This window comes from Medicago sativa, chromosome 2, assembly GCF_051527215.1.
Source record: "Medicago sativa cultivar Bolivia chromosome 2, Bolivia_mono, whole genome shotgun sequence".
NCBI lineage: Eukaryota > Viridiplantae > Streptophyta > Magnoliopsida > Fabales > Fabaceae > Medicago > Medicago sativa.
Window position 1 is genome coordinate 16,655,584 of NC_140750.1, and position 64,281 is coordinate 16,719,864.

The 64,281-nt window shown below is 33.2% G+C and overlaps 8 protein-coding genes and 1 pseudogene across 10 annotated transcripts; 4 read left to right on the top strand and 5 right to left on the bottom strand.

Annotated features, from left to right (window-relative positions):
* Positions 1 to 3,462: 3,462 nt before the first annotated feature.
* On the bottom strand, positions 3,463 to 5,901 carry LOC146945011 (translocase of chloroplast 159, chloroplastic pseudogene; annotated as a pseudogene).
* Positions 5,902 to 6,765: 864 nt separating this feature from the next.
* On the bottom strand, positions 6,766 to 10,575 carry LOC146945012 (translocase of chloroplast 159, chloroplastic-like). Its single transcript, XM_085748015.1, has 2 exons — positions 10,503 to 10,575; positions 6,766 to 9,567 (listed from the first exon to the last, which is right to left on the bottom strand). The coding sequence occupies exons 1-2, from the start codon at positions 10,573 to 10,575 to the stop codon at positions 7,010 to 7,012; spliced, it is 2,631 nt and encodes an 876-aa protein (XP_085604141.1). The 3' UTR covers positions 6,766 to 7,009.
* Positions 10,576 to 13,322: 2,747 nt separating this feature from the next.
* Positions 13,323 to 19,703, bottom strand: NF-YA7 (nuclear factor Y, subunit A7). Of its 2 annotated transcripts, none has more exons than XM_085743389.1 (6): positions 19,558 to 19,703; positions 18,075 to 18,134; positions 17,259 to 17,398; positions 14,769 to 14,873; positions 14,505 to 14,669; positions 13,323 to 13,876 (listed from the first exon to the last, which is right to left on the bottom strand). In XM_085743389.1, the coding sequence occupies exons 2-6, from the start codon at positions 18,100 to 18,102 to the stop codon at positions 13,691 to 13,693; spliced, it is 624 nt and encodes a 207-aa protein (XP_085599515.1). In that variant the 5' UTR covers positions 18,103 to 18,134; positions 19,558 to 19,703; the 3' UTR covers positions 13,323 to 13,690. The 2 variants fall into 2 exon arrangements, with proteins under 2 accessions (XP_085599515.1, XP_085599516.1); XM_085743390.1 differs by having other exon boundaries at positions 17,259 to 17,477.
* Positions 19,704 to 26,987: 7,284 nt separating this feature from the next.
* RFNR2 (root FNR 2) lies at positions 26,988 to 30,518 on the top strand. The gene is made up of 5 exons (XM_085743391.1): positions 26,988 to 27,212; positions 27,512 to 27,568; positions 28,366 to 28,701; positions 28,910 to 29,129; positions 29,773 to 30,518. Exons 1-5 carry the CDS (start codon positions 27,189 to 27,191, stop codon positions 30,270 to 30,272), a joined length of 1,137 nt encoding a protein of 378 aa, XP_085599517.1. The 5' UTR covers positions 26,988 to 27,188; the 3' UTR covers positions 30,273 to 30,518.
* A 416-nt stretch (positions 30,519 to 30,934) lies between these two features.
* On the top strand, positions 30,935 to 32,344 carry LOC146945015 (F-box/kelch-repeat protein At3g23880-like). Its single transcript, XM_085743392.1, has one exon. The coding sequence runs from the start codon at positions 31,083 to 31,085 to the stop codon at positions 32,151 to 32,153; it is 1,071 nt and encodes a 356-aa protein (XP_085599518.1). The 5' UTR covers positions 30,935 to 31,082; the 3' UTR covers positions 32,154 to 32,344.
* A 4,123-nt stretch (positions 32,345 to 36,467) lies between these two features.
* On the top strand, positions 36,468 to 37,191 carry LOC146945016 (GATA zinc finger protein). The gene has a single exon (XM_085743397.1). The coding sequence runs from the start codon at positions 36,494 to 36,496 to the stop codon at positions 37,016 to 37,018; it is 525 nt and encodes a 174-aa protein (XP_085599523.1). The 5' UTR covers positions 36,468 to 36,493; the 3' UTR covers positions 37,019 to 37,191.
* Positions 37,192 to 38,336: 1,145 nt separating this feature from the next.
* LOC146945017 (putative ADP-ribosylation factor GTPase-activating protein AGD13) lies at positions 38,337 to 43,643 on the bottom strand. Its single transcript, XM_085743396.1, has 9 exons — positions 43,554 to 43,643; positions 43,133 to 43,247; positions 42,381 to 42,462; positions 42,114 to 42,189; positions 40,660 to 40,823; positions 40,298 to 40,421; positions 39,917 to 40,033; positions 39,718 to 39,813; positions 38,337 to 38,931 (listed from the first exon to the last, which is right to left on the bottom strand). Exons 2-9 carry the CDS (start codon positions 43,179 to 43,181, stop codon positions 38,650 to 38,652), a joined length of 990 nt encoding a protein of 329 aa, XP_085599522.1. The 5' UTR covers positions 43,182 to 43,247; positions 43,554 to 43,643; the 3' UTR covers positions 38,337 to 38,649.
* A 2,727-nt stretch (positions 43,644 to 46,370) lies between these two features.
* Positions 46,371 to 52,125, top strand: AAE14 (acyl-activating enzyme 14). Of its 2 annotated transcripts, XM_085743394.1 has the most exons (11): positions 46,371 to 46,571; positions 47,765 to 47,813; positions 48,616 to 48,688; positions 48,838 to 49,006; positions 49,118 to 49,216; positions 49,577 to 49,674; positions 49,876 to 50,069; positions 50,337 to 50,464; positions 50,866 to 51,251; positions 51,499 to 51,701; positions 51,829 to 52,125. In XM_085743394.1, exons 4-11 carry the CDS (start codon positions 48,862 to 48,864, stop codon positions 51,956 to 51,958), a joined length of 1,383 nt encoding a protein of 460 aa, XP_085599520.1. In that variant the 5' UTR covers positions 46,371 to 46,571; positions 47,765 to 47,813; positions 48,616 to 48,688; positions 48,838 to 48,861; the 3' UTR covers positions 51,959 to 52,125. The 2 variants fall into 2 exon arrangements, with proteins under 2 accessions (XP_085599520.1, XP_085599519.1); XM_085743393.1 differs by lacking the exon at positions 47,765 to 47,813.
* Positions 52,006 to 58,693, bottom strand: LOC146945019 (elongation factor G-1, mitochondrial-like). Its single transcript, XM_085743395.1, has 12 exons — positions 58,154 to 58,693; positions 57,454 to 57,945; positions 57,139 to 57,210; positions 55,214 to 55,253; positions 54,467 to 54,522; positions 53,878 to 53,939; positions 53,359 to 53,425; positions 53,221 to 53,259; positions 53,040 to 53,115; positions 52,543 to 52,646; positions 52,400 to 52,450; positions 52,006 to 52,312 (listed from the first exon to the last, which is right to left on the bottom strand). The coding sequence occupies exons 1-12, from the start codon at positions 58,475 to 58,477 to the stop codon at positions 52,199 to 52,201; spliced, it is 1,497 nt and encodes a 498-aa protein (XP_085599521.1). The 5' UTR covers positions 58,478 to 58,693; the 3' UTR covers positions 52,006 to 52,198.
* Between the last annotated feature and the right edge of the window lie 5,588 nt (positions 58,694 to 64,281).

Consider the following 64,281-nt stretch of genomic DNA (forward strand, 5'->3'; position numbering starts at 1 on the left):
TTTGATTAAAAAAAACATACAAAGGTGGAGGTACCTTTCAATATTTCTTGAAATCCCATGCGGGGGACCCAAAAGGTTTTGTTTTTAGAAAAACCTTGGTGGAGGTGTGATGAACCCTTTTCCTTACATGCACCAAAAGAGTGTCATAGACATGTCCACCACCACATTTCTCACTCTAGAATTGTGTGCATGCCTTTGCTTCCATTTTACATCTCTCTCTCACTCTTAGCAAATTGTATTTTGTTGAGGGTCCATGCATGATATAAGAGGTGTAAAGGTATGGATGAAGAAAAGGTAGCCGGCCGGCATGATAGGATGCTCATGTGAGTAAAAATCTAATGTCTTTGTAGCTAATTATGGCAATATATATCATTTGTAATCGTTATGATTAGTAGTGGTATTTAAGTATATACTATGATTTTAAATTGCTAATTGTACTTTAGAAAAGGAATCAAAAGGGAAGGACATATTCTTTTGATAACAAAGAATCCCCATGGATGGATGCATTTATGTGATCATGCATTGTTATAGCTTGATTTTCATGTGTATCTAGTACACCAATTCACCATGCATATGCAATATTCTGCTTCTTTTTTCATGCTAGGTTAGAGGCATTTTATATTTTATTTGGATAATGTCATTATGTACTTGATATTCCTCTCTTAATTCAAGAGATCAATTTTTGCCGTTGTAGTGGGAGTCTTAAGTTTGTACGAAAAATAAAAACTGGAATAGAGATGTATTTTGTATTGAAGAAGTGTATTAGATCATACCAGCCCCAAATTTAGAAATGAAGTATAAGAGGTATTTTGTCCATCCATGCCAAAACAAAACAAAAAAAATCATCTAGGATTATCTAAGAATACCTTCTAGTGGGATTGTGATATCCAAATATATAAGTTCTCTTTGAGAAAAATATTTGGTTGGACACAAGTATTTGAGCATTCTATTTGAACACACATGCATTTGAGAAACCGATAAAAGAGAAGAAAAAAAATTAAATAGTATGTATTTTTAAAATAATTAATTGACATGTATTTTATTGCGTGTTCAAATTATGTGTCTAAATGTTTGTGACCATACAAGACTTCCTCTCTCTTTTATAGAGTTTATGTTTTTGTATGATGCGACAAATGTATCTATTGTATTAGAAATTTAATAGTAGATATGCAACATAGTTGAATTTTCTTTTGTTCTAAAAGCTTAGTGGCCAAAGTCACACTTACAATTTGGTAGTACTTTGTCACCCTAGTCCAACATGAACTTATTGCTCTCTCAAAAAGAAAACATGAACATTGATTCATCAAATTATACCTCCATATCTATTATGTTTTTAAATTAATAAAACGGTGTCCACATCCTCTTGTGATTGTTAGCTCATGCAAATGACCCTACTTTCTTACAATTTTTTTGTATCTTTCCATTTTTACTTAATGTTACATCACTATGCTATAAAAATGCTGAACATAACATGTCATTTTCTGAATTTTAATAACTACCTTACTGATTTAGTTTCAGTAAAATTCAATTTAGGCAGAAGAGTGATTAAATGGCAATAAGTTATTATGCTATTTTTGAATAGGCAAACACTACCTTTCAACTGCATTATTCAACTGATGAACACCAACCATATGCAGTATATTTGTCAGTTGTTCAAATTAAGGAACATAAAAATAAACCCTTCTCCTAGCTAACAAACAATTACAATTAAAACACTGACATAAGGTTGTTGTGAGCCATGCAATTGCAAGCATGCTACAATGTATTCAGTGACATAAGAGAATTGTAGAAGGTCCATACAAACATTTAAATTCTAAATTTTTTGGTTTTAGTCCTTGAACATATATAACTTTGTTTTTGGTCCTTGATGTTTTGTTTTAGTCCATGCGAAAATTTGTTAATATTGAAATTAGCCTATAATATTTACTTTAATCCATATTTTAAGAGACAAAAAATCAAACCAAATATTCTACATCTATACCAGTATTTCCTCAAGAAATTATTCATTTCACTTTCATACTATGGCATATTGGCATGCACATATTTAACCAGCAGAGGAAATACGTGTTGAAATTCTGACTTCTGAGTGTTTCACCTACTTATTAAATACTTGGGATACACATGAATATGATATAGTCTGCAAGTACTTGGTCTTCCTATTTGAAAGCCACAGTTTTGGTGTTCAATTTTGCAAATCCTGCCACAGCCTATTAGTAGAAGTTTAATGTTTATTTTGCTAGTTAATTTTGCAAAGCCAAAGTTTTGAGAAAATGAATACTATATAATATCATAGTGAAGGAAAAATGACACAAAAATATCCAGGTTGATTTGTTGCCAGAAAACTAGAGATGTATGTAAATGAAGTAGAAAATATAAGAACTTTGTTCTTAACAGGACAATAGATATGAACTTGAAAATTAAAGGAAAAAAAGAACTGGAATGTTGCTAGATATTTTTTGTTTCATTCTCATCTCCCTAAATGCTTTTGGTCATATGCTCTAAAACATTCTGCTTACTTGATTAATAATTGATCTCTTTTTGAGGTTTTGTTCCATACTCCTCCTAGCTTAAATGATTAAATGATCCACGGACACTCCTCGGATTAGGCACCGACACGACACCGACACATATGATTACACTGAATTATGTGATTTTCTCAAATTATTAGTGGTGTCAGCCTGTCAGTGTCTGTGTCGTGTCCGATATCTGTGTCCATACCAAACATATCGACCTTGACTGCCACATAGTTTGCGAGAAACTCCAACAAAAACTCATTCACCTTCTACCAGTAACTTCAGCCCAACAGTTAGCAGACGTTTTCACCAAACCATTGGATCCTTCACCATTCAACAATTGCATCTCCAAGCTGGGATTAATCAGCATATGCCTTCCAATTTGAGGGGGGATGTTAACTATAGTTTAGTTTGTCCAAATCTGATTGTAATTTACTTTATGTCCATTAGACTTGGCAAATTTGTTACAAGTATAATAAATTATGTTTATATTTGGAGACTTAGTTATTCTCCTTTATTCAGGTTTATTTGATGGTGACTACGACACCTATATAAACCTATCCATTGTATTACTTTCTTAATTTTTCATGGAATAATATGTCTGAGGAACTGTTCTTCCTGTTGCTAACATAAATAATCTGAAACCACGTCGTTTAAGCAAATTCAAGATGCATCAGTTGGCAACTGTTTTTGGCAGTTTCTTTGAAAATCAGTGCAGAACTGGATGCACAGTGCCGAAGGCAGCACTATTGGTAAGTATTTTCCGAAAATAAAAGTTCCAACAACAAACTGAAACATCAATAAGCACAATTGTAGTATAACCTGAGTATTTAACATTATTCAACCAATTGAGACAAATTAAACAATTGAATACATTTTCTGTTGGTTTCATGAATTCACTATAAAATTTTGGCACACAAACTGCACCACAGCACATGAGATCTTATACTCTAGACAAAATGAACAACATATTATTGAATAAAATATGAAAACAAACAATTGGATGTGTTCAACTCAAAAACTACTTAGTAATGACATATGCAAAACAACAAAACTTAAAAGATGGAATCACTTTCACAAGCCTTAGACCAGAAATTTGCATAGATAGCCCTGACAATTGGGAGGACAGCAACAAGAGCAATCTGAAGTTGTTCCGAGCTACTTGTTCTCACAGAAATTTGTCCACTACGTTTGTTGTTCAATCCAGCACGAACAGCCATCTTATAACTTCGTCCGATAGAAAATTGAGACTGCAAATTCGCGCCTAAAGCCAATTCTCCTCTCCACTTCACCAGAGAAAGACTCAATGAAGATTGATCCTGACCATTGGAAAATCCGCCTCTTTAAACCGCACTTCTATGTTCGTGCCATAAGCAGAATCACCTTGAGACCTCATAAGCCCAGCACTTCCTATTAACAACAAGCATTTTCCAAGAGCTATCTGATCCTCAACTTTCAATCCAGTAGATACATTTTTGCCCAAAAACGTTGCAGACACACCGGCACAAGTTTTATTTCTTTTGAAATTCTTGAATTTCGTCTATCCCCTAACAACGTAGGCTAGTTGCTTTCCTATGTTTTGTATGTCAAAGCCAGCCATGCTCGAACCATTCTCTCCATGCTTTGCGGCAACTGAAGACTCCAATTGCATATTAAAGTCTTTCTTATCCTTTGCGACCTGAACACCAAAAGATGCTGGAAATTTATTGACAATTGCTAGACTATTTTCAATGGTTACTCCATCATAACCATAATCATGATCCCATTCCCAACCATTCGCATCCAACACCGGCCTCGTAAGAAACTGTGAAGTTGATTCTAAGAAACGATATCTAAAGACCGGGTTGTCACCATCAAAGGATAGTGGCATGATCATATCAGGCAATGGAGTCAGCACTGCATTTGGACTTTCCATATCTTGAGCACCTTCTTCTATGTAGCCATCATCATTTACATTGGATTTGCCTTTATTCTTCTTTATCTCCTTCATCCTTCTCAATTCCTCTTTCCATTGCTTCTTCTGAAGAAGTTTGACGCGGTAATCATACTCTTCAAAGTATACTTTCCGTTGTTCTCTACTTAGCTTAGCAACCTGTGATTTCTTAAGTGGCCTAAACGGAAAAAGCCTGTCATATTCATCTTCATCATCTTCTTGATCAGAATCAGACAACTCTGCAAACTCCATTTCAGAACCACCGATGTCATTACCACCTGCAACTCTGCAACTTTGCAAAGCAAGTTAATTTTGCAAAGCCAAAGTTTTGAGAAAATGAATACTATATAATATCATAGTGAAGGAAAAATGACACAAAAATATCCAGGTTGATTTGTTGCCAGAAAACTAGAGATGTATGTAAATGAAGTAGAAAAAGGAACAACTACATATAAGAACTTTGTTTTTAACAGGACAATAGATATGAACTTGAAAGGTCAAACACTACAATATAAAGAGCTATGTTTATATTTGATTATCCAATAAAGAATGTAATGAAATAATTTTATGATTCTATTGTTTGGATGTGTTTATGATGGAAGAAGAAAAGGTTGGTTCTCTCCCATACTCCCAAAATTGAAGGAAAAGGAGAAGTGGAATATTGAATGGAATGTATTCTATCATGTTACATTGATTGGAGATAAACCAGCTAGTCATTGCCTTAGCATCTTCTAAGAAACATCAATTGGATGTTCATAACGTTTTTTTACATGGTGATTTAGAAGATGTTTATATGCAATTACCACATTGAATTAAAACTAATAATCCTAAACTTGTTTGCAAATTACTCAAATCCATATATAGATTAAAACAGTCTAGTATATTAGTTGTTATTAATCCATAATCATGATTAGAAGAGTTAATTTTTGTTTAGCTTTATCATTGGATAAGTTTGTTAGTTAGTTACAAGTGACTTGCACTCTAAGTCATGTATATAAATACTCTTGTAACCTCTAACAACCTCTAACCAACTTCATCTTCTTCTTCCTCCATCAAACCCTATAACTGTGATTGCTTGCTTTGTAAGAAACCATAGCTGCGCTAATATAGTGGACAATGGTCTGCAAAATTATCCAATGCCGTAATTTCAAAAGGATATGTACAATCTTCTTTTGATCATTCATTATTTATTAAGAAATTCGGTGATTCTTTCGTAGCCATTTTAATTTACGTTGATGATGTTATTATTGCAGGTAACAATCTTCAAGAATGTACATATATCAAGGCCTTCCTCAACAACAATTTCACAATCAATGATCTTGGAACATTGAAGTATTTTTTGGGGATTGAAGTAGCTTGCACAAGCACTGGAATTCGCATCAGCCCGAAAAAATATACTCTTGACATCTTGACAGAAACTGGACTAGTTGCAGCCAAGCCCGCCTCCACTTCCATGCGTAAAGGAACCTAACTTCTCGAAGACTCTGGCACCATTCTTACTGATCCTGATGTCTACAGAAGACTCGTCTGCAAACTCATCTATTTGATCAACACAGGGCCGGCCCTACAGATTAAGAGGCCTAAAGCAAAATTTTTAATGTGACCTATAAAAATATATTTTTCTAACAGAATATTTATATAAAATCAATTTTGTGGAGACCAAAATTTAAATTCATGACCAAGAGTAATTGAGGCTTTTTTAGTAATTCATGACCAAAATTTGAAAATGTCTGTAATTTATCTATCATATAATATACTTATAACCAAATTAATTTTTAGAGGCCTTTTTTTTCACCCAAAAATTTGAGGCCTAAAGCCCTTGCTTGGGTTGCTTGGCCCTTAGGCCGGCCCTGGATCAACACACGAATTCACCAACCACAACACATTATGACGCAGCCATACATGTTCTCAAATACCTCAAAAATTCACCAGCACAAGTATAGAGGAGTGTTCTTTTCTTCTCATTCAGCCCTGCAACTCAAATCATTTTGTCAAATTCTGTTTCTATGAGGAGACATAGTTATTCTCCTTCTTTTATATTCAGGTTTATCTGATGGTGACTACTACACCTATATAAACCTATCCATTGTATTACTTTCTAAAAAATTTCATGGAATAATATGTCTAAGGAACTGTTCTTCCTGTTACTAACATAAATAATCTGAAACCACGTCGTTTAAGCGAATTCAAGATGCATCAGTTGGCAAAACTGTTTTTGGCAGTTTCTTTGAAAATCAGTGCCGAAGGCGGCACTATTGGTAAGTATTTTCCGAAAGTAAAAGTTCCAACAACAAACTGAAACATCAATAAGCACAATAGTAGTATAACCTGAGCATTTAACATTATTCAATCAATTGAGACTAATTAAACAATTGAATACATTTTCTGTTGGTTCCATGAATTCACTATAAAATTGACACACAAACTGCACCACAACACAGCATGAGATCTTACACTCTAGACAAAATGAACAACATATTATTGAAGAAAATGATGAAAACAAACAATTGGATGTGTTCAACTCAAAAACTACTTAGTAATGACATATGCAAAACAACAAAACTTAAAAGATGGAATCACTTTCACAAGCCTTAGACCAGAAATTTGCATAGATAGCCCTGACAATTGGGAGGACAGCAACAAGAGCAATCTGAAGTTGTTCCGAGCTACTTGTTCTCACAGAAATTTGTCCACTACGTTTGTTGTTCAATCCAGCACGAACAGCCATCTTATAACTTCGTCCGATAGAAAATTGAGACTGCAAATTCGCGCCTAATGCCAATTCTCCTCTCCACTTCACCAGAGAAAGACTCAATGAAGATTGATCCTGACCTATTGGAAAATCCGCCTCTTTAAACCGCACTTCTACGTTCGTGCCATAAGCAGAATCACCTTGAGACCTCATAAGCCCAGCACTTCCCATTAACAACAAGCATTTTCCAAGAGCTATCTGATCCTCAACTTTCAATCCAGTACATACATTTTCGCCCAAAAACATCGCAGACACACCGGCACAAGTTTTATTTCTTTTGAAATTCTTGAATTTCGTCTCTCCCCTAACAACGTAGGCTAGTTGCTTTCCTATGTTTTGTATGTCAAAGCCAGCCATGCTCGAACCATTCTCTCCATGCTTTGCGGCAACTGAAGACTCCAATTGCATGTTAAAGTCTTTCTTATCCTTTGCGACCTGAACACCAAAAGATGCTGGAAATTTATTGACAATTGCTAAACTATTTTCAATGGTTACTCCATCATAACCATAATCATGATCCCAACCATTCACATCCAACACTGGCCTCGTAAGAAACTGTGAAGTTGATTCTAAGAAACGATATCTAAAGACCGGGTTGTCACCGTCAAAGGATAGTGGCATGATCATATCAGGCACTGGAGTCTGCACTGCATCTGGACTTTCCATATTCTGAGCACCTTCTTCTGTGTAGCCATCATCATTTGCATTGGATTTACCTTTATTCTTCTTTATCTCCCTCATCCTTCTCAATTCCTCTTTCCATTGCTTCTTCTGAAGAAGTTTGGCGCGGTAATCATACTCTTCAAAGTATGCTTTCCGTTGTTCTCTACTTAACTTAGCAACCTGTGATTTCTTAAGTGGCCTAAACGGCAAAAGCCTATCATACTCATCTTCATCATCTTCTTGATCAGAATCAGACAACTCTGCAAACTCATTTTCAGAACTTCCGATGTCATTACCACCTTGATTGGATGCGAGTTTTGGATGGTTACGCGGTTGCATCAACCAAGATAGCAAGTACGGAAGCGATGGAGTTCGAACACGAAAACCAAACAACTTATTGTAATCAAACGTTTCTTTAGTTTTGGAAAGGCTAGTTGCTTCTGATAGAATCTTCATTGAGTAGCACAAGAGCAGCAAAAGAGGTCTCCAAGTTTGACCATTAGGAAGCACTTTGTGTCCATTTTTATTCTTTCTACAAGAAGCATGACTCTCAACAAGAGCAACCGGATTCATCAAACTCGGATTCATAATCCGCTCGTCGCCAATAACCTGTCCAATGGCTTGTTGAACCGCGCGAGTTCTCTGAGTCACAAACACATCATAACTCAACGGTGAACCTAATGGACCATCCGGAGGTGCAGTAGCAGCATGAGTCAATGTGATAACAGTATTCCTCCATATCAATGGACCAAATACATTACAAATTGTTCTCAACAATGGTAAATCATTGAGATTCTTAGTTTGTATGTCGAGACGGTCAACATAGAGAACAATATCAATTGGTTTTTTCTTTGTTAACTTTTGAATCATAGATAAAACTTTCTTGTTATAACACTGTTCCAATGCAGAAGATTTCAAACCAGGAGTGTCAAAAACCCTAATGCTAACTCCATCAACCATCCCAACAATCTCTTTAATAGAATTGGTTGCAGAACCATATGCACTAATTTTGGTCTTCACTTTACCAAAGATTGAGTTTATAGTAGCACTTTTTCCCACACCTGATTTTCCAAGAACTAGAACATTCAAAGAATAGTTCAAAATTTCACCCCTAGCTTCAAGATTGAAAGCACTTTCCTCTGCAGCATTAAGATTGAATATTTGACTAGTGTGACTTTGATACCTTCCAGCAATAAGGTTTAACCTGTGAAGCACTTCGGCTGCAATTGATTCTTGTGTAGTCAAACCAAGCCTTAGAATCAGTCTCAAGAATTTGATTCTGATTTGCTGCAATTTCTCCAATTTCATTTTTTCTTCTTCATTCAATTGGTTATCAACAACTAAAACATTGTTTTGTTCCACATCAATTGTTGATCTAACTCCTTTCAAAAGGGTGGCCAAGGCTGAAGAATCAAACACTTGCTTCCCTCCATTGTTGTCCTTGTCACCATCCATATCATTCACATCATCATCATCAGCATCATCAATTTCTGAGTGTAGTTGTTCTTGTGCCAGCTTCTCAAACAATTGCTTGACAGCTTCAGAGTTTCCAAACATCATTTCTTCACCTTCTTCTTCTTCTTCTTCTTCTTCTTCTTCTTCATCTGATACAAAACCATCCCTTTCATGATTATCATGTTTAATGATACTCCCTTGTCTATAATCTTTGTTATCAAATTCAACAAAAGACACAGAGTCTCCAAAACCTGATCAAAATATAAGATCACAAAAAATCATTATCACACAACACAACTAAACTACTCATTCCAAGAAACACAGACACTAAGACCAACGTTCTAACTCAATACTTTTCAATATATTTTACAATTTTTTTACCTTATTTTTGTAACATTTTACATAAGAATGTATATTGCAAGTGTGCCAAAATTATCATACATACAAGATGCATATGAAAATACCTACGAGTATATTGCACACTGTTACACTAAGACACATGTAGAACTATTTGATTGGTTATTTTTATCTTATGCATACCAATAATATTTTCACATATAAGATAATACAAAAATGTTTCTTTTACATCCAATTTTTCCTACATCTACACAGGTTGTTTAATCACATATACAAAATTATGATTAATTTAGTTGAATAGATAGTTAATCTAGATCACATTGAAAATAGTGGTTAATATGTAGTTGAATTAATCACAATTTTGACAGTGAATTTAACTAAACATCTATTCAACTTAATTAACCACGTTTGAATGTAGAAAAAAATGTTAGTCTGAATATGATGTATCTCCGATGCTTCTAATCGAAGACGTGTCTGGTGTTCAATACGTGTCGGTCACCGACATACGACCTACATTATTACACTAAATTAGATTATTTACTCAAATTTTTATCTGTCGTATCCCATGGAATGTGACACATACGTACTGAATATCATTAATTATTGTCAAAAAGTGTTTTTGGCAGAAATCAATACCAGATAATAAACCGTGTTTTTCGTGCCAAAAAGGTTTGAAACATGGACATGTTATGTTTGTTTGAAAATCATGCATGTTTTTCATGTAAGTTTTGGTATCATTCTAGTTGATGCAACAAAACATTTCTCATTTTTATGTCTATGCATATGCATGCATGATGTTGTGAAAGAAAACGATATGTTACTTACGTACCTTGTTTCTCTTTACGTACAACGTCAAGTACAAGATCGTCATCAACGTCTTGGAATACTTTCGGTTTCTCCATACCTATGTCGTTGTTGTCGTGAGTGTGTTGTTGTTGTTGTTGTGTGGAGTTGAAATCCATAGAAGAAGAATAATAAAACGTATAAGAATTGAAGTGAAGTGGTTCAATTCATGAAAGGTGTTTATTGGAAGCACCCACTCATTCAAATGAGTTTTTGTTTCTCAACAGATACAATGTGAGACAACGGTTCAAAGTGTTCCGTTCATTCATTAATTCATTTTGTCTCCTAAAGTTTTTAAATGCAAAATTAAAATCTTACTATTGCTATTGGCTAATGCTTATTTAGAATTTACATATTTCTAGACTTTTTTTCAACGATGATAAATGTGGTCTTCTATAGTAAAAAACAACCTTTTAAAATCTCATTTCTCATTATGAATTTTATTTAGAAAATAACTCTGCAATAACATAGTAATTGATTATAATTATCAAAAAAATAAAATAATATTGGTCGTAAAATTATTCCCAAGTAATCTTATAAATGCAAATAAATAACAATGCTTGAATATTTTAAGTAATATATAATTTCGATGCAGTCATAGTATTAATAACAATAAAATAAATGCTTATATTAGTTATCAGATTAGATATTTATTTTCTTTTTGGAATTTTTTTACACCCATTAAATTATTTGGTATAAATTGTTTTATATGGGTGTTGCTACGAATGTTTTTATGATAAAAAAAATATTCCCTCCGTTTCAAAATGAGTGTCGCTTTAGCCAAAAAAAATTGTTTCAAAATGAATGTCACTTTCTGTTTTCAATGCAATAATAACTTTTTCTTTTCAATTGTACCCTCCAATTAATACTCTGCACGCTACTTCCAAAGTATTACTTTTAAAACTAACCAATAGTTAATAAGGATAATTTGGTAAAATAACCATTCTCTTTCTTTTAATCATTGCATTTCTTAATATGTGTGTAAACACCTAAAACGACACTCATTTTGAAAAGGAGGGAGTAGTAATTTTGAAGAATAAAAATTCGAAACTTTTATATTTTTCCATTTAGACTAGAAGGAAAAAAAAATTATCCTCGAGTATATGGTTGTTATCATTGATGAATCTAGAAAGAAATAGACAAGTCCTTTGCACAAGAAACTACATTTGAACTATTCAGTTTTCTTACAATCTTTTTAAGAAAAAACGATCATAGCATTTTATTCGTAATAAGCACATAAATATCATATTTGATGGTATAAATGTATCTCATTCAGTTTTATATTATTTTATACTTCTTAATTATTTAAACAACTCAACTACATTTAATAAATATCAATATCACTCATCAAAACTCAAAAACGGATCTCGCTACTATACACTAAATCTATAAGGAGTGGAAAGGTTATATTTTTTTAGAAAGGCGAAAGCATATATTTTGTTTTTTTTTTTAATATTTTAATAAAAAATGTCAGAAAAAAAAAAAGTGGTTGTGCATAGGAACCAAAAGACGGGAGAGGATCCTCTCCAGTGAGATTCTCTACAGTTTTCTGCGGTCATTGATCTCAGCCATTAATTATACTCTCTCTCCATTTTTAATATTAAAACAGATTCTTCCACTTCTTTAATAATTGATCTCAGCCATTAATTATACTCTCTCTCCATTTTTAATATTAAAACAGATTCTTCCACTTCTTTAATAAAGGGTTGGGATCACACATGAGAAAAAAAGCACCGGAGAGGATCCCCTCCCCCAAAAGACATGTTAATATGGTGTTGTTGGTTAGTGTGAAGACACTACCACAATACATCAATAAGAGAATCCCCATCAAGAAATTTTATTTGATGGTATATATGGACTCAACCTAGTATTTTATATTACTTTACACTTTCTAATTGCTTACATTTTCAAAATTTTCATATCATCAATCAAAATGTCCCAAGTGTTGAACAACCATATTTTGTTTTTTAAAATATTTTAATAAAAAATGTCGGAAAAAAGGTGTAACTGTGCAGAGGAAACGAGGGACATATTATTAGTGCATGTCTTAAACTTCAAATATCCATGACACCCTGATATAGTGTTGTCGGTTAGTGTGAAGGCACTAACAGAATGCACCGATGTGGGTGCTCTAAGATGGTGAATATATTTATGAATGTCAATCAACACTTGAGAGCTAGCTAAGGATATCCTGCTACAGTGGGAATCAACACTACCGAAAACTTTAGCAATCTTACTTGCATCTCCATACAAACTCGATATGAGAACTCTTACAAAAATAATAAAGAAGACGTCTACATTCTGTAATGATGTCTTTGAGCTTTGTATCGTCTTGTTACAGCGTATTCAAATAATCAACAAGGTCAAGTTTTAATTCATGCATCCTGTCCAACGCTAATAAGAGGCCGTGGCCTTCCCCATGTTAATAGAACCAATAGGCGCAATCCAAAATGTTTCTGCACGCACAAAGTGAAAATTCTTCTCGAATGCAAATTCCAATCCCAACTTTATTGGTGTGAATTGAAAAGGATGCATCGATGTTGCATCTATAGTGTCCTGCTACAGGTTTTTCCCACTGTACGATTTTTACACATGTCACTCATCTATGCACTGAACAGGGATAAATGGAGGAAGACTAAATGGAGCATAGATGCACTCCAATTTTACATGCCACCACTTGATAAGTGAAAAATCATAAACACAATATACCTTGGTTTTTCAATCAATGCCCCTAAAGCAAAAGCTCTATCATGGCCTTCTGGACTTGCTACAATATTTAATCTGTTTCTCACAAGCTAAACAAACATGATCCAAACAAACCATCATGTCTTCTGATAATTCTAATCCCTTCATAGTACCAAATAGTACAAAGAAATGGTCATACAATAATAATCTCGCCTATCACTCACCTCACCTACAAGGCTAGCAAGGATCACATTGGAGATAACATTTGATATAAATCACTTCATTTTACACTTTACTTGCTTTGTCTTGCAACCTCCCTAACATATCCCTACCACACAAAATCTATACCTATACATATGGGATTGTACACTGACACAATGAAACATCGGCAAGATATGTCCGAGGTTGCTGCTGGTTGGTGATTTGTCTCATGATATGTATAAACAAACAGATCCATGCAGTCTACAGCATCACCATTTCTTTGACTTTTCAAGGATTTTTATCAGATTGTGCAAGATCATTTCTATCAGAATTGAGATTGATATTGGAATGTGAATTGTCAGCTGATCCAACCTCATCTTGTTGATTCTCATCTTTCTTTGAATTCAGAAACCGGCCTCCACATCCTCTTGCTCTTTTCAGAGCGTGCAAATGTCGTGATTCATGCAAGTATGGCTGAAATATTTGTTTAAAGATCAAGTACATTCATAGATGATGCATGGAATCATGTGAGTCAAATAAATTGACGGGGAATCACAAAAACATCAAAAAGCAAGCCCATAATATAACTTAAGTAGGCTTTAAATCGGTGTTTTGAAAACCGGACCAAAGATCAAACTGGTGAGACCTTCAGGTCATGGTTTAATTGGTTCAACTGTAGTTGAACCAGACGACAAATAAATAAATGAAATGTTAAAAGTACTAAATAACATTTAAAATTTGAAAATTGGGCTGTGGTCTAACCCAGTTCAACCAGACTGCGATATAACCGGGATCAGACCAACCACCAAACTGACCGATCCCGGCTTGGTCTGGTTTTTAAAACATTTGCTTTGAATAATAGCGTGATAATGCTTGTCATCCTTTATATGGAGAAAAAGCACAGTCAAATGCAGTCACATTGCGGTCGTGTAAACATAAAAAACCTAGATATCAAGACCCAGATCAAGGTCACAGATCTTTTTCTAAAACGCAACCTCCAGAAAACTTCTCCCCATTATACATTTTTTATTAAAAAATAAATAAATCTCAATCAACTTTGCCATAGAAAGAAGCCACAAGAGAAAAGGGGATAATGGCATACCTTCCGATTCCGTGTAACTTTCTTTTCTGATTCAGCTTTAGCACGAGACTGCCTGCGTCTTAAAATACCATGATACTGTTTTGCATTGACAAACACAGGCTCCTCAACTGCATCAGTTGGCAAAGGAACTCCTGCATGCTGAATTCCCATTAACTGAAGATTGGCCTGGCACAGAATATGGTTCAATCATATAAAGATAAGAAAATAGCTTTGATAAGAAACCACCGTATTACAAAAAATCAACAGCAAGAAATTAGAACGAACCATTGGATGTCCACCGTAGGGTTGCGGCGGATAAGGTTGTGCATCATAGGGAGCAAAGATGCTTCTGTAGTAGGGATCCGGATATGGATAAGCAGGTGGTGGTGCCTTTAATAAAATGCAAAAAGCAACAGAAGCCGTTAAAGCATAAACAAAGTTTACATTTTAAAATAGGATAGAACATAAAAAACAACAGAAATGTGGCAAAAACAACAAATTTCCAGGAACTAGGGTAATTTAATCGCTCGACCAAGTCTGAGCAGCCACTTCTTAGTTCTATGACATTACATAAAGATAACAACTGGCAACACTGCACAAGTACTCGCTGAACAACTACTTAGTAACCTTCAATTTTAAGATTAAAAAACTCTAGTTACTTCAAGAAATCAATCTCAGTTTGCCAATCGCTACCTCTAAGTAATGTTAATTTACATTCGAACTTCAGACAGTTTGCAATGTCTTTCAGCAATATGTCAGATCAAAATTCTTTAAGTCATCCTAAGTGCTGAAAAGAAAAACAGTTTCCAAAACCACTTGAAAAAATCCTAGCATCAAGTAACATGGTTCTTTTTATAAGAAACAATTATGTTTTTCTTTTTGTTCTAATTATAAGAAACATAGACCAATTTCTGACATTATTAATTTTTGGAATTTCTTTTAGAACAAAACTTATATGCATTTTCGTATATACGTATGATACTGTTTTACAACCAAAACATGACACGCTCATTACTAATTCCAAGCCATCTTCTGAGAAATTCAGAATTGTGAATTTGTGATCATTCTGTCACAGTAAAGAAAAGACTAAAACAGAACACACATGCAACTTGATCCATAGAGTCACCACAAGACTACCGTTGTGTGCAGCACCAACACAGGACCATGTCACAAGGTGGTGCACTTCAGTCCTCGATAGCAAAATGGCGTGTTCTCAATGCAAAACGACAGCAGGTCTCACCAGAACGACCATGATCCAACATGAACATGTTGCCTTACCATCTTGCAACCGCATCGCTCTGTTCACCTGGTCGTTGCGATTCTCTGCCTACTGTTTGGCAATGCAGAACGAAAACGTTGCAGTATAGAACCATTCCTCAAACGGCTTATCATTTTTCAATTGCTAGGGCAATGAATTTCATTTTCTGAAAGGCCCGACAAATGCAAACTGAAAATAAAAAAGGAATTGAGTAGATAAATGACGCAAACATGTTGTGAAGCTGCGGAGATTGGAGGGAACCAAGATGGGAGGATGAGGAAAGGATCACTTACTCTTCTCTCCTTTTTTATGGTATCAGGAAGCTCTCCCTTATGATTGCCTTCAACGTCAAAGCAAAAGCAGGAATTTGGCTGCAGGAAGAAAGCTTTCACAGTGTTGCAGTTGGGAGATCAATGGATGGTGAGGGGGACAGAGTGGGGAGGAGGTTGGGAAGACAGCAGTGTTACACGGACATTAACTAATTTAAGTAGATCTAAATAAAAGTCTGCTTCCTCCATTTTGATTTCATAACAACGCCAATAACACGTGTAATTGCATATAAGTTTTGTCTTTGTTAACTCCTTTAAGTGCACTTCCTTGATTTTGATGATTTGATCTTTTGTTTCTTATAAAAAGAACCGGAGGTAGTAATTGATTAAGATAAATGTATTAAATTTGTTAAGGCGCATGGGAAATTCCCACCTTCACAGTAGTAGAGACTTGGGTATTATGGGATACCTATGTCCCACATCGAGAAGCATGAGATGCTCGGTGAAGCCATTAAGTTGTTTGGTTCTTCCCCCTCAATAGTTAACTTTTAGGCTTTGCTTGGGAGTAATGAGGGAAAGGGAAGACTTCAGGAGAAATGAAGAAGGGAAGGAAAGTGGAAGGGATGATAGCCCCCAACATGTGAGTTTTTTTCCTTCAAAAAACTAAAATTGTCTAATATGAAAGAACTCAAAAATGTATCAGGAGAAGTTTTTTGAAGGTTTTGGAGGGCTTTATCAAATTCTTTAAATCATTTTTCTCTTTATATAGTACTCCCAAAACCAAAAAGTTAAAATAAAAATAATCATAATCATTCTCCTTCTCTTCCGTCTCCTCTCCATTCTCCAAGTTCTTTCCCTTTTCTCCCTTCTAACTCCCAAACAAACCCTTAATGGAGGATTCCCCAGGTTCTTAGATTGTTATCACACAGTTCAGAAGAGTGCCAACAGCTAACTCATTTAAAAATTAAAGGAACGACAAACTTGAAAACAAATTTCAACATGACTTCAGAACCAATTTTCTTCAATGACATAACAAAATAGCCACAATGTGCATCTGTGATAGCTACAACGAGAAGGAGGGCATCGAATGGCTGTGGCTTAAACCAAAAACATCCTAAAGAATTTGTGAAGTAATTAAACATTCAGACGCCACTTCCAATAAGAGAGCCAAGGATAGCAAACAAGTGAAGAAACATGTTTTGTTTTTAGAGACAACAAAAGAACGCAAATAAAATGTGAAGTTCATACCATAGCATGCCCCGTGCCAAGCTGTGGAGGTGCTGCATACTGAACAACCTGAGCATTATCAATACCGGCGTGAGAAATTCCGTTTGCAGATATAGGCTGCATCTGTGATTCTGACTGCTGCTGTCCATCAGCCTCGTTATCTGGACAACAATTTGTTTGATAACTAACTTCAGGCTTCAGATATTACATTTTGCACGTTTTTGGGGCCAGGGAATAGGACTAGTCAAAGGCATCGGTTTAAGAAACACATAAAACTTCAGATAGCATGGAAAAGAAGCTCAATACAAAAACTAATAACATAATAATGGAAAAGTCAACCTAGAGAATGTTGTTTAAAGATAAACAGCTAAATTAAGCACTTATCATAAAAGTGTTTATGTATAAGCTATTTTTTTAACAAAGATAAAATAAAGTCAAACTATTATCAATATAAACTATATATTGTCTTCATAAGCTATCTTAGAGAACTAATGAAAATAAGCAGAAAACAGCTAATGGACAAGTCATAACCGGTTTTCATAAGCTCTCAAAAACATTGCTACAAGTGCATAAGCTCAAACAAGTCAATCCAAACAGGCCCTAAATGTATTAGGAGTTTACAGTTCTAGATGCGTAATAAAATAATTACCCTGTTTACAATAATTCTATCAGTACTTAAATATATTAGGAGCTTACAGTTCTATTTATAATCCGACAACCATGATTTGAAGAAGTAATTCTTCTGGAATTCATGTTATGTACTTCTCCTAAATGATTTTGTTTTATCAATGACCACATCAGAAAATAAAAATGCCTAAGAGATTTTCCTGTAAATACCTGTGGGATCATGTGTGGAAGAAGTCATGGTTTCCTGATTCACATGCACTCTGTCCAAATCTGGAAGCAGAACAAACACTGTTAACGGAATTCAAGATTACAGCAGCTCCGTCATAGAACAGAATCCGGGAAAAGGAAATGAAGAAAATTTAAGCTAGTAGTCCATTCAATTATAGATTTTTCTATTATAGTCTATACAGAAGCTAGTAGTCTATGCAAAGTGACCATGATTCACTGCAATGTCATGAATTGTGACACGACTGTGCTCTAAAAATTTGGTTATAAGTTCCTACAACTAGAAACAAAAAAACAAGAGACAGAACTAATATCTAGGACAAAATGGAGCCCACAAAAGGCAGATAGAGCCATGCAGGATTATAATGATGCAGTAAATATTATTGTTAACTGACAAAATCACCAAGTTCTTAGGATTGTTATCAGGTGTTCACTAGTTCCCTGAGCACAAGTGCAAGGGATGATAAGAAAAGCCAGCTCAAGTTCAGATTTCCAAAATCAAAGAAAGGAACAAAAGCCAAAGGGCCCATGCAGCACACATATTTGTATGCTAGTTTAGTATACCTAGTTAATCAATCATTTAATGCAGCAGAGTAAAGTAACTGTTATTGCAGCTAAGAGAGCACAGGTAAAGTCCACTAAAAGAGACAGCATAAGTCAATCTCAATTCTCAATCATTAGCATACATTCAAATTGTATAAGGGCCCTCTATTAATTATGCCATGGATCATATGGATTTTGGATTGGATTATGATGAATGACTCAAAATAAACCATCAATCCATTTAAGTTCTGTCAAAATTCTCAATCCAACAAAACAAGTAAAGGAAAAATGTCATAATATTCTGTGTTCAAAATAAAAACTGACACTCATTCATTCCTCATAATAAGTATAACTAATATAAAAACAAGTGTCAAATAGTATGGATACTATTTCAAATATGCACACTCATAATCAATATATTAATTAACTTTGTTACCAAAATGACAATTCTAAATTTTCAAGCAAGGCTATGGATAAAATTCACACTTGGTGTCTAATTCCAACATGTCAAATCTCAATCTCATACCATCATATCCAAAATCAATAAGCATAACCATCTAATAAGCATAATCAAATACTCACAATAAGCCCAAAATTTGCAATTTTTTTCTTTCACTCGAAAATCATGAAAATCAAAAACCCAAAATAGAAAATTGAGAAGGGGATGTTCAAGAAGAACATGCAACATAAATCAGTAATAAAAAAAATCCCCTTTTCAATTTCCTTTTCAACCCAATTTTTAAGCATAAGATAAATCATAATTAAGTAATTGAAAAACAAAACCCAGCAAAATTGAACAAAACCCAGAAAGGAATATCCAAAAAGATTCAAAATTTGGAATGAAAAGTCTTCGTTGAGACCAGTTACAGTTCATAGCAGTTAAAATTTAGAAAAAAAGAAGAAGAAGAAGAAGAAATAAAATAACCTTAGTGTTGTGAATTGAAAATGATAGAGGAAGGTTGAAGCGAATTGAAGTATTGTTGTGTGTTGGGACAGTGGAGAAGAGAAGAGAAGAGAAGTGTTACTGTGTGTGTGTTTTGTGTTGTAGTTGGAGCTGCTGCCACCAATCCACACGACACCCACCCAAATCACACAAATAATAGGAACAAAAATTTAATTTAATTTAATTTATTCATTTTTATTTTCAACTTTTTTTTGTTACTTCAACAATTTAAAGACACTTAATAAACAGATACAGTGTCTTATAAACTCATTTGATTAAAAACATTGTTTGATAATTGTCGTATTCTCACGAGCTTATAGCTTATTTTTATTAACTTGTTGTGTTTTTTGATAAGTTAATTTGAGTACCTTAATGTTTATAGCTTATCGTTTTTTATTTCAATTTTTACCTTTGCAATCTTAATTGAAAAAATAAATAGTAGTATTAATTAAATATTTTTTCTTCATATTTATGAGATAGTTTAACCGTTAATTTTATTAAACACTATAAATTTAATCAGCTAGTTTATCATCTATCAAATATAAGTTAGTTTATCAGTTATCTATTATAAATTCATCCACTATAAACTATTTTATCAGATATTTTTAACCAAACAAATCTTTATCTTTTTAATTGGTCTAATGTCTTGATGATGCATTTAGTAAATGTTACGTGCTCTTAGGTCAAAGTTTAACATATTTATATAGCATGTTTAGGAGGATATAATTGAGAAAGTGAATCTCAATAAGTTCATGAACTACTAAGACTTTGGTATCAAAATTTTGCATCTTGTTAAACTTCTTATAGCATTAACTTCTAGAAGTTTAAACTTCCCGAAAAATATTAAACGATTTTGTTGGCTAATTCTTTGCGTTTGACTTCACAGTCTTCTTGTACAAGATGTAATTCTTCTAATAAGAAAGAACTTCTTTCATTTATTTATAGATTGTCCTAATTTCATCTCTATTTGGAATGTTCTACTTTTTTCTACTGCAGTGACTCTACAATGACAATTGATTGGGTTGATACTTTTTATCATACCCTTAAAGAAGACAACAATTGCACATGGTTGGTTAAGACAGATGCTACCTCTGATGTCTTTAAGAAGATTTGACATATTTATTCGCCGTAGTTTAGTCATGTTTTGTAAGTTGATGCTTTAGGCGTTTGCTTGTTTTGGGACATAGTTATGTTTTCATTAAACAGTTTACTCCTTACAGCAACATCATGTACTCCTAAGGTAAAAAAAGGATTTTAATTTCAAAATCTTAATTTCATTTTTGCAACATCCTGGATTTTGGTCCAAAATCTTAATTAAAATCTTTTTTTTTTGTTAGAAAAATGTGACTGTGTGTGTCTACATATGTATTGAAGAAATGGTTTGTTCACAACTATATATATAGTAACCAGTTAATTTTTTAAAAAAATGAAATTTTACTAATTTACTAGTAAAAGAAAACTTTCTTTTTTCTACTTTTTATTTTTAAAATGAAATAATTAGCCATGTATTATTATTATAGATTCCTGAAAGAAATTTAAAAGGAAATTCTTGAAATAAAATAAATAAAAGGTTATCGTTTGAAATTGATTATTTTCTAGCATTAGAAAAATTCACCTCCGTCCCGTAAGGAACACTTGTTTTATTATGTCACAATAGGAGTGTCTATTTGACACAATGTTCAACAGCGGAAAAGACATCCCCTTGTAGATGTTTTAAGAATTTAGTCGGCAGTCATTACAACAATTAATATTGCTGTGAATTGATTAATAATTTTCTTGAATCGCTTAACAATGAAAAATATTTTAAAAACCTATTGCACCTTGACTCATGCATGTTTTATCAATTAAAGAAAATATAAAATAAAATAATATAACATTAATTTTAAATTAAAATATTAATTTTGAATGTTAGATAAATCATACACAATTGAATTTCTCTCATTCTCATGAATTAAATAAGATTCTTGAAGTCATGAATTTGTAACCAAAAAAGAAGTCATGAATTTCAATCACAGACAACAAAACCAACTACTTGCATGAACCACAGCTATATCTTACAAATAACGCATATATCTCTTAGTTTTCATGTGTTAAAAATGACTATTTGAGTCAAGAATGTATTGTGCTTCAAATGTGAGTACTTAAATATGTGAGTGATTAAACCCTTCATCGCTTATGAGTGAGTAAAATATTAGATATATATAAGAGAAGTGATCTCCCTACAAAAAACTTCCGAACAGATTGTTATGTGAGAATAATTAATGTTTGTATATCAAAAATACAAATTAACTGTAATTTTATCCTTTATTGTATTTATGTATTATGTATCTATTATGCTTCAAGTAACTAGTTTTTTTTCAAGTAATCACATAAAATTTCCATCGTTCTATTATCTACGGACAAATTATAATTTAAATTAGTCACCACTGTGGAATTGGACGAGATACACCAACAATGTTAATTATTTCTTTGATCTCTCGCTTGATTTTATATATTCTTTTGTATTTTCTTCTTTTCATTTCTTCCTATTAATGTATATTATTGCAAAAAAATTAGTTTCTCTCTAAATATTTATATATTTTCCCATTATTTAATAAAAATTTTATCATTTTTTAGATTTTTTCAATTTGATTCTTAATAAATCTTATTAATTTTTTTCTTTGATTATGAATGTATCATAGGAAAAAACATATGTGTATCTCCCATAGTTTTAAAAATCGACTCAGTAAAGATATTGAGTTACTAAGTTATGAGTCAAATCATTGGGCCACTGAACATCATGATTGAATTGAATTGAATCCAATAACTCGGTCTTCTTAAAAAAAAAAAAACTATTTATGTTAAATTGGACTAAACTGGATGACTTTGTATGTTTTTTTTCTTTCTTTTCAAATTACACTTATAAAACATCACAAATTATCATATTCGAAAAATTCTAAAAAAATAACCAACATTTTTTTAGTAAAACAAAACTCCTACATTTAGCTGTATTATGATGTAAATGACATTATTTACATATATATATTCTTTAGGCTCACATACACATAAGCATATTCATAATACCTTGAATTTTTCAAGAAATAGCAAAAACTCTTTTTTCATCAATCACAATATTTGATTTCAAATAATAAGAACAAAAGCAAGTTGCTCATTTTAATCTTGATTTTTCACTTCAAAATATTGCACAATAAGATCAGGATGAGGATGAGGGAGTGTTGGAACCAAAATCTCTCGATTCCACATCCTAACCCATGTTTAGACTTTGATGCGGCGTCCCTCTCAATTCCATACCAAGCAAAATTGTTTTTTGTACATTAATTGAGAGTATTTTTAATTGATCCTAATTTTGTTATTAAATCAAATAGGCCATTACACCTTATTGAAACTAATAATTTCGAGGTTATCTTTTAAATCAAACTAATGTGGAGGTTTATCTGTTCAAGAAAAAAACCAATTTATCCAAACATTTAGAGACAATAAAAAACTTGTTTGAAGGAAAGTTTGTTTAGAAAAACTATCCGATAAATAAAGTTAGAAGGTTTATTTGAAAAAAGTTACAATATGTCTCCGCCAACTCATGAGCAAATGGAAGAAGAAATTAGAGTGGAAGAAGATGACATGGAGGTTCAGAAGCCTATGGATTCTGATTTCTTTACTTCCAAACTCGAAGATTCTATTTTCCATCGCAAAGTTTCGAATATTATCGCAAATTAAAATGGTAACTAAATTAAAATTTGCAAACAAAGATCAAAATAAAACTATTATATTTACTTAGGAATTGGAAACATCGGAGTATGAATAAGAGAGGTGAACTCATGTATTCATTAAAAGTTGCCTTTAACCTATGAAAACATAGTCAAAATTTGGAATAAAACACATAATTTCGTAATTATCGTCTTGTTTAAATTACAAGTATACAACCCCACACTGTACAATTATAATTAATTAATTATATTTTATATATTGGGGGTGAACCAAGGTAACTTTCTTATAAGATATTTTTCACTTTAATGTTGTAACAGAATGAACTTATTTTTTTCAATGACACCAATAATATAACAAATATAATATAATCTTTTTTTAAATGAAAACATCAATATAATATTTTTTTTCCTTCCTCTCTCTCTTCCCTCCTTCTCAAACCCTAGCCGTCACCCCTTTCTTCTTCTTCTTCTTTTTAGAGGGGTGATTTAGGGTCAATTTTGACCCAAAAATCATCCCTCTGAATTGTTTTTCCTTCTATTTCAATTAAATAAGTGATTTCACATATTTTCTGTTTTTTTTGGTTTGTTTTTGTGATTTCGTCGTCTCTGAACGACTCTGTTTGTTTTGATTTCCCGTCTTTGTGCGGTGTGTTTTTGATTTCCCGTCTTAGTGCGGTGTTTATTTGATTCAGGTTGAAAGATTAGCTTTGAGCAAGTGCAGATCCGATCAATGACAATGACTTTGGCGTCGTCAACGTTGCAGATCCGGAGACATGAGTATTTCGGAGACATGAATATAGTCATATTAGTCATATTTGTAGGCATAGGTACTTTGTCGTTTTATGCTATTAACATGGATGTTGTGAGTTTGTTCACAGATTCATCCTTTTTGTTTTTAGCGAATTTGGATTTGTATTGTATCGATGTACTCTATCAATTTGAATGAATGAATATCGTTTATTTTTGTAAAAAAAAAAATCAATATAATATTTTTATATGCAACAGTAAACACTAACGTGTTCGCTTTCCGCTTTTATTGAAAATGACCAATAAAATGGTAAATAATAATCAAGTGAAAGGTAACATGCGAAGAAAAAAAAATATTATACCAAAATATAATATCTCTTTATATAAGATCAAAATACGGGTTTTTATAGTGTCTAATATTGTTCTATTGTCGTGGGTTGTTAATCATATATGGATTGTTCATATTTTAATGAGATTTAACTAATTTTTTTAATTGATAATTTGAACGATTTTATAAAAATGATAAAATAGTTTAAATGAAGGGTAAAAATGGAAGAAAAAGTCCAACAAAAATAAGTGCACTCTTTTTATATATTGGTATAGATTTTGTTTAAGAATATAATTGAAAGTAAAAAGATCACCTGAAAGCCATGTATTCTCTTTTACATCATCTAATCTCTATTATAAAAAAAAATCATTAAACAATCGTCTAAGGGAATATGAAACCAGGCATGCCCCATCGGTCCCTAAAAAATCAACATGCAATTCTGGCGGTAACATTATACCCTTAACTGAATGACTCATATTTTCCAATTTATCTACGCAACAATTTCATTCTCGGTAAATATATGATGCCAATACCAGGAAGGAACTTGAGAAAAAAACTCATAGGTTCTGCAACAAAACACAGGTTTATGAGACAAAAAGAAATTTTTAGTGCAACTCTCGTGTCTGAGTTACCAAAACCTCGATCATTCCAATAAAATACATTCATTGGGCAGTTGGAAATGCCTCACCCATGGTACGGGTTCGATACGGTGGTTTCCCAATCTAAATTTGCTTTAATTTTTGTTTCTGCTTCTTCAATAGGACCAGTGTGAACGACAATTTTGCTGCCTTCTTATCATACTCACGGATCGTACGCTACAATTCCATATCCTGTTGTATAATCGGATTACCATGTGTTGTTGGTCTATCCTCATGTACAACCAGAACCTTGATGTTGTAACCTGGTGCCGATTCTAGTCTCACTTCATCATCAACCGGGTTCACTTCATGAGGTTACCCCTCCACATGATGCACCACCACTATCTCGACGGGAAATGATTGTGCGGGAGGAGAAAAGCCTAAAGGCGAACCAGTTTTAACGTGAATGTGCGCTACATTGTACTAGGCTGTAGAAGGGCACTCCTCCCAACCAGAATTAGAGGAAACTATCTAGATGAATGCATATGCACGTGCGTTGCCGAAGATGAAAACGGAGCAGCTGGAACTGAAATCTTAAACTATAAAATTGGTTATATTATTACTCGTAGAATTACATTCCAACTCATTAAAACAATAAAACTAAGTGATGATTGAGAGTGACCGGCATGCACAATCTCAAAAAAACATATCAGCAACATTCAGTTTCCATCAACACAAATGAATATGGAAACAACATCATAAATTAAATTTAGTGAAAGTAATGAAATGAGAAAACACAATAAAAATGGCAAATCATAGAGAACACTGTTATTAAAAGAAATATAATACAAAAGGTTGCACCAAGAAACTGGTCCTAAGCGCAAAGACTCCTAAATAAGTGCAAAGACTCCTAAATTTATAAAAAGGAAAAGAAAAATGAACTCTCATGTGGTAACCAAAAGTAGAAAAAAAAAGGAATTGTTATATGATAACTGAAAGAAAAAATAATAATGTAAAATAACTACTATAAAAGAGCCGTTAATATTGAAAATAAACTGCTATCGAAAAAGGAACCGTTAGGGCGTTAATGCCTTAAAAAAAGGACTTTAGTGTTGTACATCTATTTCGGAATCAACATTATTTCAGCAAAAAAACGTGAGTGACCCAGCGGTAAAAGTTGTGAAATGATGTCACGTGCAACCCGATTCAATTCCATTGGTCCTTGAATGTATAAATAGCCACATTAGTCACTCAATTTATCAAAATTCCAAAAAATAGTATGTGATTGTGCATTTAGCTAATAAAAATAGTCTTTGCCTCTTCAAAAAAAAAAAAAAAATAGTCTTTGAAGTTAAAATAGTTTCTTAATGCTAATATTATCTCTTTTGATATAAGGATCGATATGGCAGTAAATAAATATTTATAATGATTGATATAATAAGTATATTGAGTGACTAATACGACAATATTAACGAAACATTTTAATATAAAATATTATTTTAACTACATAATCAAATTATTTGATCCCTCGCTAGAACCATTTTTGCTTCCATGTAGCTTTTATTTCTTGTTTTTTTTTCTTCCTTTCTCTTTATTTTTACCTTTGTATTATCAAAAAAAAAAATTATTTGATCCCTAAAAACAATTTTAGATTATTTTAAAATTTCGATACATTAAGAGATTATCGTGGTTACTTGTAAATCAAAATGACTATTACCCTTACTGAGTAAGATCATCCCGAATGGGTGATCTTAAACTTTTAAGACCCGATGCCTATCAAGTATCTCCATCGAAGATAAAAGTTTTTGAGGTCTTATAAGACCCAAAGTCTCACTTAAAACATCAATCTTAAGTGGTTCAAATATTTTTTCAATATTAAAAATTTAAAATATAATAATATAAAATTATTGATAGTTGATTAATAAACTCCATTTAAAACATGCGTATAAGGTTGGGTCGGAAAAAGCGAATACTTATCGGTCAATTTTATTAAAAAATTATAAATGAGTCCTAGTAGATGCTCTTAGACAAGTACATAATCAGACTATTGGAGTTAAGAATTCCAAGTTGGCGAAGACTACACTCCGAGAAGCCAAAGGGAAGAACAAGAACCCGACCTTTCCCTCTCTCGAAAGGATCATTCATACATCAATCAACAAAACAAATTGTGATTTGAATTGTCTTGTGTTACCTCGTTACTACTCTACTACTATATATTCATCAATCAACTTCTCTTCCTCTTCCTCATTATCAATCATGTCTCACCTGTCAGCTTCTAAGGTAATCAATCAATCTCACTTCCTTTTCTTCCTTTTTGCGTTCTATCTGCAAATGGGTCACTCAATCTCCCATCAAAATTTCACCTTTTTATTTCTTTTCAATATGGGTTTTTGGTTGATGAATGAATGAATATATTTATTTGCGGAACTTCAAAGCGGAGAAATTTATTTACCACCCCAATTTGTACTTTTTATTTATTTATTTATTTGTTTTAGGATTCTTAGTTACTCAACTTAATTTGATCAATCAATACTCAAACTTTTGTGGTTTTTTTTTTGTGGTTTTTTTTGTTTTTGCAGATGGCTGTTACTGTTCCTGTTAGCAATGATTTCTCCGCCAGAAGATCTGTGTTTAAGGTTTCATATTTTTACTTCGCTTTTAAACATGGTCGGCTATATCTATGATCCTGCATGTTATGTCATGTTAAATCCATGAAACCCCATTTTACTTCAATGACTCCACTTGGATAACTCCGACACTTGTAGTTACATTCAATAATTTTCATTTTATTATCGATTATTATCGATGTCTACGTGTTAGTGTATCTTAGGTGTCCGTATATATGCCGGTGCCAGTGCTTCATAGACCCCAATTGTATAAAGGATCTGTGCTTTTTAGATTTTTATGACTAATTTGATTTGGTAAATTTTATGGCTTTTGAGAAACCTTGAAGGAACTATTATTGTAATTGATGGATGTTTATACACCTTATTCAGTTCATTTCTGTATCTCCAATACTGCGACGGGTTTAAGTATTAGTATGGATCAAATATGATTTATATTGTTTTGCCAAGAGAAATAATTGCTTATTATTGTGGATGATCTTCCACTTTGATTTGATGCAAATGAATAATATTATGTTAGGCATGTAGTACTTTGTTATGAGTTATTTTGGTTTTGCAAGACCTGTGGTTATCAAAGTCTGTGTCTAGTTGTCAAACATGTGTAGCTTTGATACATTCGTGTCTAGTTTTGTTATATAGGAACTTGTTTTAATATATGTTAATTGATCTATAAGTGTGTAATGTCTGATAACGATGTTGCAGCCACTAAAATAAGAGATTGTATTAATGTTGATATGTTTTGTAATTTCTATTCTTGTTAAGATTTTATAATGTGATTATTTAAAAGAAAATTGAACTTGATGTTGCAGGCATCTAACATAAACTTTCGGGATAAATCATGGGCACCGGTGTTTGCTTTGGATATGAAAGCAAAGAACTGTGGTTGGAGGAGAAATCAGAATGTGATTTGCATGTCAGTGCAACAAGCAAGTGTGCCCAAAGTTGCTGTCTCCCCTTTAGAATTGGAAAATCCTGCTGAGCCTCCGTTGAACCTACACAAGCCTAAAGAACCCTATACAGCAACAATTGTTTCCGTTGAACGAATAGTGGGACCAAAGGCTCCTGGGGAAACTTGTCATGTTGTGATCAATCATGATGGAAATGTTCCCTACTGGGAGGGACAGAGTTATGGTGTTATTCCACCAGTAAGTGACTTGTTATCCAAATACTGAATGTAAATTCATAACGGTACCTTTTTAGCTCTTTAAGTAATGTAGAAAGCAGTTTTTTTTTTTTTTTTTTTTTTTTTTTTTTTTTTTTTCTGATATGAGATCTTATATGAGTTACGAGTTCATGTAGTTAAATTCTTAAATAATTTCAATACTCATCAATACTATTGTACATGGGTGGCAGGGTGAAAATCCAAAAAAACCGGGTGCTCCGCATAATGTTCGACTATATTCAATTGCTTCCACAAGGTATGGAGACTTTTTTGATGGAAAAACAGCCAGCTTGTGTGTGCGCCGTGCTGTTTATTATGATCCCGAAACAGGAAAGGAAGATCCTTCCAAGAATGGTGTCTGTAGCAATTTTTTGTGTGACTCAAAGCCTGGAGACAAAATTAAGATCACAGGTAAGGCAAAACATTTTTTACTTAGGAAAAGGTAGAAATGTTTTCTAATTTCTTTTTCAACTTCTTGAAATTATATTCCAATTTCAACAAAGTAATGCATTGAAGATCTTGCTCAGTTGAGAGAATTTCTAATATCTTTTCTGTACATGCTTTCATACTCAGTTGTTTCTTTTTATTCTTGATGTCATAAGTATGCCCTACACACCTTATTAGAAAGTTTGATGTGACCGGTTTGCAAAGTTTTGTCTCCTAAAAGTACTGCATGAACGTGTCTTGCTTTAGATTAATTTTACTGTGTCGATTGTTATTTGTTGGCTGGTTTATCCATTGGAATTCTTACTATGCATGATGGCCTCTGTATCAATGCTGTTAAATAGCGGCTCGCGTAGCCGAATTTGAAAATACCGCTATTGTCTCACAATATGCTATTTAGTACAAAATGTTGTCAAACAGTGGCGCTATAGCATCGAACAAACTGCTATGTTCCTCGATCCAAGATAATGCACTCTATGTGAAAATATTCACTTGCTTAAATGATGAATGGGAACAGTTGAGGGTATTTGATGAAGTTTCATAAATTTGAAAACTTGATTCTTGTTGGGTAGGAATTAAATTATATCTAAATCCTACAAATATTTTGCAGGCCCCTCAGGGAAGGTAATGCTTTTGCCAGAGGACGACCCAAATGCTACCCATATAATGATTGCTACTGGTACTGGTGTTGCTCCATATAGAGGCTATCTTCGTCGAATGTTCATGGAATCAGTCCCTACATTCAAGTTCGGAGGACTAGCATGGCTCTTCCTTGGTGTTGCAAATTCTGATAGTCTTCTCTATGACGACGAGTTCACCAAATACCTTAAGGATTATCCAGAGAACTTCCGGTACGACCGAGCCCTCAGCAGAGAGGAGAAGAACAGGAATGGTGGCAAAATGTATGTTCAGGATAAGATCGAGGAATATAGCGATGAAATCTTTAAGCTCTTGGATAATGGAGCTCACATCTATTTCTGTGGTCTGAAAGGAATGATGCCTGGGATCCAAGAAACACTGAAAAGGGTTGCTGAGAACAGAGGAGAAAGTTGGGAAGAGAAGCTTTCACAACTTAAGAAGAACAAACAATGGCATGTTGAAGTCTACTGATATGTGTTTGTTTTGTCTTGCAGAAGAAAAAAGACAAAATTGTTAGCATTTTCATTAGAAATTATTTTGATTAATAAACTTTCATTAAGCAGCTTGAGTAGCTGTATCTGTTCTGTATTAGTAGATTATAATGATGTATTGTTTTCTTGATGGATGCAACATTTGAAAATTTAAGTCATTAGCAGTGCTAGAGACATGTTTGGGGTCATATTTTTATTAAGGGAAGCAGCATGTTTTCAGTTGCCACATCTTGAATTATCTTGTTAATCAATAAGGCTTCTTGTCCGGTAGAATTTGAGCATGACCTAGAATGATATCAAAAAGTGTGAAACTTGAGTGATGAAAGCATGTTTGAGCTTCTTGGTGATGTTGGACTTCAAGACTATTTTCTGTTTCTAAGTTATTCTTTAAAAAGAATTTCCCAGTTACCTACCTTTTCCAAGTGCATTGATTGTTAAAGTTAATTAAAATAAAATTAAGTCAAGTATATGGGGAGAAGATAAATGACCAAAAAGATGTTTAAGTCATAAATGAACTAATTTCGGATGGTACGAGAACTTCAGGTAGCATCTCCACCACCAACTCCATGTCACAGATTCCCTCCCTCCGTTTCTTTGGGTCAAAAGGATGAATCCTGCACGTTGGTTAAAAGTTGGGGATAATTACCCGATTTTGACCAAAGTTGGGGTGTTATTTTGATTTGGGCCCAAACCCTATTTTTTTACAGTATAAAGCTCCGCTTCATCTTTCCAATCTCATTCATTCATCCATCTCCCCGCCTTCTGCAACTGGCAGTCGTTACGCTCACAAATGGCGCCGAGAACAACAACAACAAAGAGGCGGCATTCTAACTCCACTTCCCTTCACCCGCCTCCACTACCGACTCTTCCATTCGATCTCGTGTTAGAAATTCTCTATAGGCTTCCGGTCACACCCCTCGTGCAATTTAAAACTGTCTGCAAGTCTTGGAAATCTCTAATCTCCCACCCCAAATTCGCCAAAAACCACCTTCGCGTCTCAACCACGCGCCACCATCTCTTCTTCCCACATTTATCCAAACACGATTACACCTTCAAGACTTGCCCTATCTCCACCCTCTTCACAACAAAACTCACCCCCACCGCCACTGCCACACAGCAGCCAGATTATCCTCTCAGCCATCAAAGCGGTGTACACTTTGATCAAATCCATGGCTCTTGCCACGGCATTCTCTGTATCGAACTCCATCTCAGTTTCGTTGTTCTTTGGAACCCTTCCATTAGGAAATTTGCAAAATTGCCCTCTTTAGAAATTCCAGGGAGTAACACAATATATACCGGCTTTGGCTATGATCATTCCACTGATACTTACAAGGTGGTTGCCTTTTCTCGCAACAGGGATAAAGGGGTTGACCAAGTCCAAACTTATGTTCATACTATGGGTACCAATTTTTGGAGAAGGATTCAGGATTTTCCTCATTGTGTTCCTGAGCATAAATCAGGAAAATTCATTAATGGAACTCTTAATTGGTTGGCATGTAATAATTCAACTATTGTTTCACTTGATTTGGAGAAGGGGTCTTATCGAGAGATATTGCCACCGGATTATGGAGAGATTGTGATCACTAAATCCTTATGGGTTTTGAGGGAGTGTTTGTGCACACTTTCTTCTCATTCTGATGCTCATTCTGAGGTTTGGCTTATGAAGGAGTATGGAAATAAAGAATCTTGGACTAGATTATTCCATGTTCCTCACATAAATGGAGGTGGTTGTGGTATTTATACTAGGGCACTTTATGTTTACGAGGATCACCAAGTGCTGCTAGAGTATCTTCATAAGTTGTTTGTTTACAATTCTAGAGATGGTACTTTTAAGGCTCAAGTTCAAAAACGCCATGGTTAAATGTTTCCAGACGTCTACCAAGAGAGTTTGATATCACCTTGTTCTTATTAGTAGACTTTAGTAACATTGATGTTATGTTATGCAACTTGTGCAAACCCATCTTAATTACAACTTTTCTGTTATTTCCATTTATGTACTGTGGCTTATGTTTGAAATAATGTACTCACAGATGTTATGAGGTTTAGGAAGAACCTATCCACTGGGTTCTTCATTTCTTATATGTTAATTTCCATTTCAATTTTATGCTTACTCGTTACTTCACGGATCGTTTTTTTTTTTTTTCAAAAAAAAAAACGATCCATGAAGTAACGAGTAAGCATAAAATTGAAATGGAAATTAACATATGTTTGAGGAAATTCCCAACATGAGAAAGTCGTGTGTTAAATTTGATTTATTCGATGGTTAGAGTTTTTTGTTTGTTCTTTCATCATGCATTTCAATTTCAATTCAATATATATAGCCTTGGTGGTCGAATTGTTCTCTTGAATTCCGTTTTAAATGCTATACCTATTTTCTACTTATCCTTCATGAAGATTCCGACTAAGGTGCTTAAGATGGTTACCCGGATTCAAAGAGACTTCCTTTGGGGAGGGGTTGGGGGAGGTCGGAAAGTATGTTGGGTAAAATGGAGGAAGGTGTGCCATCCAAGGAGCAAGGGTGGGCTAGGAGTTAGAGATGTGAAGTTGGTTAATTTGAGTCTTTTGGCAAAATGGAAATGGCGGCTACTCCAAGTAGATCAACCACTTTGGAAAAGGGTGTTGGTGGATAAATATGGAGATCATGTGGTTGGTTTGGTTCACGGTGAGGTGACTAGATGGCCGAGATTTGCTTCACTTTGGTGGAGAAACTTAAGGTCGTTAGAGGATGGTGTTGGAGAATATTGGTTCACTAAGAGGGTGAGGAGGATAGTTGGAAATGGGAGAAATACTAGCTTTTGGAAGGATGGATGGGCAGGGGATTCCCCCCTATATTTGTCTTTTCCTAGACTTTTTTCTATATCAAATCAAAGGGAAGCTAAGGTGGAGGAAGTGGCGGTGTCTCAAGATGGGGGGGTGGGAGATGAATCTTACGTGGAGGAGGCAACCGTTTTTGTGGGAGCTTAATCTTCTTAACAATTTGTTGGCGTTGATGGAAGGGGTTGCTCTTGGTGATGAGGAGGATAAGTGGGTTTGGATACCGGAGGAGGATGGCTTATTTTCGGTTAATTCAACCTATGCCATCTTGGAGGATCTTTTTCTTTTGGAAGAGGATGTGGGTGATATCAACGACGGAGTTTTTTCCTCGCTATGGAGGAGTCCGGCTCCTTCCAAAGTAGTGGCATTCTCTTGGACTCTCCTTCTAGATCGCATTCCAACAAGGGATAATCTCGCTCTCCGTCATATCCTTGATCCGGGAGCTTCCTTACTTTGTGCTTTGTGTGGGAAGAAAGTAGAGACTTCTATCCATCTTTTCTTACATTGTGAGGTCTCCTCTTTAATTTGGCGCCGTATTTTAGATTGGCTTGGGATTAATTTTATAACTCCTCATAATTTGTTGGTGCAATTTGAATGTTGGAACTATGAGGTGGTTTCGAGAAGACTTGGGAAAGGCTTTTTGTTGATTTGGCATGCCACAATTTGGTCGATATGGAAAGAAAGAAATGCAAGGATTTTCAATAACAAAGAGAAGGATGTTGGGGTATTAGTGGATGAGATCAAAGCGGTTTCTTGGGTGTGGACGTTGAGTAGATTAAAGATAGCATCGTTCCTCTTTTACGAGTGGACTTGGAATCCTAGAGAGTGCCTATATAGAAGATGATAGGCTATAGGAAAGGCTGCTGCATTGGTGCTGCCACAGTTTGCTGCTGTGTGTGTTTGTTTCGGCTGGCTTTAGGTCCATGCGGCTGGTGTGTTGGCTGTGCTGCGGTTGCTGGTGGTAGCTGCGCAGCTGTGGGCTTTTGCGGTGTCGTTTTTGAGGCCGGTTATGCCTAGTGTTCAGTTTTGGTTTTTGCTGAAGCGGCCTTTTTGGTGTTGACGCAGGGGTATGCATGTGCTCTGTCAAATGTATATTCTTGCGTCATTTATCCTTGGGCTGTTTCTTTTGCATTTGGGTGGTTTTAAAGGGGTTTTTGTTCGAGCTTGGTGATTGTTTGGCAACCGATTTCCCCTTATTGTATTTTTTCTCCACCCGAGCTTGTTAGTGCTCCTCGCACGGGCTCGTCGGTTAATAATATTATGCCGTTTCAAAAAAAAAATATAGTAGTTTGGTTTTCCAAGATTGGCATAAGATTTATGCCCAGTCACTTGTATGTTTGTTAAAATGTATGCCGTTTGCCACAAAAATTTATTTACTGTGCTGCAAAACCGCATTGCTGCTGGAAGTATGAAGCAATGTGAAGCTTCTTTGATAGTGAAAGTTAACATTTCCCTTTAACATAAAATGTTGCAGGCTATGATTAACCAGAGAGGCTGTAAAGGGGACGTTGACACTATTTCTTGTCAGAATCATCTTTTGGGATGGCAGGTATTATATGTTTGTTGAACTTGACAGTCTCACTATCTGTCATAGGAGCTTCTCTCCTGTTTGAGTTACTACTTTTGGTAGGCAAATCATTGAATTTGTTTGAGTTATAATGGTGTAAAAATGGGCCTTACTAAACTTTAGGAATGAGTTAGTGTGTATATACTTTAGGAACAAGTTAGATTGGTGATGAGATTTTTATTAACAAATATTCAAGGTAGAATTTATGTTAGTTTAGATGGTAACCCTTGTAGTAAAATACTACTGCGAAAACAATATTTTGAGTTTGGATGCATACTAAAAACACTGTCAAAAGTTATGGTCGGGTTAGACAAGTATATAACTAGTTCCAACTAATCCATTGTCAAGGCCAACAAAATAATTTTCAATGGTTATTGTGGTCTAAAACAAGGTTCAATGTATAATGCCTTTTGTCTATGTATGGAGCGTTTTCTGTTAATAAAAACTAATGACAATGAATTTTCGTTTGTGGGTTTAAAGTTAGTGATTTAGTAGCCTTACTCTTGGATCGGCTTTGTCCATTGTTGATGTAAGAATATGCAAAGTGTTTTTGTAAGTATTATTTTAGCATTACTCAACTTACTTAATTTTTCTCAAAAACGAAAATATAATTACAACTACAAAAACTAATAAACACATATGATCGGACCTTTTGTATTGTAAAAAAAATGAAAAGAGACATATATAGTCAATCCTTTTATTTTGTGAAGTAACTTAGACCATCTACAACGGGGAGTCCTTCCCCTATTAAGCACCATTGTAAATATTTCTTCAAAAAAAAAAGCACCATTGTAAATAAGCATCCCCTTTGTGTCACCAATGAATATGGTGCTTATGAAGGTGGGTGCTTGTATAGGCACCCTCTCTCTCCTATTACTCATGGGCCCCACATGTACAATTAATTCTATTTTTTATATATTTAATTATTGTATTATTTTGATATTAAAAAATAATTATATAATAGTTGTAAATAATAGTTGAATTTGATTCCCTAAAAAAAATAGTTGAATTTGAATTTGCTTGTAGCATAGCCTTGGAAATTTTAGTTGACATTTCTTGTATTCAAATACCCCTTAAAAAAAAAAATCTGTACTTAATTACTTTATTTTTTCCTTCTTTGAATTTGTTTTTTTTTAATAATTTATAATTAAATTATTTCAATATTTTAAAATTATATAATTATGAATGAGTATAAAAATTATTGTTAAAATGTAATGATATAGAGTTATTGCTGGGACCTAATTAATAATTATTTTGAGGTGCTGGGTTGGAGAGATTGGATGCTTATTACGTATTAATTATAAAACGAATGACGTGTACAGTCAGGACCCATTTAAGCACCCAAATGGGGTGCTGCATTGTGGATGGTCTTAGTGGCTGATTTACAAGCCTTAAATGTACAAAAATTGAAAATTCAATATTCAAACTCTTTTTCCTACATATTAACGTCTTTGCAACTATCTGAGTTGAAATTACACGATAAGTTCTATTTACACTAACATTATATTAATTCAATTATAAAATTTTGTTGAATTAAGTGATTCTATATTGTCTTATATGAAGCTTATCTCCCTTAATCTAAATTTTAGACATTTTCACTAAAAACAAATACTTAAAAGCTAAGGAACAAAAATAACCACATCACATAGTCTCCACTACCCTTGAAAAACAACACTTTATCAAACCCCCCAATAATATCATCTACTACACAATACATATATTTCAATACCTTTTTATTAATGAAGTCACGTAAAAAAAGTAGTTAGTTAAATTTCAAATCACAATAAATATAAAACCAAGTTTTTTGTCACATTATATATATGTTGTTCATACACAACAACACTAATGCTTCTAATTCTTTTCCACTTTACTCATCAATGTCACCCCTCAAACATTTTACCACCACAATTATGATAACTGCCATACTCGCCGGAGTCTCCACCGCCAGGGACCTCCGTCCCTCCGACCACGGCCTCAGCTTCCAATCACCACCGCCAGCAAATTCTCCACCGGACATGAAATCCTTCTTCAATACCAACTCCAGCTCATCCTCCTCTTCTTCCTCCTTCGACGCGTATCGGAATGTCCCTGAATCCCTCCCGCCGGCGTATTGGAGCACCACCGGCAACGGCGGAGGAAAGTTGAGAAAAGCTTTAGTAATGGCGAGCTTGGTTTGTGGAATCACAGGTGGCGTTTTATTAGTGGTTTCTATTTTGCTTTGTTTGTTTAATAAACATAGAAGAAAAAATTCAGAACGAAATGATTCGTTTCGTGATGAAGATAATAATTATAATAATAATAATAATGTTAATGCCAATAAACTTGAGTTAGTGAGAAATTCGTGAGTTTTTAATGTTGCTGTTTTTATTTATGTTCCATTTTAAGGTTGCTGTGTTTTTATGTAAAGGTGAAAGGTCGAGGGTCATTGTGTAAATTCATTGATATTGATATACTACTAATCCTTCTTTGTATATTTCATTATATATATTATTATGGGATTAAATTATTTCATTATTGAGATTACGTGTTGATAAAGCTGTGGTTGTTGATGGGTAGTATTTTTTTTTCTTTTTTTCTTTTGCTGATAAGATGTCATACTTAGTTGGAGTTGACCTGTTTGTTAGATTAAGGGTACTTTTATATCATTCATAATTTAAGGTTACGTATAAGATGTGTCAATAGAAAATGGGCATGAAGAGTATGACTAACCATCAATAATAGCATTTGATATGTTACTTTATTTGTTGCTAAATAATTGTTGTTCTAAGTTTTTTCAAATGTTAAAAAAAATAGTAAATGAATAACGAATGTAGTTTTCATATCCGTGACTTCATATATAGTCATGATTAAAGTTAGTCAATTATTAATTATGATCTGTGATGATAGATCAATGGTGTAAAAAATATTTCTTTTGTATAAATTATAAGTTGTTTTAGGAGGAAGTAATGTCTCAAATTATAATGAAAAGTTTGGGTTGAGAAAAGGTTGCAAACGAAGCTTCATCCTTGGTGCTTTATTTGATACTTTGAAGCTGCAAATGAGAGGGTTCTATGTATGTCTCAATGTGGGGCTTGCAATAAAGTGATGGTCTCACACTTAGAAATACCTTCAATTGTGACCTTTCACAAAGATAGGATATCGTCTTTCATTAAATTAAGATTCTTTTTGGTGAAATGATGCTTGCCCGTTAAGAATTGAGGCCAATTACCTCACTCCTGTTTTTGTGGGATTCGTATATCAAATTTATGATCAAATAATAAGGATGTATGTAAAGTTAATGCTAGAATTTATTTATTAAATGGATTTTTTTGATTGCCCAAAGGTATCTCCTAGCTAACAAAGACTAACAAAGCTCGTCCTCGTGTGCTTAGCTCAGTTGGTAGGGACAATGCATAAAATATGCTCGCCATTATGTTGAAGAAACATTTCCTGTTGAATACTCTCCCTTTCCTATTGTAGTTTTCAACCTTTACTATCTAATTATTGTAAAACTTCAATAAAAGGTAAAATGAGAATTTTTAACAAAATTTAAAGTCAATAAAAATGTTATTTAAATCTTTGTTTTATTTTTTTTTTGTCGTAAAATTTATATTGAAGTGTTCATAAAATCAAATATAAATATAAATCGCTAAAAAAAAATCAAATATATAAAATATTAGAAAATCAGGACAATGATTAAAAATTAAAATTGGCAACAAATATTTTTCCGCCTAATGCATATAGTTTTACATAAACCAATTGACATGCACACTGGCAAATTCACATTTGCACATGAAAGTAAATATGTGATTATGAACATCTGGGCAAAACTATGTTTTTCTCTCGCTCTTTTCTGTGTAGAAAATGCACTCAATATTTGGTCCAATAAATTAATAAACACAAATAGGCATATTTATTTGTTCCTCTAGGATGATGAGCCAAAAGCAGATGAGAAAAATTACATAGGTCTCTTCATAGGCTAACAACATTCAAGTAGCTAGTGATCAAGAGAAATCCATTCAAGTTCTAACTCTATTTCTCCAGATTCAACGTTCTGGAGCTTGAGTGTCATCATTTGTTTAACCTTTCCATCGATAATTTTGACTGCACTATCCTCAATAAGTGCATTGTCGTCAGATTTCAACCATTTTCCGATCTGCATATCGCCAAACATTCCAGCATCTCCAAATGCCACGGCAGATGTTATCAGTGACTGAAGATCAATGTCCGCTTCTCCCATTATATCATCAGCAGAAAAAGTGTCATGATCAAATACTTTCTGCAATCATAGCCAGTTTATAAGATTAGTTGATAAGATTAAGTGTTGTGTTCTTAAACCAGAAATCAAATATCTTCTTTCTTTGTTAGCATGTACACTCTGACACTACACACACACACACACACAAACAAAGGAGGGAAGAAAAAGAACAAATATACAACAAGGTGCAATATAACTATACATCCAAACATCCATCTCCAAAGAATATATTAAGCATCCATCAGTATGTAACCAATTTCAAGACAGCAGTAGTATGCAACCAATTTCAATTTTTGTTTTCATATTACGCTGAACAGTGAATGTCGTTCAATTCTGATTTGATTTGAGATAAACAGGTCACTGACTGAAGATAAAATTGGGAAGGGAACAAAGAATAAGAAAAGGAAGAGGCTGATCCTCTAGTTCTATCCCTTACGGAAGGACCTAATCTAATTGCTTAATACCAAGATAAAGAGAGTAAGTGAGGAATGCCTAGATATCAAATATTGTTTGTATACTTAGTTCACTCTTATCACAGATTCATACTTATGTTTTTCCTTCAAGTTATTGCAAGTTATAACCAATAAGGAACTGTATTGGAAGACATCTTTATTTATTTCCAATGGTGAGAATGGGTGTAGCTGTGTAAGAGAAGGTAACTTTTAATTGGATTAGGTTGCTTGCAATAAATGGAACTGGCAAAATGAGGATGGAGGAACTCATTTTTCTGCAATCATGGTGTCCATTGTTAAAGGATACAAAACAGAATTTAGTGTCTATCATTCAAAACATAAAATTCAATCATACCAATTTCAGCTGTCCATAATGCTCTGGAACAGACAGCATATGTTCTTCATTCCAGACTGGATTCAAATTACTCCTTATTACACTTGTCTGGACAGTCTGTACGCCATAGCACCAAATCAAATTTATGATTTTTCAACTGTAAATAAAAATAAAAAGCAGCAGTTTCCCAAGGAAATATATGGCAAGAAAAGCAACCAACCTGTGTGCCAAGGTTCAAAACAACATATGGGTCACTTGACTTTATATCCCGGACGGCTAAATCTGTTCCTTTAATCACTTTCACCTTCAACATTCCAATGAATTCTACCATACCTTCCTGTTGTCACAACTAATATCAGTCACTGCCCAACAAAATCACTAACGAAAGCAGCTGCACTGCTATTACTACAGATATAATAGTGTTGAACAATAAAACATGCTTCATGTCATCTATATTATTAAATTATTTCTCACAATAAACTTGTAGGCTTTCATCTGGTTCAACAATGATTCAACCCAAAAAGATGCATACAAAAATTTGGTCTCTGTCACTCATAAAAGCAGTTAGAAAAACAAAAGACTAACACATAATCAAAGTTACCATTCTCTCTGAATTAGTGCTTTTAAAACTATCCATAAAACTATTGGAAGAACTTGATAGATTGCTTTTTCCGGACACAATGCGCAAACTAGGCTTCAAAAATTCTTGCAACTCATACTTTGACCTGCAGTCGAAATAACCACGATTAAAAAGGTAGTTAACTAAAGGATTCACATAACCAGTTGAAAGAACAGCAGAATGTCAAGAAAATGAATGAATCAGCGCCAGAGAGCAAGAGAGGGGGAGGAAAAACAATCTTCATCATTGTCTACTTCATGGTGATAAAAGATATAAGATTTTCAAGAGGAACTAAATAATGCAGACTACAAACAATTCACTGTGTATATGAAAGCATGTCTAACCGTATAAACTTTGCACGCTGCTCATGACTGGCATCTGGTCCGGGTTTTGTATATCCTTCAGGAATATAAGCCTCATAAATTGAATTAGCAGAAGCATTTCCCCCAACTTCTATCATTGCATCTACTTCATCATCTGACCAATCATCCAATGTCACAGACAAAACCTGTAAGTAAAAAATAATGCTGTCAAACAAATACATTAAATTCAGCATTTGCACCATCAACTTGATAGACACATCCTAATACAAACAAAAATAGGTCACATTTTATGGTCCAACATCATGTTAGTGTAATAGGAAAAACAAGGTCATAGCATAAGATCCTATTTAACGCGCGCGCGCACTCACTCACACACACACACACACACACACACACCAAATAGTAAAAAGTTAAAAGGAAGAGTGAATGAATGAAACAGGAAGAACGACCCTAATCCTAGTTCATTCTGGTAACATGCAAATATTAGCTTGGCTTAATTGTATGCTAAACTTTAAGGATAGAAATGCATTCTGTATGAAAAAATTAACAGTCTAGGTTAGTTATGCTTCAGAAAAACAACCTTAAGTACACAAAATGAGAACTGAACTGAAGCTGAGTGACAAATGACATGGCTTAACAATTTATTTATTTTCTCAGAATGATCATCATGCTTTTAATATCGAGTTTGAACTCAATGACTTTGGTCAAGATAGTTTTGCTTCCTTCTTTAGACCTAGGGTGTTAAAACCTCGATGAATACAACTAAAATTATAAACAGAACTAAAATGAGGAATAATACCTACTAAGAACTGAGACTTTAACTTAAACATATTTTTCATAACTAATGCCAACCTCTTAGAATTTGGGTTGGGCCTAACTAAACTTACAAAACCGACTTGTAAGGTGAGAGCTGCCCAGGCTTTATAAACACTAGTACACTACATAGGCCTATCTCTAGGCAGTGTGGGACTAAATCCACCCTTTTGCACCCAACACAATGAAGGTGTTGGAGGCTGCAATAAAGGCAACCTAATACCGCAATTAGGTGGCTAGAGACGGACGCAATGAAGGCGGGATTTCCAACACAAACTAATGAACTATCATGCATCTAATACATGTAATGATGTAACTGCAATTTAATGCACTTAAACATGTCTCGTGAATGTCAGGTTGAAAGACAAACATGTTTTGTAAATCATGAAAGTAAGTGACTCATTTTCTTTTCCTCCATATCACGCGATGCATTTCTTACAAAAGTTTTGGAAAATGAACAACCGAAACATGAGTTATCAATCAACTTTTTAAATTTGTTGAAGACAAAAATGGAAAAGATACATAGTTCAAGCTTCAAATATTGCACATTAAAAAGAATAAAAATTTCTGATTAGAGTGAACTAAGGAAACAATGCTTCCACAACAATGAGAAAACCAGTAAATAGTTTTCATTTTTATTATGGTACATATTAATGGTTTACCTTTGATATATGAGTACCAAGGCTTCTGTGCACACCACAACATTTTAAGCATATAAACACCCCAATGTTGGCAGACCTGAAAATTAACATAAAATCTGAATTCACAGTAGCAATGTTCACGTCATATTTCTCTATTTTATTTTTACATTTAGTTATTTTCCTATAGCTTAAGGGCATATTCATTAAAGTTCACCCAAGAAAAGGATGAAAATGGCCACACATTTATATAAACCACAAAAATCATGAGTGCAGGAACGAAAAACCTACGCCCATTTAGGATCTGGAGCATTACAATCCGAACAAACACGATTATCCTTCTGATGCAATAAATCTTTCAATCTTCTTCTACCTGTAAAAGATCTTCCAATCATTCAACTTCTCAAAAAAACAAATGAAAAAACTTTGAAATAGGCCTCAACCTATTTTATCTATACTAAATAGTCTTAAAGGTTCAGGACTTAAGTTATTTGCTGCAACACCTAGAAAATTTACACGCGTCTAAAGCATACATGATAAACCAATATCAGAAAGCTAGAGGAAATGATATAACCTAATATGATTGTCAGGCAAATGTTAGTATGTTATTGTTACGTTAGTTTTTTCTCCCTTGCCGCCTTTAACTCCTTTAATCCTTTAGCTCAACCAAGTGAGCTACCCATCCCTCTATTGAAGAGATGACTGATCCCAGCCTTTTAATCTTAATACAACAATCACCCTTAAAACCCGCGGAATTCTTTAAAATTATGGTTCATTCTCTTTATTATTTTGGCTACCTAGCATTACTCAAAACAAAACTCACCAAGAAGCCTGAAGTGTAGAATTAATGGTATTTTTTTACAATAGCCATTGGAAACTCACACACAAGTGGCGGAGCTGGAGTTCGAACCCCCGTCACAGTGTCCGGCCTAACAATTTCGGCATTCTCCACCTAAGAAGCTAATTACTAACATTTTCCTAGCGATTAAAAAAAAAAAAAAAAAACTTAAAACTAGTTTACAGTGACAATGCATGTCGGATACCTGAGGCGGGCCTTCCGAGATCCATTCGAAGATTATTGACTGATGACATGGTAAAAGTCCAGAATCATCCAATCCAGTATGCAACCTCTTTAACTAATATTCAAGCAACAGCAACCTAAGAAATAAAAAACATAAATATTTTTCTAAGCAGAGTTATTTATTTTTACTACACAATTATTCCTAGAAAGAATCCTGTAATTGCAGAATATATGTACTACATTATTAATTCTTACAAAGCATGGAAAATACATACATGATTTAAATAATAATAATAATAATAATAATCATGCAATGAATAGAATAGAATAGAATAGAATAGAATAATTACATACAATAACGCGCGAACAGTGCATAAGGTTTATAGGATTTGGATCGAAAAGAAAAGATTAGAAAATGGGAAATTGAGATGAGAAAGAGTTACCAGTGAGAAGGAAGAAATCGGAATGGCGGAGAGAGACACGATTGCGATGAACCCGGATGGTGGTGATGATTTTGATGACTTTCATTTATTATTACATTCATTTTTCAAACTTCAATAAATCTATTCTTTTTTTTTTTTAAAACATTATCAATAAATGTGTTCAATTAGTCAAAATAAAACTTTCATTTAATTAATAAAAAATCTTTCAATTTTTTTTAACTAATAAAAAAACTTTCATTTAATATTTTATACTCTATATAATTTGCCACATAATCATTCTGCTTGCTTTTGGTTAGATTTTAGCTTCTTCATTTTTTTATATTTTCATTAGAATTTTGTTCTTTTTTATTTGTACATTGATTAATGTCCTACTTCATTATCTATTTATCAATTATCATTGCTACAAAAATTACTTTTTTGTTATTAGTGGATATTTGTTAAAGCTTCCAAAATTCTGGACTTAATTTATATGATTAGAAACAGTCCCTATGACTTTTGTTTTATCCTTTCCATTGGTGTTGTAGTTGTATATGGATCTGATATCAAGTTGCTCCATGGTTATATCTCTCTGCATAATTTTATGAATCTGAAATTACCACTTGAACGAAGCTTTATTTTTCTTTCTTTGTTTCCTATCTAAAGTAAATTTATGTGTTGGGTTTTTTCCTATTTTTTGTCTTGATTAAATATATGAAATATTCTTCTATTAGAAAATGAAAAATTTGCATATCATGTGACAGATTAATGATACAATCATGATCCTTGGATATGTGATTATCAGTGTCAGCATTTCATCTTTCTGCTCTACTGTTTATAGTTTGCCTTTTCTATTAGAAATGCAATGCAATAGACTAGATTTGAAAGAACTAACAATTTTAGATCCTGCTTACTCCCTCCGTCCCAGAATATCTGGCCCAATTTGGTTTTTCACACAGATTAAAAAAAATGTATAAATAAAGGGGAAAGTGGAATATATTGTATTGGGAATGATGAAAGTAGTATTAATTAGAGTTTTATTGTATTGGGAATGATGAAAGTTGTATTGAAAATTGAAATGAGTCAGTTATTTTGGGACACTTTTTTTTAGTAAATGGGTCAGATATTTCGGGACGGAGGGAGTATTAGACTAGACCGATCTTTGCTTCAAGAAATTTGGCATCTTATGATTGATGATTAATTCTTTTTTACATTATATGTCTCTTTTGCAGGAATATACTTTCAAGGGAGCGAGATTGTCATTCATTGGCACTGATAAAATTTGATCATACTTTGCAAATAGCATCTGTCTTTTGTCCCTGACTTTTGTTTTCACCTATCACTATCAATACCATTTTATCATTTCTTTATCACACTCCAAAAACACGGGGTCCCTGGAATCGATTCATGTCTTTGAACATGGATGACACTTCCCGACTTTTTTTTTTACTCTTTCGTTGGTATGATTTTTTAATCCCTCCTCCAGAAACATGGGGGCTTACAGGAGTTGAGCTTACAAAAGTGTATTTTGTGCTTCAATTATAGGCATTTCTTGGGACTATAAGACAAGATGGCTTAGCAGAATATGAATTTGGAACATTGAAACATCTACGAATCTTCTCTTTTTACTAGGATATTTTTTTCTTTTTACTAGGATATGACACGCCCTCTTTTGTTTTTAGACTATTTTTTTCTGTGTTATAGTAAATTGCATTAGCCTAATTTCATTTTTTTCTTCAGGTTTTTTACTTTTTCAAAAGTTGACATTAGAAGATTATGATAAGAAACTCAACTTTCATACATTTTTTTTTTATGGAAATAATGAAGACCTGAAGAAATACCGGCAAGTCGTAGCTATAGAAGTTGACAAAGACACTGAAAATGAGTTAGAAAGCAATGCTTTAGAATGTAAAATGATATTATTTAAACATGTCTATCCCTTTTAATGGTATTATTTATTAGAATAGTTTCTCAATCTGCAGCTCAAAAACACGGGGGGCAATAAGATATATTATATGGTATTAACTTAAATATGAATTATTAACTTAAGTTAATGATTTGTAATAAGTTTGTCTTTTAAATATTTTCATACCATTTATGTTCTTAAGTTAATAAATTGTAATTTCACGGTAACAATCTATTTCCATTAATACTTATATTTTAATTTTTTAGAATTAATACTTATATATTTTTTTGAAGGAAGAATTAATACTTATATGTTATTGGCAAAATTAAACTTTTAGTCCCTTAATTTAATTTCAGGCAACGGTTTGGTCCTTTATCTTTTTTTCATTTCAATTTGGTCATTTTTGTCCATTTTCAAGCTTCAAATTTAATATTCTTATGCAAACATAGACGAGGATCATAGATTTGAAGACTGAAAGACCATAAGAAAATAAAACCATGAATTTTAAGCTTAAATGTAAATGGACCAAAAGGACAAAATTGAAATGAAAAAAAGATAAAAATCAAACTGTTACCTAAAATTAAATTAAGGGACTAAAAACGTAATTTTGCCTATGTTATTTAATATCTATTGAATTTGACATTGAGTATATCAAACTATACATGTTTATAATTAATTTTCTCCCCCGTTCGTTGCACGGGTGTAATCACTAGTATGAAACATTGATGAAATTGAAAATATACTCCAATAATTTCATCCTTCAGCAGACAGACACGTGAGATTCAAACACATGATGCAATTACAAGACAAAAAGATAGAGAAATTTTCGAAGAACCAATAAAACAGTGACACGTAGGATAACAACATGGAGAAAGTAGTTTCTGTTTGGGCAGAGATAAGTTCGTTAAAGGCAGCAATAAGAAAGCTGTGCTATCACTTTGCTAAATTATTATGGCTCATATTTGTCAATGTCTGAGTCGATTGTTAACTTTCCGGCGAGATTTCCCGGTGACCATTGCCGGAAACAACCGCAAGACAGGGCAGCAGTTGGTGGAGGAAGTGGTGTCACTAGCACACGGTCTTCTCCAGTTGGGTGTCACACCAGGTGATGTTGTAGCCATCTCTGCTTACAACAGGTACTTATTATATACACCCTCCGATCACTAATATAAGCAAAAATCCACTTTCTAGGTTCATTCAATAAATGATGTATGTAGCCTATAATAAAGACTATATACATCGTTAATTGAATGAACCTAGAATTTGAATTTTTGCTTATATTAGTGACCGGAGGATGTATGATTATTAAATCCAATTCATCTATGGCAGTTTTTATCGACTATTGACCATTGAAAGAGTCTCATATTAGAGATAATATTATGTTATGTGAAAATTATTTATGTGAGAGATATTTCTTGGCTTACAATCTTTTAAGATGAATTTATGCATTGTTCTGTAAATAGCAATAGAGAACTAATAGTAATAGAGAAATGATATTTGTATAACCATTTTGTGACAACTTTTTGACAACTTTCTGTCTCATACTCATATTGTACTCTTGTTATCTCTCTTCATTTTTCTCTCTCTCCATTGTTTTTGGCCAATGAAAAGAGAGAAAAAAGAAGTTGTCACATAAGTTGTTTAAGATAAGTTGTTCAAATATCACTACTATAGTAATAAGTTAGTTTTGCTCAAAAAAAAAAACTAATAAGTTAGTTGGGGGAAGCACTTGGGTGACATTATGTCACCGGGACATTAAATCTGGGCCACACAACACACATTGTCACACAACATTTGGGTCACACAACACATACAACACATCTGGGCCACACAACACAACACATTTGTGTGGCCCAAATTTAATGTCACGGTGACTTAATGTCACCCAAGTATTTTCCGTTAATTGGTAGTTTATGAACTTATAATGTTGTTAATGTGGGGTCACTAGGATGGTTCATATATTTATTACTCACATGTGCTACTACATTATTAGTAAAATCGAACCGAGCAATGAATCTGCAACAAAATACTTTGATAAAAAAAATTACTCCCTCCGTCCCGGAATAACTGACCTATTTTCTAAAAAAAAGTGTCCCAAAATAACTGACTCATTTCAATTTTCAATACAACTTTCATCATTCCCAATACAATATAACAGTAAATAATACTACTTTTATCATTCCCAATACAATATATTCCACTTTCCCCTTTATTTATACACTTTTCTTAATCTGTGTGAAAAACCAAAGTAGGTCAATTAAACCGGGACGGAGGGAGTAGAATTTATCCACAAGTCATAGCTCAACTGACAAAATGTCGAAATTGTTAGGTCGGATGCCATGATCGGGGTTCGAACCCCTGTACCTCCACTTATGTGTGTAAGTTTATAATGACTTTGCCATTTCGTCTATCTACTAAAAAAATTAGAATTTGGTGCATATTATGATAAGACAATGGCATATAAATTCTAATGTAGTCACACTAATAGAAAGTAGGCCAGGTTATTCTTATCAAGTAAAAATTTGGTTACATATAGTAAACTTTTACTTAATGGAGAAAATTTTAAAGTAAAAGTATTGCCAAATAAAAAAAAGAGGCCTTTTTATCCCTTAAGTACAACTCATATAATAAAATATTTCATTGACATGTGACTTGTGGACACGGTGCGAGTTCATATAAACAACATTTTCATTCAACATTTAGTGTATATGAGTTTCACCATTACGCTATTTAAAATAAAATAAAAAAAATAAAAGGTTTTTTTTGTCTTGTGAGTTTAGTCGTGTTTTATTTTCTAACTATGTTTTTTAAAATTATTTTTGCTGGATTGCTATTTTTGTTTCTTTTACGAATTGCTATTTTTGTTTCTTTTACGAATAGACAAGTGTAAGTAATTAATTATTATTATGTTACTATTTTCTATAGATTTGAATCCTTAAGTCAAACCAGTTGAACTTTCTAACTTCAGATGAGTGTCAATTTTAAACAATTGCATCTAATTCCAACCTATTGAGATGAGAATTGGTAGTTGTCGTTTTAATTTATAAATATGTCTTAAATCCTAATCTATCATATGGAATGTCTAGTTTCTTTAATTATATATAAGCAAAATGTCTAGTTATTGCAAGATCATTCTCAATGATTTTATGAATGATAGATGCATTTTATTTTTCATTTCAGTGATTTGTATCTAGAATGGTTATTAGCTATTGCATTTGTTGGAGGAATTGCTGCTCCTCTAAATTATCGTTGGGTAAGTAAATTTGATGTGCACATGATTCCCTCACTTGTATTTTTACCTCAAAAAGAACAAAATGATTTGAAACATAATCTATAGGCTCTGTCCTTTCACATAATCTATTTCATTATGTTGTGATTTGAAACATTTTTCTTCTCCTAAAGAGTTTTGAAGAGGCAAAGTTAGCAATGAAAGCAGTGAGGCCAGTGATGTTAGTGATTGATGAGAGCTGCTATTCATGGTACTTCAAATTCCAACAAAATGATGTTTCATTTTTGAGGTGGCATGTTTTGTTGGATTCCCCTTCCTCAGATTTTACAAACAAGTGGAATGGTAGGAATATTTATGAGTATCTATTTGTATACCAAAGTAAAAAAAACTGTCCATAAAATCCTTTTTTAAGCTTGAAAAAATCTATACCTTATTGCTATTATTGTTCTTCAGTGTTGACTCCAGGAATACTTAAGAGGCGTCATGTAAAGCCTCTAGAATTTAACTACTCATGGGCACCTGAAGGAGCTGTCATAATCTGCTTCACTTCAGGTTAGGCATTCTCAATTGACTACCTCAAAAAAACATGGATATCAGACATGAAACTAACACTGATACGTCGATAATGTGAATAGCATAACTTAGAAACATAAAAGACTCAATAACATAAGCTTGATAGATTATTATCTAAAGTCGACACAGATAATAATTTGAGAAAGTGGAATATTTGAATGAAACCACATGTTGTGTCGGTGTGGCGTCAGGCATGTGTAAAGTTCCGACACGCCTTCAATATGAAGTGTCGGTGATGTCATTATGACTTTTGTATAATAATTTACATGCTAGTGTTCAAATATTACTCTAGGGAATATACTCACAAGTTTCTGAAGTTGTTGTGTGCTTGACTACTAGGAACTACTGGAAAACCCAAGGGAGTCACAATAAGCCATGAAGCTTTGATCATACAGTCCCTAGCCAAGATTGCCATAGTTGGATATAGTGAGGATGATGTATGCCATTCCCTGTTACATCCGGTTTATGTTACTTATTGGTTATGACAACTTACCATTATATCATAACATGAGGTTGTCAATATTATCAACTATTAAGATTTTACATAACTGCATAGTAAATCAAGCTGAAACATTCACTCGTCTCGGTAATGATTAAGTTCTCCATTTCTTTTCTTTTTTTCATTTGTTCTCTAACAGGTTTATCTTCATACTGCTCCATTATGTCACATTGGTGGTTTGTCATCAGCCATGGCCATGCTTATGGTTGGAGGTTGCCATGTATTCATGCCGAAGTTTGATGCAAAATTAGCTGTTGGGGACATAGAGCAATATAATGTGACATCTCTTATTACAGTTCCTGCAATGATGACCAGTCTTATTTCTATTGTTAGGTATGTTCCAGTTTCAAATAGGAACAAAACTTGTATGAAAACAATTTCACTTTATTTTATCTTTTCTTATAGAAATATCGTTAGGTATGTTCCAGTTTCAAATAGGAACAAAACTTGTATGAAAACAATTTCACTTTATTTTATCTTTTCTTATAGAAATATCTTATGCATAAGCACTTATATGACAAGTGTTTATGCTATAAACACTAGTTGTTTATCCAAAAAGGGCCTTTATCAAGTTCTAATTTGATGTTTTGATATTTTTAGGCGCAAAGAAACCTGGAAAGGGGGAGAAACTGTCAAGAAAATACTCAATGGAGGTGGAAGCCTCTCGTTTGAGCTTATCAAAGACACTAGCATATTCTTCCATAAGGCTAAGCTTATTTCAGCTTATGGTAGGTCTTTTTTGACCCAATGTTGCCTAGAGGAAATTTATTGACTAAGGGTCTGCAGTATGATTAAGCATATTTACTAGTATAAGTACTTGTGAAACTGTTTGAGAGACCTTACGGAAACAACTTATGACATGTCCATAAACTGTTTCCAACTTATATCATAAGATCACCAGGATAACTTGTGAAAAACAGCTTATATGAAAATAGTTGGACATTATCTTGTCTTTTGGTATGAAATAGCCTATACATAAGTGCTTGATTGAGCTATTTATTCAAGTAGGGTCTAATTTTAAATGAAAAAACATACTTACAAGTTACAATAACACATTTAAGTTGACATATTTTTACATGTAGCAAGTTCATTTGGTCTCATAATCTGTAACAATTTTCATTTATCAAAGGGATGACAGAAGCATGTTCTTCATTGACATTCCTAACGCTGTATGATCCGATGCAAAAAACCATCAGCCATCCTTTTCAAACATATGGTGAAGAAGAATCCAAACATATCATTCATCAACCACAAGGTGTTTGTGTTGGCAAGGCTGCACCTCATGTAGAACTGAAGATATGCAAAGACGGTGACGCAGGAAGAATTTTAACTAGAGGGCCACATTTAATGCTCAGGTATTGGGATCAAACCCTCACAAACACATCAAATCAAAGGAATGAAGTCTGGTTTGATACAGGTGACATTGGATCAATGGATTGTCATGGTAACTTGTGGCTCCTTGGACGTACAAATGGTCGCATCAAGAGTGGCGGAGAGAACATTTACCCTGAAGAGGTAATAAAGTCGAGTAAGATTATATAGGCAGTAAAACACTTGGAATATTTTTAGTGCTGGTGAAAGAATATGATGTTTTATTACAAAGTTTAATCCTTCAAAAGGGAAACACAAGTGTTTTGTTAAAACAAAATAATTATGTTATGTCACACTAGACATTTCTAGGATATAGATTCCTTGCATTAGAAGATACACATATTTATAGGTTGAAGTTTCAGTTAAACGTGAACATGTTATTTGTTTGTAGGTTGAAGCAATTCTACTAGAACATCCAGGGATTGCAAGAGTTGTTATTGTGGGAATACCAGATGCACGTTTCACAGAAATGGTAACAGCATGTATCCAACCAAGAGAAAATTGGCAATGGTTAGAGCATTCTACTTCAAATGAAGAGTATCATTTATCCATAAAGAATCTTCAACAATACTGTCTGGAAAATAATTTAAGCAGGTTTGTATCCAAACAAAAACTCATGTTTGTTAAGCTAAATCTATATTGAAATAACTTCTAGTTTTCTAGAGCTTTTCAATTAAAATAAGTTAAGGATGATGCTTATATTTTTTTTTCCTCCCTTCAGGTTTAAGATACCAAAGATATTCATTGAATGGAGAAAGCCTTTTCCACTCACTACCACGGGAAAAATAAGAAGAGACCAAGTCCGAAAGGAGGTTCTGTCTGAGCTACAATCTTTGCATAGTAATCTCTGAAGGAAATTTCTTTTTCCCATCCTGTTTTCTAGAAAACTACACAAATGTTTGGAATTATACTTTCAGATAGAGGAAAAAATGTTTTTCTGTCCAGAAATATATTGAGGTTTTTTGGAACACCAATTTGTTTGGTTGATAAATTTAAATTTAAAAGTAACTATTTTCAATATGTTAATTTTATCTACTCATGATCTTAGACACGACAACGAAGTTACGCATTATAGGAGTGTTGTTGAATCTTCAAACTCTTGCTTCAACGGTTGGATCTTTAACTTCCTCTCTTTTGAAATGCTTCTCAAAACTTCTTGCATAGTTTATATAATCCTCGATGCTACCTTGGAGAGGAAAATATATCTGTATAAAAAAAAAATGATTCAAAAATCCATAAATACTATCAGAAAATTAAGTCATATAAAAAAGCATTGTGAATAAAAACATTACATCGTTGATGCTTGGATTTTCAAAGAGATCGAACTTTAATTCTCTTGCAATCTACAAGCAATACACATAACAAGACAACAGCGTGATATTAGTTTCCATTAAAGCCAAGATGGAGAAGTTAATTTGTCATTAAAACTACTTACTTTTTCAAATTCTCTTAAGGCCGACTCAGACCTATCAACAGAATCTTTTGAGACCGACTCAGAAGTAATTGTATATCTTACAAACCCATCAGTAAAAGTAGATCCTGATCAAATAATGCACAAAATAAGATTTTTTTCATCAACATTTGTTTCACCTAGCATATATATATATATATATATATATATATATATATATATATATATATATATATATATATATTTGTGTAAACCAGGTATCCTCCGTGCAAGCAACTATGGAGACTGATACCTCACGTCTTATAGGACCCAAATGGACGGCAAACATTCCCTAAGAGTTTTAACGTTGGTTGGTGAGCAATGCTCATAACTTAAGGACATCAACTTGTTGATACGTGACTTGTGTCTTACGTGATTGAATTGTATTGTTTAATGGGATCTAGAATTAGAGTCCCAGTCTTTTCAACAATCAAATTGGAGCCTCAATGAGGAATATGCTAAAGAGAAGAGAAAAGAAGAACCTGATGCATAATCAACATCATCGGTGCAGCGTTCATATAAAGTAACCATTTCTCCAGCATGAGCCTCGGGAATCACCTGCCAAGAAGAATCCCAATTAGAATTTAAAGGGAGATAGGGCAGAACAAATATATAAAAGTTCTCCAAAGACATTAGATTTAACGGGAAAATATTTAAAATAACCTCCAACTCATCATTACGCCTCTGATACAAATGAGGAACCTGCATTTGGAGAGATGAAAGGCTTCAGCCACAACGCAAATCATCATGTGCACAAGACCAATGCATTAAAACTAGAACGGTGAGGAGCCTTAAACTCACCTCAAACGTCTTGCCAGTGTTAACGTTTGTAATAAGATCACCCTTCCGAATGACACCCTCGTAGATTCTTCACTCAATAAAAAAATCAATGCATATACACACAAATATCTTTCTATATACTATGAGCCAGGATCTGTTATGTGTCAAACTTAACATACTTACACCTTCAATAACTATTCGTAGATCAAAACTATAAAAATTCATAGAACCATATGATATTCCATCACATCATTTTATTTTGTTTTTATTTTTATTTTTTGGAAAAATATCATGTTATTTTAACATATAGTACCAATATCTAAATTGCTTGAAGTTTTGCATGCATGGTCATCAATCAGCATAATATAAAATGATTCAGCGATTAGATTAATCTAATTTGCCTTCTACAAAGAGTTATTGAAAGTGTAAGTATGCTAAATTTAACACCCAGTGTAAACGGATCCTGGCTCATTATACACACACACACGACAAAATAGGCAATTTGAAATGGGATTTAACCATATTTTAAGTTTACTGTACCTGAGATATGTTATTTGACCATACTTCCTCTTCAATGTGAAAGTCAATGCCACAAGTGTAGGCTGTTAAAATAGGCCAATAATATTCTTTTTAAGATTTAAAAATAGCATAACAACCATGTTTATCAAGATTAAGATTTTGTGGAAAAATGCAGTCTTCGCTATATTAGAGAGTGAAGAAGTTTGAGCGTAGAACTGTGCAGTTGTTTTTTTTTTTTTTACTAAGAACCATGAGTTTGCCTCTGAGATTAGAAAACTGAACATTGGTCAGTGGATCTAAGCCTAAGCAGGAACATAAGTCACAAATGTCGACTAGAGATTTGGCAATAACCTTTTCTCGAACAAAGAACAAATCAAGGTCCATATGTTGGTTCTAGAATACTAAATCAAATTATGACTCGAAGCAAAAGTGCACACATATCATCATCAACATGATTTACATATATTGGCTAGAAACTTATAATGTTTTTGCACACATATTAATAAGTCTAATATTGATGTTTCCTGTTTTTGAATGAATTATGTTTTATTACGTATAGCACATTCTATGCAATCAAGATAACAAAGGATTAAATTTCAGAATCTGGTACCTTTTCCCCTCTATTATGTTGGTTGCGAACATAATTCTTAGTTACAACTGGACGCGGCAAATAATCAGCGGCGAAGCTCGCAAAAAATTTATGCAGGGGCCAACTATAAAGAAGGATTTTTTTGAAAACAGGCGTATTAAATTTAAGGATAAAATATATTTTTAGTCCCATAAATTATAATTTTTTAGGTTTAGTCCTTAAAAAAATTATTCAATTTTTTCTCAGTTTTTTAAAATTTTACAAAAAAAGTGTTTTTAGTCTTGAATTTAATCTCTAACAAAAAATTAAGGACTAAAATTAACAAATCTTATAAACTTAACATAAAAATTGCTATTTTAAAACGTTGGGCAAAATGCATTTGAAGAACCCAATTTCATCAACTGCCTGTTTAATAATAGATTAATAATGTCTTTTCAAATATAAATAAATAAGTTATTTGCAAGAAACTCATTGTCCGTTTAATTTGTCTATGACTATTGTCATTGATAATTTTTATTGTTGAAAAAGGTTTCTCTATTGTTGTTATTGAGACCGAAAGTATCAAACGAATACAAATAAATCTATCAATTTGGTAGTAGTTTTTTTTACTTTATTATTTATGCTAACTTTTGCAACTAATTTTGTTTGGGGTAGCTCAATATTTATTATTTGGGGTAGCCGGATATAAATACATACCGACTAATTCAAGAATAATATTTTTTTTGGGGTAGCCAAGGCTACCCCTCCCATATGAAGGGCTACGCCCCTGCAAATAATTAAGTACGCCATCCAAAAGTAGTTGTAGTCCCTGTACCAGAAACAAGAAATGAAAAATATAAGACTGATAAAACACAGTATTAAGAGTTGCCTTGTATATATTAATCAAGCCAAAATCAATGTCTTCAGATATTGGCCATGGCAGATAGCAGTCAAGGATTTTTCACAGACGACTATAGCAAATTTGTGAAGGATGGCAGCACCATGGTGTTCTTTGGCGGAAATAGCAGCAGCTAAATAAAATATGAATTATTTAGATAAAATAGCAGTCATGACGTTATACGCTATCCCATGGTCATACCACTATCCCACTTTTGGGGTCGACCGCTACGCGCTGCTGTACGGGACTGACTGCGGGGCTGTTCGGGATTGACTGCTATGGTTCACCATCCGCATTCGTCAACACCAGCCAAAATAGCAGAAGCGTTTACAAAGAAAGGACCCTCATAAGAGCCAAAAAGCTCCTTTGATTCTCTGTCCACAAACTAATGCCACCGCTTGTGCGGGATCCCGTCAATTCCTTTGAGTTTCATTCTTGCGAACGTACTCCCCAGGCGGGATACTTAACACGTTAGCAAGTATTGCCCTCACTCTCCCCCACTCCTCTCACTATAGAGCCATAACTAGCAGTGACGGATCCAAGAATTTTGAATGGTGGGGCACCTTATATATAAATTTGTAGGACTCATGAACATATCTTAGTTGGTAGATGAATTTTTAGTCATTAAGCTACTTGACCAGAAAAAGAAATATAAATCATAATTGTCCTTAATAATTGTTGATATTCTCAAAAACATTGAATGATTTGTGATGATTTTATTTTGTTATAATAAGTTATTGTTTTGGGCCATACTAACTAGTGCCCCTGGACATGAGTTAAAGAAATAAAAAAGGTAAATTTTACATTGAAGATGACATTAGTGATTACACAAATTCCAAGAAATTTTTACTATACATGTTTCTTTAGCTAGTGTTCTCGGGGCAACTAGGTAACATTTTCCTATTGTTTTTTTATATTTGGAAACATGAAGGTGGTTGTGTTGTTACTTGTTGTGTCACGTGTGATTGTATGTGTGGGCTAAGAGGGAGAGAATTTGTGATATGTGTGGGCTATATGGTCAAAATATTAAAAATTTAGTGCAGGCACAAGCCTACATGGGCTTGTACATGCATCCGTCCCTGATAAATAGTCATAACTAATCTACCAACTCAACCTAACAATTAAGGGCCTGTTTGAATCAGTTTTGGTTTTTAAGGTCTATTTTCAAATCAATTTTAACAAATTGTTTTTGCAAAGAAAATAGAAAGAAAAGAAACTGTTTTCTAATCTCATTCTTTAAAACAGTTTTGGCAAAGAGAAAATGAAAAAATGTGTTTAGTAATTAATTTTGAAAACTTATACAAGAAAAATTGTTTAATATACATTTTTTATATAGTTATTCTCTTCTAATCATAATATATACTGTCCAAATAGTTTTTAATTAGGTTCTAATAGAAAAGTATATACTGTGTTCAGGCAAACACTGCCTTAACTCTGTAACTAACTATGTGCTAACCTCCTACAAATAGTTCCCCTTTTCTTACATTTCTAACTAACTTTTCCTCCTGTAACAAATTCAGCATTATTCAATATAATGAACTTTCTCCCTCTCCCTCTCACGAAGTTTCATTCGCTCGTGCCCTTACATTTAGCCCAAGCGTGCGTTACGCGCAATTGTTAGCTATGGGGGGCTACAATGGGGTGTTGTCGCAATCTGGATCACAGTACTATTGTAATCTTGATCATAGTACTATGTGTAATAAGTTAAGATCAAAGAGAAGAAAGAAAAAAAAGAACAAAATGCATATACCTGAGAAATGGAAGGAATAAAGGTCAAGACTATACAAGAGAATGCACATATGAATTCAATGGTTACCTTATATTTGGAAGCACTACCGATGAATATTGGCATAAAGACCAGCGATATGGTGGCCCTACGAATTGCTTCCTACATACGCAAAATCATAACAAAGAAAATTACTTGCAGAATAAGATTTGGAAGGGTGGTCAAGAATTTGTTCTTCAACATCATCCTATGGTCAGTGTTGTAGAAGAGGATAAGAGATATTTACTTTGAGATTGCATTGTTTGTTATTTTGAAGTCTTGGATTTGATAAGTGATTGTTGTTTATGACAAATGATCTAGACAAATGATACTTTCATTCCATTAAGTCTATGATTACCCACACACCTGAAGTTCATCTGCTGATATGGGTGTATCCCGGCAAAAAGCGCTAGCCAACTCCGTATCCTGATGTGCCACAGTTACTATGAGTTGATGCCTTTTTTCTGATACCAAAGCTTCCATGTGTGCAGGAACTTCTTCAACGACGACCTTTTCTCCATGAAAATAGTAGGCCTTTAATTGCACAAGATCAACAAGTCCCTTAAAATTATCTTCCAAGCCTATTGGAAGTTGAATTACAGCGCTGCTACCATAAAGCTTAGATCTTGCCTGATCTATAACATGCCAAAGATTTGCTCCCTTTTGGTCAAGGTTGTTGATAAATATAAGTCTCGGAAGTTTATTTCGTATCATTTTCTTATCAACGGTAATGGACTGGCTTTGCAACCCGTCAACACTACAAAGAACATGAACGCCACCGCAGTCAAAGGCCTGCAAAGCATTCTCAACCTCAACTGTGAAATCGTCAACACGGGCAGGTGTGTCAATTACACTAATCTGCAAGGACGAAACAATATTAAAAACATTAACTAAAGAACAAATGAGTTTACTAAGAATATTTTTAACTTTTGTTATGCAGCATACATAATTCAAAACTCAAATGTTGGATTTCATGTCCATATCCGATAAAAAAATAAAAAAAATGAATTCAATTTTTTCAATTAAACTTGAAAATCATTCAAATTTGATATATTATTATTATTACCTTAGTTTGTTTCCAGTCAAAGGAAGTGATAGATGCCTGTAGAATATTATTATGATCAAAATTCTTCTTCCGTAGAGAGAGGTCTTTATTGACACTTGTGTGAATCTGACCCTGACCCTTGTATAACATCTCTGTCTCTGTCGGGCTCACCTTATCAGGGTTGATCAGTCCCGATATCCAGATGTGTCGCATCCGATTCAATGTCTCCTTGTATGGTGACTCCTCCCAAAACTTCCTCACCGATAAATGACGCAGGTGGAATAGAGAAGGAACGGTGGTGGTGGTGGTGATGTAGAGGAGTCGCGGCAATGAGAAACGACCCATGGTGGCAGTGATAGACGATTATACTAAGGTTTTCTTTGTTTGTAGTAGGGTTTTACGATAAAAGTGTTGATTATTTTTTATAGTACTACCAAAATAGCGTTTGAATTTTTAAAAATAAATAAATAAATACGCAATCAACATTTCTTGAATTGAACCCATAACATAACATAACATGAATTAAGATTGGAGAAGGAAGCTAGCACCTGGTCTTCTCCACCCCTTATACTTATTACAACAGGTACTTATATATGATTATTATCATCTATGGCAGTTTTTATCGACCATTGGTCATTGATAGAGTTATGAGATATATTTCTTTGCTTACAATTTTTTAAGATGAATTTATGCACCGTTCTCTAAAAAATAATAGATATTTGATAAGTTAGTTGATATCGTATGAACTTAGAGGAGATGGCATATAAGTTAGTTGGTATTAGCTACTAGTGAATTAAATTTAGAGTGTTTAATAAAATTAAAGATTGAAATATGAAATTATATGATATTTTTTCAATCAAGTAATAAGTATAAGGGGTGGGATGAGTAGCTCAACTGGTTTGAACTAAAGGTTAAGGAGTCAGAGGTTCAGGATTCAAGGTTCAAGTTGTGATTTAACAAAAACTAAGGCTTTGTTTGCGAGTTTGGAGGGGAGGGGAAGGAAAGGCTTCGAGGGGTGGAAAATATGAGGGAAAATGGAGAAATCTTTCAAAAAAATTAAAAGAGTAGGTTTTTAGAGAATGATAAATTAATGCATATGATTACTATATTTTTTATTTTAAAAATAATACCACAACATAGATTAAATTTGAAGAATTCATATAAACCCTCCAAAACCCTCCTTCAATACAATTTTTTAGTTCCCCCAAATGAGGAGGGTTTAGTATTATGAAGAAAAGTTCACCCCCCAAAACCCTCCCCTCCCATTTTCCTCTATTTATTCCACTTACTCATTCCTTTTTTCCCAAGCCTTCCCTTCCCTTCCCCTCCAAACTCGCAAACAAAGCCTAACATAATAAGTCTGTTTATATATGCATCACCAAACGTGAGTTTGCAGGATAACCGAGGCAAAGCGACTGTGATTTCAAGAAGTTAGGAAAGCAAACTTTTGCGATAACACGGCTTGCTGCCGTGAAACGTGAGTTGCTAACGCATATAAAACATATACTAAAAAAAAGTTAAGTTATAAAGTTCAAACGCCATGTTAGTAAAAAAAAATGTTATAAGTTCGGGTAGAAAAATTATTGCCAAATAGTTCTATTTTAATCATATAAATCACTAATATCCACTATAAACTCGACAATTTACCTTGTAAAAAAAGAACCTTAGACTCAACATAATCTATAAGGCTCAGTTGGTAAGGAACGGGCCACTTCCTTGGAGAAGGTTGTGTGTTCGATTCCCTCTGCCGATGTGAGGGCAGTGTTGGTGGGTGATCTGTAAGTACCTCTGTAAGTGCCCTTTGGGCCCGGAGACGTGCCTTGACCCTGGTGGTGACCGGAGCCGAACCCACCTAAACTTTTTGTAACCAAAAAAACATAATCTATAAGGCTCTGTCCTTTCACATAATCTATTTTATTTTGTTGTGATTTGAAACATTAATTTTTCTTCTCCTAAAGAGTTTTGAAGAGGCAAAGTTGGCAATGAAAGCGGTGAGGCCAGTGATGTTAGTGATTGATGAGAGCTGCTATTCATGGTACTTCAAATTCCAACAAAATGATGTTCCATTTTTTACGTGAGTTTTGTTTGTTTCCCCTTCTTTAGATTTTACAAACAATTGGCGTTCCTAACACCGTATGATCCAAATACATGAGATCAATGGGTCTTGATTTATTTCTTTGGGGTGCCGAACTATTATGGAATATATATTAAAATGATTCAAGTAAAAATGAAAATTGATAGGTGTTTTGGTGGTTTAATTTTCTTAAAACGAACATGGATGGTGGTGCGGGTTCGAGTCCCCATGGGAGTGTTTTTCGAGTCCCCATGGGAGTGTTTTTTTGGTTAAAATGTTAAAAATACATAGGAAATATATAAAAAAGCACTTACAAATGGTCAAACACAATATATAAAAAAGCACTTACAAATGGTCAAACACACGACCTTTAACAAATAATAGCATGATACTGACGATTGCATTTCCGCCATTGTATGAGATGGTGAGAAAAACATTTCTTTTACATGACGATTGCATTACTTACTATTCGCATAATGGCCATGATATATCATCTTCACGTCTATTGGCTAATTGGATTTCACCTCCTGAAGGAATGTTTAAGCTTAATGTATATGGTAGTTTCCTGAAAGACTCTTTGTGCCTTGGCGCTGGTGGTGTCATCCGGAACCACGAGGGTGAATGGATCGCTGGATTTTCCCATTATGAGGTTGGTGTGGATGCTCTCTTGGCTGAGTTGAGTGCTTTATAGATAGGGATTGACATTTGTCATAATCAAGGTTACACGAACGTGATTTGTGATAGTGATTGCTTGGAAGCTATGAAGATCTTCATTTTCCAGTGGCCATAACTTACATGGTCATGCTTCAACCATTCTCCAAATCTCTGAGGCCTTACAACAAGAAGAGAACTATACTTTGGTGCATATTTTACGTGAGCAAAATGTGTATGCAGATTTTATGGCTAAAGAAGGCTCCTATTCGACTTCTACTGTTACCTGGGACCGTCCCCCACCAGGCATGAAGTCACTCCTCTTGAGATACAAGCTTGAAACTTAATTTCCCTTTAGTTCTGTTTTTTCTTTTTGTTACTTTGTAACCCTACCAAAAAAATATTTAAATCAATTTATGCTACTATCACACGTTTGAGTGTCTTTTTTTCTGTGGCACAATTGTAATAAACTACTCAATCCAACAATTGTAAAAATAAAATGACATAACATTTTTTCTTGTACCATGTGTTGATGCCTAATCCGTGGCTTTTTCTGTAATAGGAAAAACATCATTTTTTTTTTGCAAAGAAAAACAATTTTTTTTTCAAAACAAAAGATAATTTTTAGGGTTAATAGTGTTTTTAGCCCCTGTAATATAGGGCACTTTTGGTTTTCGCCCTTGTAAAATTTTTTTTTTAGATTCCACCCTTGTAAAATGAAGATTCTTCAGGATTGGCCCCTGACCCCAATGAGTCAGCAGAATCTTTGACGTGGCATGCTGCGTCACCTTTTTTGATGACGTGTCACGTTGACTGTATAATTAATTTTATTTTTTATTTTTTTTATTGGGGTACACGTGGCATTTTTTATTTTTTTTAAAAAAAGTAAAAAAAATATTAAAAAATTCTGAAAAATATTTTAAAAATTCTGGAAAATAATAAAAAAATCTGAAAATTAATAAAAAGTTTCTGAAAATATTAAAAAATTCTGGAAAAATATTTAAAAAATTCTGGAAAATAATAAAAAAATTGAAAAAAAATCTGAAAATTAATAAAAAATTCTGAAAATATTAAAAAATTCTGGAAAAATGAAAAATTAATAAAAAAATATTAAAAATTTTGGAAAATTGAAAAATTAATAAAAATGAAAAAAAACAGAAAAAATTTAAAAATTTTGAAAAAAATAAAAAAATCTAAAAAAATATGGAAAAAATTTAAAAATTCTGGAAAAATTAATAAAAACAAAAAATCATTAAAAAAATAAAATAATCTAAAATAATGAAAAATTCTGAAAAAAATAAAAAAGATTAAAAAATTCTGATTAAAATTTTAATGATAAATAAAAATTCTGGAAAATATTTAAAAAAAATTCAAAATTTTCATTAGTATTTTTCGAAATATCGAAATTTTCATTAGTATATATGTCGAGCTTAGGTTTTTTCAGTGTATAAATACAAAAAAATTCCCGAAAAAAATACTAATGAAAATTTCGAAATTTTGAAAAATACACAAAAAACCTAAGTTCGGTTTATAAATACACATATTTTTTCCCTTATTCTCGGTTTATAAATGCACAAAAATTTCTGGTTTATAAATACACAAAAATTCCCGGAAAATTTTTTGGAAATAAATACACTGAAAAAACCTAAGCTCGACATATATACTAATGAAAATTTCAAAATTTCGAGAAATACTAATGAAAATTTCAAAAATTTCATTTTTTTAAAAATGATTAATCTTTTTAATTTTTTTTAAAATTTCGAAATTTTTAAAAAAAATTTCCAAAATTTTTTCAGAATTTTTATTTTTCATTAAAATTTTAATTCGAATTTTTCTAGAATTTAATGAAAATTTCGAAATTTTATTTTTTCAGAATTTTCATTATTTTTCATTTTATTAGATTATTTTATTTTTTTAATTATTTTTTATTTTTATTAATTTTTCCAGAATTTTTATATTTTTTTCCGTATTTTTTCATTTTTATTAATTTTTCATTTTTCCAGAATTTTTTAATATTTTCAGAATTTTTTTATTAATTTTCAGATTTTTTTTCAATTTATTTATTATTTTCCAGAATTTTTTTTATTAATTTTCAGATTTTTTTATTATTTTCCAGAATTTTTTAATTTTTTTTTTAATTTTTTTTTAAAGAAAATCAAAAATGCCACGTGTACCCCAATAAAAAAATAAAAAATAAAATTAATTATACAGTCAGCGTGACACGTCATCAAAAAAGGTGACGCAGCATGCCACGTCACTGCCACGTCAAAGATTCTGCTGACTCATTGGGGTCTGGGCCAATCCTGAAGAATCTTCATTTTACAAGGGTGGAATCTAAAAAAAAAAATTTACAGGGGCGAAAACCAAAAGTGCCCTATATTACAGGGGCTAAAAACACTATTAACCCTAATTTTTATTAACACCATAATTTGGTAATGCTTTGTGGCACAACATTTGCCATTTTACAAAGCAAGAGAGTTACATCATATAAACCAATACCATTCAAGATACATGATTCCATGTTTTCAACATATACAATTGCTTCCCCTCTAAAATGTAAACGGATATCACCATTTTATCATGGCGTTGGCATACAAATTCATGTCTTCTATCTATAAAAATTCATCAAAGGGTGTGAAATTAATTACTACAACAAAATACAAAACAATTTTGTTGTACAACTCTTTGACCGCAACTGCCATCTCAGGCTTAAATGTTGCACAATTGGTCTTGCATCCATTTTCGACAGTTTATTTTGGCTCCAACACAATAGATGGTCTCTGATCCATACACTTTATACGATACAATATACAATTTGTACATATAATACACAATATGTATAAATATGAGTTGATAGGTGTTAGAATTAAAAGTATAAACTATGCATGAAATAGACTTGCCTCTGGAATCTGATGAAAAAAGGCACAATGATGAAACAAAAGGCTAATAAAATATTCTTCTTCTACAATAGGTACAATGGTATAATCCTCTCAAATGCATTCTAAAGCATAACTTGAGGTAGACATATACATATGTAGGGAGAGTGACACTTTTGAACTACACTTGGAATTAGCTGAACCATTACACACAAAGTAATACCACATCAATGTACTGCTCCTCTCACTGATAGCCCACCGCTCCTCATCTATTTTTGAATTCCAAAATTATGACTTTTTCTTGTCAATGTATGCATCCATATATAATTAATTTACATAATAATTTTTTATTATATTCCTCATCTATTTCTGAATTCCAAAATTATGACTTTTTCTTGTCAATGTAGGCATCTATATATAATTAATTTACATAATAATTTTTTATTATTTTTGAATTGAAAGGCACGAAAGATTTCTAAAGGGTTGCAATAAATTAGTGCATCGTATCAACTTTACATTGCTTCTAGTGCTTTTTAATCAATTAATTG

Coding starts and splice junctions, on each gene's coding strand:
- LOC146945012 (XM_085748015.1), bottom strand. CDS start 10,575: ATGGAGAAACCGAAAGTATTCCAAGACGTTGATGACGATCTTGTACTT. Junction 9,568..10,502: donor TGTACGTAAAGAGAAACAAG/GTACGTAAGTAA, acceptor TATTTTGATCAG/GTTTTGGAGACTCTGTGTCT.
- NF-YA7 (XM_085743389.1), bottom strand. CDS start 18,102: ATGACTTCTTCCACACATGATCCCACAG. Junction 17,399..18,074: donor TTCCACACATGATCCCACAG/GTATTTACAGGA, acceptor ATTGTTGTCCAG/ATAACGAGGCTGATGGACAG. Junction 13,877..14,504: donor AAGTTACACGGAATCGGAAG/GTATGCCATTAT, acceptor CAAATATTTCAG/CCATACTTGCATGAATCACG.
- RFNR2 (XM_085743391.1), top strand. CDS start 27,189: ATGTCTCACCTGTCAGCTTCTAAG. Junction 27,569..28,365: donor CCAGAAGATCTGTGTTTAAG/GTTTCATATTTT, acceptor TTGATGTTGCAG/GCATCTAACATAAACTTTCG. Junction 28,702..28,909: donor GTTATGGTGTTATTCCACCA/GTAAGTGACTTG, acceptor CATGGGTGGCAG/GGTGAAAATCCAAAAAAACC.
- LOC146945015 (XM_085743392.1), top strand. CDS start 31,083: ATGGCGCCGAGAACAACAACAACAAAGAGGCGGCATTCTAACTCCACT.
- LOC146945016 (XM_085743397.1), top strand. CDS start 36,494: ATGTTGTTCATACACAACAACACTAATGCTTCTAATTCTTTTCCACTT.
- LOC146945017 (XM_085743396.1), bottom strand. CDS start 43,181: ATGTCATCAGTCAATAATCTTCGAATGGATCTCGGAAGGCCCGCCTCA. Junction 40,824..42,113: donor TTGGTACTCATATATCAAAG/GTAAACCATTAA, acceptor TTTTACTTACAG/GTTTTGTCTGTGACATTGGA. Junction 40,422..40,659: donor CAGCGTGCAAAGTTTATACG/GTTAGACATGCT, acceptor TTTCGACTGCAG/GTCAAAGTATGAGTTGCAAG.
- AAE14 (XM_085743393.1), top strand. CDS start 46,387: ATGGCTCATATTTGTCAATGTCTGAGTCGATTGTTAACTTTCCGGCGA. Junction 48,689..48,837: donor CTCCTCTAAATTATCGTTGG/GTAAGTAAATTT, acceptor CTTCTCCTAAAG/AGTTTTGAAGAGGCAAAGTT. Junction 51,252..51,498: donor AGAACATTTACCCTGAAGAG/GTAATAAAGTCG, acceptor ATTTGTTTGTAG/GTTGAAGCAATTCTACTAGA.
- LOC146945019 (XM_085743395.1), bottom strand. CDS start 58,477: ATGGGTCGTTTCTCATTGCCGCGACTCCTCTACATCACCACCACCACC. Junction 53,940..54,466: donor AACATAATAGAGGGGAAAAG/GTACCAGATTCT, acceptor CTATTTTAACAG/CCTACACTTGTGGCATTGAC. Junction 52,647..53,039: donor TGATGTTGATTATGCATCAG/GTTCTTCTTTTC, acceptor TTATTTGATCAG/GATCTACTTTTACTGATGGG.